Consider the following 72,089-nt stretch of genomic DNA (forward strand, 5'->3'; position numbering starts at 1 on the left):
CAACTCCCGCAGCACCAGGGCGGTGGTCTGACTAACCATGTCTCTAATGGTGATTGTTACCTGGGCGCGCCCAGACGTGAGCGTGCGGGTCCCACGAGTGGCCAGAAGGACGTCCTCCTCCCCCGGCTCCAGCTCCATCTCAGGTACCAGGTGGGCGGCGATGTAGGAGTGGCTCGCCGTGGTGTCCACCAGGGTGTTGACAGGACCGGCACACGGATCAGGCTCCCCGCATTGTCACCCGCTCGTCCCAGCCGGTTTGGTGCTGCCGTCCGCGCTACCGGGGTCGCCGTGTGCGCCGGCGGCTCGGCACGGTGCGGCGGCGACCCGGGGCAGGATGTCGACACGTGGTGCGTGGCACCACCGCCTGCTGTGACAGGTGGCGGCGGTGCGTGGTCGCACCCCGCAGGTGGTGCTGGGATCGCCGTGTGCGCCGACAGCTCTGCGCGGTGTGGCGGCGACCCGGGGCGGGACGTCGACACTTGGTGCGTGGCACCACCGCCTGACGTGATAGGTGGCGGCGGTGCGTGGTCGCGCCCCACAGGTGGTGCTGGGATCGCCATGTGCGCCGGCGGCTTGGCGTGGTGCGGCGGCGACCCGGGGCGGGACGTCGACATGTGGTGCGTGGCACCACCGCCTGACGTGACAGGTGGCTGCGGTGCGTGGTCGCGCCCCGCAGGTGGTTCCGGAGTCGCCGTGGGTGCTGAAGTGTAGCGCGATGCGTCGGCGACCCGGAGCAGGGCGGCGACACGTGGTGTGTGGCACCACCACCTGACGTGACAGGTGGTGGTGGTGCTCGGTGTCTTACTACGTACCTGTTCTGTGGCACCACACGTTCCGGCAGGCGTGCTGTATCTGTCGGGGAAGGGAGTCCCCACACTTCGCCCGCCAGTGTAGCATTCTGAGGTGCCGGAACTCTATAAGGCACCACCATCCGCCTGTCTTCTGGTGCTATGTGCTGTTGTCGCGCCGTCCCCTGTTGCCGAGCTCTTGTGGTGAGCGTATGCGGTAGCGGCTGCACGTCCCGCTCAATTCCCTTGGCCAGTTGAACGAAGTCCTCCAGGTCACATCCGGTAGCGCCCCTCAGATGTGGGCGCAGCTCCCACCTCATCAATTCGACCACCAGCCCAAGAGCCTCGCTTAGGTAGCTTCCAGTGGTAAGACGGCGGTGAAGTCGAACTTTGGCTCGTACGAACGACTCAACGTCCTCGTAGTCACCTTGCTGGGTACACCAGAGGGAGCGCTGGCACTGCGTCCGTGTCCGCACATCGTCGAACCGGCTCTCCAGCCGAGAGATGAAGCCGTCCCATGCTATTTCGCCTTCCCCGACCATGGCCCACCAGTCACGAACGGCTCCTCTGAGCTGGTCACTCACTCGCTCCGTCCACTCGTTGAGTGGAACGACGTAATGGGCCAAAAGGTCGTGGCAGTGGCGGCCGAATGTTCGTGGGTCCTCGTGTTCCTGTCCGGCGAACTCGGGGAGCCTAATTCTGGCGCCTGCGCGGACTGGACCGGCCATGACCCCTACGTGCGTCGGTGCTGTCGCCTTACTCTTACAGGCCTGGCACATAAAGAGTCCGTCACGAAAAACCAGAAATTCCCGCGCAACAGTACATGTTCGGTGGCGTACTGTGCCGCACTGATAACAGGAGGCTAACTCATCCGACTGTCCACGGCACTGCGCGGCCCCACACTCGCCTACACGTACGTGCGGCTACTGCGGCCTGGTCACTATTGTCCACAGAGCGACCTGCGGCGTCTGTTTCCTCGATATGATTTACCGCCCGTAAGCACGTCTACCATGGGTCGCCCCCGTCCATGCTTATGTGTGACCTGTCACGCGGTCGCGGCAGACTGATGCGAGCGACGGATCAGGACGTCGATGACAGGGCGCGAGCAGGTAGGGAAGACCGCCTCCCCTCACCCCCGAGTCGGTGTCACGTACTCGCACGCCTCCTGTCCCGCGGAAGCCCGGTGATGCGTGCGCGGCCATGAGCGGCTGTCTGTCTGTGCCTGCTGTGACGTCACTCTGCGCCGAGCAGCTGTCCCACGGTTGCGGCGCGCCGTCCCCGCGGTGCCGAGTCGTAACTGATCGTGGTGAGACGCCGTGTAACCGATCCCGGCCATATCTTGCGGTCGCGGCGAAATCGATCCTCATGTCTCCCGTTGCTATCTCGCCGCGTCGTCTCCCGTCGCTATCTCGCGGCGCCGTATCCTGTGTCCTGGCGCGCCGGCTTCCGCTGCCGCCTTGGCGTGAGACTGTCGCTTTGGAGTTATGAAAATAAAATTAAAATTTTGTGAAATACAAATGTTTTTTAGTGAATAGTCCTGCATTGTTATAAAAGTCACAAAAACTAAATGCCTCTTGCTGGTCTTTGAAATCACTCGGGCTAAATTAATTTTGATGTACTTTGAAATTTGAAAGACGTTCGAAAGTTCGTTTTTCAAAAGCCACATAGTTGCACGCCATATGACGCCACTCCCGCTGCCTGTCTAAGTTTTTTAAGGAATTATTAAGGTTGGAAAAGATCTCAGGGGTTTTAACGGGGGTTCGGCCTCGTGTATGCAAGCAGGAGCGCGTCGCGGTTCGAAACCTACCCGGGCTGTTCAGGCCACCCAGGATGCCTTATAAATAACTGGAAAACGAATTGACACGACACTGCACTTTATTCAGAGCCGATACACTTATTGGTCCAGGTACTGGCCGCGTCCGTTGTCTGACCGCTGCGACACGCGTATCTCTAAGCATGAAAAGTGCGCGCGACCAGGATAGGTTGCAAAGTGATATATACGGAATGATACAGTGGCCGACTGTCAACGTGAAAGATGCGGTGGATATTCGCGGAGCTACTGTGCTGCAAAAACTTATGCAGACATTTACGTTAACATGAAGAATGACACATATGTTCCTAAGTTATTTGCATTCTAACCTGTGGCGAAATATTGAGGTCCCGAAAAGTACTGACGTCGTCTGGCCGACGACCACCCCAGAGCCCGACCTGCACCCGCCAGTATACGCTCCCGCTAACGGAACACACCCCTGGCCATGGCCCACCCGAGTCAGGCGAGCCGAACAGCAATTAAAGGCAAAACCGCGGAAACCTGAGTAGACAAGAGAAGAACCGTACCCATTCCTCCTGAAACATTGAATTAGGATTTTAGCGACAATAAAATCTCTTACAGACACACCCGTTTGGAGTCTAGCGTAATGAGGTCACGCCTGGCGCGAGAGAGGCCGAGCCTCCCTCGGACGCCATGCCAGTTCGGCAGTTCAGCGCAGCTCACGGACCGGGGCGGACCTACGTCCCACGGAGAGGCAACATCCTTTGTCTACACTGAAAGTAACGTCCGGTAAATATAGTCACTAATTAACAAAACCCCTTTTATTGCTTAACCTCTCCGTGAGTACCCGGTCCCTTTTTTCGGTCCGGGACCTAATCCGGCCGCATCAATTTAAAGACACCCCGCACCACACTTGGTCAGCGGAGCTGCTCTTCAGCATACGGCACGGGCCGTCTCCCGCAACGTACAGAACTTTATTTAAGGTCACGCGCACGGCGCTGACCACAAACCCGCAAGGGAACTTGGACAAACTTAATTGCGGTGCGTGTTTCACCACAGTGGGCACAACACCCGTGCCGAGACATTTGCATACGGGATTGGCCGTCTCCAATCGCCCGCCCCTTAATTCAGTGTATTTTTGTATCCCGTATTTTGTATTGCTAACTTACGTTACCCGAGTAACGAGTGCCACGTAACTTGTGCGCGCCCCCTTAATTCAGAGTACTTTTGTATCCCGTATTTTGTATTGCTAACTTACGTTATCCGAGTAACGAGTGCCACGTAACTTGTGCGCACCCCCTTAATTCAGTGTATTTTGTGTCCCGTACTTTGTATTGCTAACTTACGTTACCCGAGTAACGAGTGCCACGTAACCTGTGCGCGCCCCCTTAATTCAGTGTATTTTGTGTCCCGCCCTTGAGTTACGAAATTACGTTACCTGCGTACCCAGTGAGACGTCTGAGACGTAACAGCGTCCGAGGCCACGTAACGTGGAACACAAACAATACGGTGCCACGGAATAACGAATAAACCCCCCCCCCGGGGACCTCTGTAGAGTGTTGCATTGTGTACGACTCGTTCCTATGAATAAAAGGTACGACACCACCACCTCAACTCCACGCCTCTTATTTAAAATCATCTCACGCAACACCGCCACCGGCCCTAGTGGGCCACGCAGGGGCACATACATCCACGACCCCAAATTCACGACTAGAAACAAGCTAGTCTGGCGCCCACCCGGACAACACAGATCAAGAACCGCCTTTTCCCACTAGGAGCCACACTGGGACTCGAGCCCGAGACCCCGGACGACGGCAGTACGTAACCCAGTACGCTGGAATCATACACGTTACAGTCACTTATTAATCAGAAATTACTTGGTTAGATTGCATGTTACAAGTTACACATTTATAGACGATGAAAATTAAGAGGCGAGAGTTAGTGAGTAAGAACTACACACACGTTGCTAAGAGTCTTCGATGATAACAATTAAGAGGCTGTGAAGCCGAAACTGCGTAACTCAATTACACTGTCCTTAATCTCTGGACACGAAATTACGTAGAAAATGCAAAGTTCCCTGTGGGGATATAAATAATTAGTTACGAGTCGCACGAAATATCGTGCGACTGGGTGGGGTCGGCGCAGAGCTGGTAAATGGATTTTAAAACTTACACTATTGCTGATATGTGGATGTAGCGCGAAAGTTGATGGCTCTGCGTTCGCGGAGCGCCCGACCCCTGCGAGCTCCCGACGGTAACTGAGTTCGAGACTGCCCTGTGGCCTCGTGCCTAAACGCGTGGAGCGTGGGAAAACAGATCCGGCCAGTTTTGGGCTTAAAAGACATGTTACACAATATTTGATTATAAAACAATTAGACATGATTTCCCTTGAATTAATTATCTTTTAAATTGTTATTAAATTGGTTGTTTTTGATTTGAACAGAATAATTACATATTTTATTCGGCGCATTGCCACACCCGGCCGGGCGCTGTCGTCGCTTTGGTGTTCGTCGCGGCGCACTTTTACACACTCGGCGGAAATCACGCTCGGGCGTGTTCGATGCACTTAAGAGGTGTTGTTGTGACATAATGGCCTGTGCGAACCAGAGGGAGCATCTGCGGTCGGCGTCAGTGTCCTGATGTTTAATTCAGTTAATTGAGGTCACGCCTGGGGTGCTCGCTTGACTCAATCTGGCTGGGCAAGGGGCGTTCTCCGAAAACGGGATACGGTACTGGCGGTGCGGAGCACGAGCTTAACGGCCATGGTCGGTACGACGTCATACATGGTTGGATATTAGTTCACAATGGTTTTGACATATCTACTTCCAAAAGTAAAACCATGTATTTCTCACACAAATGTCTCCCAGCTGACATCCCTCTCTCAGTATATCAAAAAACAACTACGTATTACAATAGTTAACTGTTACAAATAGGTACCTTGGAGTCGTCTTTTATAATAAATGTAAATGCAGAGACCATGTCGTTTATCTAAAAAAAAAAAAAAAAAAAAAAAAGTGCATATAGCACAAACAGTTATTACAAGTACATAAAACTTGGGGAGCGGACCCGGTCATTTTGCGAATGTTCTATATAACCACAATCCTCCACCCTCTTGATTATGGATGTACCTATTCTCTTATTCAACACCCCGCAATATTTATTAGAACTCCAGTCTTTGTATCAACACAAGTGCCTTTCAATCGACACCGATCCATTATTTACATACTGAATGTTATATAATGCCATTAAATCTTAGGAGGCAACTTGTATGGGACAAATATTGGATTAAAACAAGATAAACATGTCTTCACAGAGTCCCTCGAGCGATCGACAAGATATTAATTACCGATTCCGCCTTCAATTGCCCACATAATTCATAATTATACTATGCATACTCCCTCTAATAATAATCGGTTTTCCTTAACATACTGTATCTCGATTGGAGCTCAATCCCATAACCGAAATGTAGGTAACGATAATTGAACTCCTCGAAACTCTCCATTCATTGCCCGGTTTCTACCAAATTTGCACAGATGCCTCGATAGATGGAGAAAGTGGGTTCGGCCTTTTCCCCCCTCCTTTCTACAAACCAATCGGGACTCTATAAATTGCCTTTTTACAGCACCATATTCAAGGCAGAAACTTTCGCAATTTACCAAGCCATCCGATACAGTGTTCATCAGGAGCTGAGGAAAAGTTTCATTCAGTCCCTCTCATACTTTTCTCCTCCATCGGAACCTTTGATTTGCGAGATCCAAAATGTTTGTCTACAACAGTAGGGAGCATATATTTAAATTTATTTAGATCCCAGGTCTAAATTGTATTACTGGAAATGAAACTGTTGATAAACTAGCTAATATAGCATCGTGAAAAAGCTAATTAACTCACGGTATTTCTATTGTGTGTCTTTACACATGGCTCAAATGGTTCATTTTACAATATCTAATGGAACATTGTTTGGATCAGTTACCGGGTGGCACTTCCCTCTTTATATACTTCATTAGGTCGACGCACTTATTGTACCTCTTTCCGCATCCTTTCCGATTATAATTTTTCTCCTGCCCATCTTGCTAAAGTACACATTATACAAAATCCATTATGTTACTGTGGAGCGCAATCAGCAGACATTAATATATTTTTTGTTAGAATGCCCACAATTTTCAGAACAAGTTACGACTACCATTCCCAATGAAATTCCCGGAAACGTTAATAGGTGCTCCATTTACTATTTACCGCATAATTTTTAACTTTTTCCACCATCACGATGTATCCTTATAATTTCCAGTAATCATTCATCGAAGTTTTCTTAGAAAATTTTATCACTCGTCACCGATCCCGACATACTGCTTTAGATTTATGCGAATACATATCAAATAGTAATATTTCAGTGCAATTTTCAATGGGCCTCTATGCTTAAAGATTTGGGCGTTGGCTTTCCGCTACAGGTCATAATTTAAAAAAAATTCAGCAATTGGATGTTCGGAATTCACTAACAGGTTTGTTATATTTTTCTCCTAGGTATAAGTTAAAGCTTCTTTATTATTTGACGTAACTACAGGACTTCGATAATATAAATAAAATATAGTCCGAAGTGTTACTAGCTGAATTTTTCCATAGTGACTTTTCCCTAACCTTAAAAACCAATATATATATTTTTTTAAGTTTCATCCTTTTGTAAGTTATTTTATCATGGACACTGATTAACTTGTAGACTTTATGAGTGGCTTTAATGCCACAAAATAAAATATTACAAGCATTGCCTTTTTTTTGTGTAACAGTTGCCAAAGTAGCATTTTTTATGTTTAAATTAGGAAAATTAAATGAATTACAGAACTAAAACTCATAAGGTTTACCTAAAGGTACCTAATAATTTGGCAATGGGAATGCCTCATAATAGCGGCTTACCTGAGGAGAAAAAAGTCAAGAATTTATACAGGTATTTGAGCACTATAAACGTTCCTCTTTAGGCCCGACTACATTTGCAATGTCCTAAATTGTGTCCAATGGACACTGAACGCTGATTGGTCCACGTGACCCTCTGACAACATGGGTGGTGTGGGCGATGGTCTGAATCTCCCTGGTCTGAATACATCAGTCAACTTGAACTTATTGCCCCACAATGTGACATTTGGTACCTTAGAAGAAGGAGAGCACTCGTGATATTAGATTTTTCCAGTTCCTGTTTAAAAAAAAGAAACAGAAAATAACGGACGGTGTGGTAGGAAGCTAAGAACACCAAGACAATTTTTTTTTTCATTGCTGTCCATTTGCGACCGGTGCTTTTCAAAGGTCGAACACAGGAATTCATTTTTGCAGTGCTTAGAATTCAATTGTAAGCATTAACTTGTTTTCTTACTGAATTAGGTACTGAACTCCCACAACCTTCACAAAGTTAATTGAATAATCAAAACTTAGCTGCATACTAAATTACAATGCATGAAAACAATAAAAAAAAATCAAAGATAATTTATTTTGGCACTATATATTTACTGTGATCTGGTGACTATAAGGCATGCCTGCCTCATTTAGTTTCGAGTGAACAGCGCGGCATCTGCGAGAATGTGTGTTTGTTCCATCGCGCCCTGTCCCGCTAGTTTGGTGTATAAACTTATTGGATTCGTGAAAAGCACTTGATTTTCCTGAAGTAAGGAAATAGTTTTTGTAGCTACAAACTTTACCGTGAGTTTGCATGTATCTGGTGCATAAGGTGAAGTACGCCAGTGTGTTTGCGGGCGGATTAAGGAACTGCACCAAGTTAAGTTTATTTGTATCCCACCCTGTGCTTTTAGACTGTAGTATTGGTCCTTTGGTTTTGGAACTGTGATAAATACACGCAGTCTGTTCAGAAGTTTAACGTAGCAAGAGACACCTTAATCAAAGGCAATATAACTTTCACAAGACCTATAAAAGCCCGGTGAGAAGCGCGCGCGTGTACACTAGCTGCAAGTAATTTTTACAGCTGACTGGACTTACATGTGTTTGAGCAGCTGGAGTGAGGGCTGTGGTTTTTAAGCCCTGCGTTTAATTTGGCATGAAGACCATGAGAGGACTGGTGGGATCCAGTACGCACAAGACAACTTACGAGAGGTGTGGAGTGCTGCAGTCCATATTTGATCAGCATGTTGGAACCCTCCGTGAGTGCATTGGTGTCTGCTACCGTGGCGTTAAAATGGTTCTCAGCGCTGTTTGCAGGGACTAAGGAATAAGACAGGTCTGACCGGTCACGAAGGTTTTAGTGTTTCACACCTGTTGTCGGGCACTGAGACTTAAGGACTAACTGGAATAAGCCTAATAAGTTAAGATCGAGTGAACTTTTGTAGATATTTTGCATATTAATATTTTGGGACTCTTAAGTTTTGGTTTTTTAATATTTGCATGTATGAAATTAGGGTAGCTAGTTTTGTTGATGTCGAGTATATTTATTTTGCCATTATTATGCTGCTGCAGTCGTGTAGTGATACCAGGAGGGATGTAACAAACTTATTTTGGAGGCATTACAAAAGCATAGTTTGACCAGTATATCGAGGTTGATAGCAGCAGTTTTGTTGAATAAACCAAACCGAGTTTGTTAATTTTTTGTGAGTGTTTTTGACTGTAGATTGGTAAAGTTAAAGTTTAGTGTTTGCTCTGCTAAGTGTGTTTTGATGCAGACCGCGAGCTCACTACGGACAGCTAGGATTAGTGGAATTAGGCAGTGGGTGGGGCAGAAGGGCTGCCTCACTCCTAGCGGGGTGGTAGGTTTGCCGACCTCCCCTTGAGCAGGGGGGAGGAGGTTGCAACTACTTTAGAAATCAGTAGTTTCGGACACTGGACATTGCAATTATAGACAGGGCATTTTTCAGGATGACAATGTGACGTCAGTCACATTAGAATAAGGACACGGACCACCCACAAGTTCAGACTGTTGTAGACGGGCCTTATTTCCTTCTAAAATAGTACTTTAAAATTCCTACTTAATTTTGAAAAACTTAATTCTGGTAATGTGATAAACGAAGCAAGCATTAAAATAAAATTGACATAAGAAGTAATGTATGGCAATTATAATATTTTTCCATCAATATTTATTTATTGTTAACTTTTTAAGCACACAATTCACCACAACTTCAAGTCCCTTTACAAATATTGAATTTTCCAAAATAAATACAGTAGTATTAAGAAACGCCACTTCACAGGAACTTTATTGTAGTGATTCTGCATTAGTTTAAATGTTGCTGTCTTAACTTAACCAAAACATTTCACTTCCTTTAACAAAATCCTTGGCAAGTGAAATCTAATATGACATAAAAGATACACACAATAGCATATATTATATGTAAAAAAAAAAAAAATTAAAAACACACGTATGTGGGGAACACGGTGAGTGACTTTGCTGCTAGCAGGAAATAATTAAGCCTACGTATTTCATTTGCTGAAAAGTAGTTATCATTCCCTGCATTTGGTACGATTGCTTTCAATGCAAATTACAATAGCACAAACTTAACATTTTCATTTTCATTTATTAGCGTCCTATATTTGACAGTACATATGTCCAGGTTTTGTCAATAACATTATAAATAAAATACATCATAATACACTAACAAAACAATATAAAAAAATATATATAAAAAAAAATACATTATAACACAATAATATATGATAAGTACAATAAAAAATGATAATAAAAAAAACAATGCAGCAATTTATGTAGATGCACTGAGGAATTCATTAACAGAGTATGGAGCTATTCGTAGTAGGTAATCTTTGAGATGTCGTTTAAATATGGTATGTGATTGGGATGCTGTATTTAACAGGGATATCGGTAGAACATTTATTAGTTTAAGGCCCATAACATGGTGCAAATGAACGCTAAGCACAAGTACACATGTTCCTGGGAACTGATACTTATTCAGGTAATGTATTTGCTACAGTATCATGATGCTGTTTCACAGAACCAGAGAAACCTACAAATAGCCCTTTTCAAAAATGTTTTCAAAAAAGCAACTACTCTTGGGTATTTTTTCCATGCTATTTCATGATAAATTATTAATTTATTTCAGGAAATTTTATTTAATTTTCGTTACTTACCCCTCCAAAATTCTCACAGTTCTTTTTGTAAGATATCTCAGCCAGGGCATGCAAAACCTGCAATAATGTGGCATTCGGCCTTGAAGCCTGCTGGCAGACAGACACCTGTCACAATGTTTTTTGTTACTTTACTACACAATTAAAATCAATTAATTTTATTTTCATTCACTGACGCATGTGCATTGAAGGTCTGCTGAGTGTGTGTGTGATAGATGACCCTGCACTTTTTGGGAAAGAGTTCAGAAAATGTAGGGGTTGTACGTGAAATAGATTCAGACTATGGTTGCAGGAAAGTTAGTTTTAAATTTAAGGTTTTAACTCTTAGGTTGCTATTTTGAAACACACTAAGTAAGTATTTTAGATTGTTTTCATTGTCGTGACATATATTTTTACTAATAATGTAGATTAAATGTTGTTAAGGAAACATTTTTTATAGTTTTTTGTAAATGATAACGTTTATGTTACATTATAGCTGATTAGTGTAAAACTGTTTTAAAAAGTGAAAAATTATGGAAATGCAAGTTTTTCATGAACCAGAAGCGCACAATATTTACCAAGAAGAATAGGGTATCAACAATAGGCATCTGGAAAAATTGCAATTGCATAAATAATATTGCAATTTGTAAAAAAAAATATCCACAAATGCTAATTGTTTACATTTCATGATAGTAACATTCAGGGTAGCACAATAGTTTTAACACTAGAGGTTTAAGCAGCAGGGGGGAATATACCCCCTTGAAATTCTAAAAAATCTATCATTCTCACCAACAAATCGAAAGAATTTGAAAGTAAATTGTGGGCAAAATGGTTCTGTCCCCTTTTTCCGTTCCCAAAATGAAATTGTGCATATGCTTTTGTTACCCACAAGTTTATAAATACTATTGGTGTGGATCTTACTCAAATGTGCATTTGTTATTCTAAGTTAAATTTTCCACTTTTACTATTTTGCCCAGTTTACTAAACATATGCAGTTAAACCTAATGAAAATCTTTTTAAAATAAGGGGCCAAAGAACCATCTCAGCCATATTAAATTGAGAAAATCAAGGTGTTAAAAATGTATGCAAGGCACAAAATAGTACTAATAGCCTCAGACTTTTGGCAAGTGGGAAACGTGGCGATTGTTTGCCGTAAGCCAGTGGGTTTTCTCAGAGTACTTCTGTTCCCCTCTCGATAGGATTCCTTCACCTCTCACCAACCATTTCTCCCCCTATTTGTATTTAATGATCTCAATGTTTACTAATGAATACAAATTTATTCATCTTTCCATTACTTCCTTTTTTTTATTATTATGGTACAGGAGCCTAAAAGTAGTTTATAGCCCTAAGTCTGTTCAGCGTATTATGTCAGTTTTAATTTCATCCTGATTGCACACTCAGATGCATGTTCAGAGACATTTTCAGTCATTTACTTCATCAATCGAATAGAGGTGAGTAAGCGACTATCTATAGCAGTTGTAAGAACAATGTAATGATAGGGTACATTATGTTGGCGAAAGTGGTTCATATAATAGTTTTATCTTGAAATTGAGGTAAATGGCAGTTTAAAATACCTGTCAATGATGTTCACAGTTTATTTCAGTTCGCCGTGCTGACCGACCACGATGGCAGTGACTCTGTACTCCATGTCGTGGAGTCCTCCGTGCAGAGCTGTGCTTCTGTTGGCCGAAGAGCTGGGCATCAAGGTCAACATTAAACCTATTGAAACTACAAAGAAAGACCACTTGAAGCCAGAATTCATTAAGGTATTCAGTTGACTAAGCTAACCTATCACATGCTCAAACCATTCGTAGGCGAGTGCGTGTGTGTTAAATTTTGTGTCAGTTCCTCAATATGATAAACCAATTAAAAGTTTAGCCTAGAAATATAAAAAGGATGGATTAATTTTTGGTGTACCAATTTTTTATGTAGCTGCTCATAAATTTAAAAAACCTTAAAATTCTGGAGAGGGAATTTTATTATTATTTATTTATCACAAGTAATGTTAAATTTTAAATATTTATATTTAAAATGAAATGTAAAAAATAAAAATCTTTTCCTGTTAATATTGTTACGATTTAGGGTTCGTAAAGCATAGTCCAATTAATACATTTTACTACACACTACACAGTTTTATTTATTGCCAGTATTTACATTACTAGCTAATAATCAAAAAATGCCAATTAATCAATTATACTTAAAAAATGTTGCTTCCTCCAGTCTCTCATTTCTCACAATCCACACGCCTCGCTGGGCCGCAACTCTGGCGCAACTCTGGCCGCAGCACCCCTCGTTTGCAGGACTCCGCCGCCGCCGTCGCACTTCCCCTTCGCCGAGATCCCACTACACGCCTCGCTCGGGACTCCGCCGCACCCACGGCATTATCGCCCAGAAACTTCGCCACGGGAAATCTCCTGACTCCACTCACTCACTCACTCACTCACTCACTCACTCACTCACTCACTCCCTGCCCTGGAACCTTCGTCCAAGGACTTCGCCACTCTGCCGCACCCGCGGCACTATCGCCCCGGAAGCTTCGCCGCAGGAAGGCTCCCGCCTGAACTCTCTCTCTGAACTCCACTCCCTGCCCTGACGTCTTCAGGCATATACGTATATAGGCCCCTGCGCAATTCCAGAACTGACGAGAGTGGCCGGGGCCAGTCGGGTCATTCCAAGCCGTCCCGGCGGCATAAATCTCTCGAAAACACGGGTCGGCAGCTCGCGTAACTCTGCAGCTGGCAGGTTTCGGATGTCAAACTAACAGTGCCACGTGGGGAGGGGGGGGGGAGCGGAGGCCTGGAGGGAGATAAAGTGGCGACCCAGGTGTGCATGGCACATCTCATGTTACGGCAGCCGCCAGCCAGCTCTGCACCTGCACATGTCGTGGCCTTGCTCACATTCGTAACAATATTAATTTAATATTTCAGTTAATGGCCATTGATGTTATTACTTTAATAATTTAAACTATTTAATTATTTTTATTTTCTCTCATTTATGTAGAAATTAATTTTGTGGCCGAATAGACTAGCGGCAAGAAATGAAGATTTCGTGTATGCGGATGACCTCGTGTACAAGTCGAGTGCGTAGGTAGGCACATGACTTTTAAACAGTGAATCGTTAGTTTGATACTTGGAGCACCTATACTGTTGGTGCGATAGTAAACAAGTCGGTTCGCTACGAATGTGTACCCATCAGTGATCGCTGACAACAAACCCAATCCAATGTGATGTGCTACGTCACGTCACGTCACGTTCAGCAGCACACGTGGTGCTGTCTCCCGCCCACTTGAGAACACGTGCCGCCTGGGGTGTTGACCCAGGCACGTCTTGAGCGTCTGGGAAGTGGCGCTGTGGAGAACCGCCCTCAGCCGCAGACGACGACCCATGGAACTGCCTCCGCCGCTGCTGTCCTCCGGGGTGGTGCTGATGGGATGATTTTTGGGCAAAAAAGTCTATACATTGCTTTACGAAAAGAGAAAAAAAACCTAGGAAATGGCGGCTATTTACCCAATGAAAATACATAGTTTTTAAAAAATTTTATGTCTGCTCATTCTGGAATTTTCACATGATAATAAACTGTCTTACCTCGGAAGCTAAGAAGTTAAGTGCTGTTAAATGACAATATCACATTGTTGCACAATGAAAAAAAAGCATAGCCCTTTATATTTGAGTGCTTGAAGTAGTAGCATTATTTTTTAAAAACTGGTTTTCATTGAGAAGATATTAAATGTGACTTAAGTAAAAAATTTTGTTAAGCATCACATGACTAGGAAGAAAGGCTTAGGTAGTGCCCCAATTCAAGTAGGCCCTACACGGCTATGTACTTCAGTTGCGAGAGAAGTTTGTTTGTGTGGATTTTCTTCGTATCTATAAATTATACCAGCCATCTAAACAAGTTAACATGTATTATTTTTAAATAAATAAATATCATCCCAGCTAAAATTTAGCTGAAAATTGATAGTTGCATTGAATTACTAACACATGAATTAATTGAATCTACGAACGTTTGTACCTTTGTGTCGTAAGTTGCGATCTGCATTTGTTAATCCTGGTAAAATTGTTAGTGAAAATTATATTACGAGTTCTTTTTATTTTTTTAAGTTTTCAATACGATAAAATAAAAACCTAAGATTTAGAAGAGGCGGATGGAGCATCTGCTAGTGACAGTGAAGCCAAACAGACCGATCATTGCCATACATTGACCAGAAATATTCTCTTTCTAATGTGGTGCCCATACTCAATGCTTTCTTATGGGCCGAAACAACAAAAGAGTGTTTTTCCAGTGTAGCTCAACAGTTGTATTCTCCTTTCCTGGTTCCACCCCAGTTAAGAACAATCTGGTATCTTGCTGCCCCTATTAATAATAACCTATGAAACACTATTTTCAAAATAGCAGTTTAGACAATCCATGGGATGTCACTTTGAGGGACAAGTACATAAAGTACATATGTACAAGGCATAAGTGTATACTTCATGCAAGTTTGGATCCTGCCTTAGTACTAGGGTTACCAACTATTTCACCCTGACCATAAGGGACACTGAACCGCACCTAATAGAGCCGTGGAGGGGGGGGGGGGGGGTTCAGGCCCCCACCCGGAAAAATTTGCATTTATAGATGCAAATTGGTGCTATTTTATCAGTTTTTGTATCTGAAAATAAATTATGCACCTGGTTGTAACATTAAAATTTTTTGTATTGGCCGAATAATTTTTTTGAGTGATGAATTTAATACATAAAAATTCCAGAAAACTCATTTGTGATTGAACATTGATAAACTAACTTCAACTCTCTCCAATGCAAAATGTGATCAGGAAAAAGGTGGGGGAAGGGGAGGTTGCTAAAGCCACTTAGCCCTTCCCCCACCCCCTTAGATTAGAGTGATGCCACGTGTCGGCGTCAACATGAACTATTTAGTGGCCAGGAACTGCGGAGTAAACGGAACCTTGCAATGTCGCAATACATATAACAGGTGGTGCGGCGCAGGCAAGAAAATACTTTATCAATTTTATGCAGGTGTGCGAATTGAACTTTGAACAAGATACGGGAAATATCACGTCCCGTCCTGCCTACGTACAGGATAATTTTTTTAGTCACAGAATACGGGACGGTTGGCAACCCTACTTAGTACCATATTGTTGATTTTAGGGTTTTAAAAACTGCAGGGCACAAAAATTTAAACTTTAAGAATGTCCTTTATATTTTTTATGCAATAAATTTTCTTTTGAGGTATTGCTTGGGTGAGTAATACAACTAGGTAACTACTAAAAATTGCCAATATATGGTTAAATACACAGAGAAGTTCCAAGAGAATAGGTTCACAACATGCAACAACTTAAAATTCATAAATGGTTGGCAAACGAGTCACTCATTACAAGTCCTCACATTCTTCTGCAAACATAAAATCAATTTGCATTTTTTTTTCTTCTCGAAACAGCAGATTTCAAAGCACACTAGATACCTACAGCCAAGATGTGCTGGTTCCACTGCTGGGCATATGGATCATTGATCACTTACAAAGTACCTCTGGTAAGCATGTGAGCTGCGTGTGCAAATTATTACAGGAAACAGTGTCTGGCGTAGTGAGTCTCGCTGTGACACTGTTGTTGGTGTGTCTGCACTTTTGTCCAACTTTTACGTTCTGTTGTTTTTGTGGTGAAAAAAATAATTAAGACACATCAAGCTGTAAGTATTAGTTAGTGCCTTGGTATTATGAGCCAGTTGTGCACAATGGATGTTAGTTTTGAAAAATTATGCTAAATCAAACATTATACCTCAAACTGTACAAATTAATTAACTAGCCATAGATTTTTAAAAATTTTTTTTATATGAGATACTGTATCATGAAACTTGCATTTATTGTGAACTAAATTATTTTTTGTTTCTAGATAAACCCTCAACATTGTGTTCCTACGCTGGATGATGATGGCTTCATTTTGTGGGAAAGGTGAGTGCAAATTTGTGTACACATAACGTATTTCACTTGTTTGGTATTTATTGTGTTATGCTGTTATTTTGACTTTGTTCTAGCCGAGCAATCATGGCGTACCTGGTGGAGCAGTATGCCAAAGAAGACTCTCTGTATCCAAAAGACCCAAAGAAGAGAGCCATTGTCAACCAAAGGTTATATTTTGATATGAACCCCTTATTTTCGTCGTTCAAAAATTATTTTGTGAGTATCTATTCAACTTGGAACTGTGTATTTAATAATTTTAAACTCTTTTGTTAGCAAATAGACCAGAGTTGGGTGATTTAAACCACAATGGTTTAAACCACAGTTTAAACCTTAGTTTAAATCAAGTGGTTTTTAAAATGTATTTTTAAATAGATTATCTTAATAAATTTTAATGAAAGGTCTAATTCCACTCTAATAACAATAGTGTGCTCTTTTCTGTTTCTTGTGACTTACAGGAACAAATAATTATATACTAATCAATATCTTATCAATTCAATTATCTGAATAAGTTGTTAATTATACCCAGATAAATACTTCTCTAAAATTAAATTAATTAGTGAATTGTAGTTAGAGTGTAAAAAAAAGAGGAAATAAATAAATTTACTATTTTAAAAAAAATCCCTATTCTGTGGGAAATCCCAGACTGCTGTAAATCCCCTCTCTGTGGGAAACACTCATTTGATGAAAAATCCTCTTCGAGTGGGGAAATACCCTTTCTGTGGTCCCAGTCAGATGTGCAGATTTGCTGGACTTTAGTTCTTTTATGTTTTAACATTTCTGGTTCAACATGAGTGGTGTAAGCAGGATTTTGCATTGCTTTCATTTGAACATGCTGAGAACCAAAATAACTAATGAATAAAAACACCTGGTTTAAACAAAAAAAAACTCTTGTTTAAACAAAAAAAGATCCATTTTTTTTTTACTTCCAATCCTGAAAGACTGTTTTAGTTAAAAATTCTAGATAAATAAAATATTAGTAAATATGTGTGTGTATTAAATAATTTGTAAATATTTCAGTAAAACATTTTAAAAATAATTTATATCAAATGTGTGATCATCTGATTGTTATTTAAAACTGTGGTATCTCGCTTTATTTTCTTATAATTGACTGGCTGATATGATGTTACTGACTGTCACTGTTTTGGCATCTCTGGTCACAGCCGATGTCAGCAGAAGACTCAGCTAATGTCATCTGAGTTATGATTACTGATGTGGGTAACCAAGCCTGGTAGAGAGAGATTGTGTATAACTGTGGTTTGGTAAAGATTTGTAGATATTGCTTATTTTAAACCATCTCCTCTCTTCTGCCATTAGAATTTTTGAGTTCACTTAAGCATTCATAAGTTGATATGTTAAGATAGATATTTAAAAAATGTATTTATCTGTGTTTATAATTTATGTCATCTCTTATTGCAAATGCTTATCAAAAACAATTAGCATGATGATCTTTACTCCAATATTTATTTTACTAAAGAAATTACAGTATTTAATATGTATGTATGAAAACCACAAATCCACGACCATCTTTGGGTGCCAGATCTGTAGCAGTAAAACCGTCTAATACATAAATTTACCCTCAAGTTGGTTTGCAAAAACCTGTGAATTAATATAGAGGTTCTGCCGTAAGTTGGTTTGCAAAAACCTGTAGAGGTTCTGCTGTAATTCACCCATCAGCTCCCAGGTTCCTCACAAGTATAATCACCAGGACATTTGGGCTTGGAGCAAAATTATGCAATTTTTTTGTGCAAATCTAGTTTGCAATTGTATTCTAAAAAAAAATTGTTCAAAATTTTTACATCTTTCACATATAACTTTTTAAAAACAAAAACTGTTATTGCTGTTACGAACGTAAGCAGGACCGCGGCGCGCGCAGGTTCGGAGCTGTCAGCCGGCCCAGCACAGCCACTGACGTCACGTGGCCGTCGCAATATGAGACATGCCACGCGCTCCTGGTAGATTACAAGGGTCGCCGCTTCCCTTCCCTTCTTCCCACCGCTTCCCGTGCGACGCTCTGCCTCGGCGCCGATTATCTGACACCTCGCAGCCGGGGAGTTCTGCGAGCCGCCGACGCCTTTCTCGATGAATCTGGCGTCGGGTCGGCGCGGGATGACGCGACTGGCCCCAGCCGCGCTCGCGAATTCTAGAAGTGGCGCCTGGGCCTATATAAGCCCAGGACGCCGGCCTCAGAGGCAGTTGGGAGTGGAGTTTTCCGGGCGATAGTGCCGCGGGTGTGGCGGAGTTCCGGGGCGAGTGTCTGAGCGAGAGTTCCGGGGCGAGAAAGTCTGCGGGATAGCGTAGTGGGTGCGGCGGAGATTCGGGACAAAAGTCAGGAAAGAGACCATTCCCAAATATCAGGAAAATTACATTGAGAAATTAATTTTTTTTAATAGTAAAAAGAAAACTATTTTTTATATTATAAAAACATTATATGCTTTTGTTTTGGTCACAATGTAAACAGAAACGTTTCACATATATTGACCAAAGCACAAAGATATCACAAAAACACACATAAGCCATATCTGTGAAAAGTAAATTCAACACACGTTCATAAATAAAGTATTCAATGTGATCAAACAATGTTTGAATAATTTATTATTTATTTTGACAAATGTAAACATCTTTACCGTATCGTTAGGTTATGTTTGAAAATGAACTTCACGAGAGCAACAATGAACAATGTTGCTAAACACATGACATTCGAAACAACAAAAATTCCATTTTTAAACAAAGAAAACAAGATGCCAAATTGGTTTCAGATATTTGGGCCATTATTGTGTGTTAGATTTTCAGAAATATCAGAGTGATTTTCAGTTTTTGCAGTTGATCATCATGTATGATCAAAAGTAAATTAATCATCATGTATGATCAAAAGTAAATTACTGGAAAGAAGAATGTGTTTCAAAAGTGGCCGTGATAATTGTTTACGGCAAAGTTTATAAAATAAAAACGTCTGGTTTCTAAATTTGGTATACGAGGCAGTAGTGGCAAAGATGATCCAGGTGTGACTTCAGAACCTATTTGGAAATTCTTAAAGAAATTACCTACGTGATAGCAGGATGCAATGCACTTTAGCCCTTATGTCCTAAAAAACTAAGTATAGTTCAACAGGAACACAGGGGCATGTAAAACATCCTAAAGCTAAAAATGAGTAAGTCATTCTTTAAGAAAAAACTAGCAACAGAGGTTGCCACTGAACGTGTTTTCTCAGGAAATATCAATAATAAAATAACATGTTAACATTTTGAAGAATTTGTATTTCTTCATGAAAATTTGCAGTCAAATAGGGAATAAGACGTTTGTTTTTATTTCCATTATGTGTTCCGTATTATTTGACCTTATGCATAAATATTTTTGTGAACTTGAAATAATTTGCACTACAAATGGTATTTTAGCATGGATGAGATGGTTTATGAGATTTTTTTAGTAAATATTTTTTTTTGACGTGATAACGTCTTATAAATCAATGAACGCCGGCTGCACGCACGAAAAAGCATGACTCATTGTCACGTTCTGCCTGAGCCGAGCGTACAAGAACCGGCCAACCACAGTGCGAGAAAATTTTCTATAATATCAAACAGGTTAAGGTGGGCTTTTTAAAAGCAGCAATTTAAAAAATTTGATTTATCTGTCCAATTTTGTCATTTGAAATTAACAATTTATTGACATTGATTTGATTTCAGTTTATTTCTATAACTAATTGTTCGTGATTATATTTAAACAAATTATTTAAATTAAATTTGCAAAAACTGTAAATAATATTTGAAAATTAAAAAGGATGCAATTTTTCATCAATGATTTCTTATGATGTTATCACGTAAAATTATCTTCCGTAAACCGACTTTACAGACAACCCCCTTTTTTTGTATACTAAGTTAAGTAATATAATTTCAGTGCTGTTGTGCCCAGTCCCGAAAATCTCATATCTTTCCTGACAGAATCCCGTCCCAAAGTAAAAATGCCATTCCCATCCACCTCTAAAAAATATAGTTTGAATAATTTTTTTACAGAGACTTTTTAAAAATTTGTGTAACCCACAAAATAAAATAAGCATGTAATTTCTATGTGAATGCAGGTACCAGTTGCACTTCATAAGGAAGATCCACATGAGCCATTTTTCACAAAAATGCAAGAGGCCGTTGGCTTTTTTGAGAAATTCTTAGAAGGGAAAGAGTGGGCTGCAGGAGACAATATAACTATTGCAGACTACACACTTGCGGTGACCATATCTGACATGCAGGTACGTGTGACAGGCTGTGAAATGAGCAGGTGGAACAGTGGTAAGACTTTGTTCAGGAGACACGGGTTCAAATTGTGGTTTAGGTATCATGAGTTTGACTTTCCATGGTTTTTAGATATCCGTCCAGGAAAATGCTGGTTGGCAGATTCTTTTGTCAGTCCTCTCCGTAATTGTGTTTTATGTTCTATTAATCCTTGGAGTAAATGTTTAATTTGACTGGATTTGAAGTAACAATCCCAATGAAATGGGTAGTGAATTTAAGTAGCACTGTCTTTGATCCAAAGTAGCACTCTTTTTTATCTACGTAAAAATTGAATTTCTGTGGATGCCCAATGGAAATGACACTTGCGTAGACATGCATTTAGTAAACATCAGTGTTGGAATTCTGTCAAAGGTTAAATAAACTTACTGGTAATAGAAAGTGTATAGTTTATGATTTTTTAAATCTTAGTAAAACATTAATTGGAGCTTCTATATGAATTACATTATTTTGTAACTCAGAATAGTTTTTAGTACGTACCAACTTATTAAGGAAATGTTATGTACAAAATGTTAACTGTAATTTTTACGTTTTATATTTTTTAGTGGGTTTATTCTCAAAATTTATTTTTAACCATTTCAGTAAATACGTATACTTTTAGTATGTTTGTTCTTAAAATTAATTTACAGTTCATTATAACAGGAGCATTGTATTGTTTGAAATGATAGTCATCAAACACATTCAGTTGTTATGAAATGAATTATTTAGACTAACATACACCTATGGAAAAAACTAATTTAATTACCGCTGTTTTCCTGGAAAAAATTGGAGCGTTTCTCAAAGAGCAGGCTGCTGTAACTCAAAGTTGTATTAAAAAAATGTAAATAAATAATCAATAAATAAAACTAAACTTTCTCAGGCAATTACATTTTTTAAATTTTAAAACAATTTTGTGTGTTTTTTTATGGTAAATAGAAACTTTAACATTCTAAGGGCTGGTTTCACAATGTGCATTTATCATAGTAAAAAACCAAAACTTCAGACTTAAAAGGAACCTTGTAACCAGTGATAAGTATTTATTGGACTGTTTCTCATCTTATATAGAAATCAGTGTTTTGCTGGACAATGGTTAAAATAAATGTAGCAACAAGGCAATGAATCATTTCTTTGTGATTGGCCATAGAATATCATTTTCATATTAATGTTTAGCAGCAGTCAGTGAACTTAAACCAAACCTTTTATAGCAAATTACGATATATTCACATTCAGTGGAAAAGACACACTACAAATCTCTTCATGATATTTGACTGCTTAGTAGATGGAAATGGGGTAATTTTAGTTTTAAAATTGTATAAACCATGCTCCGGTGCTAATCAAGTGTAAGTTAAAATATTGTGTGTGATAAACATACAAATAAAACCAACTTCTCTCTACCATTTTACAAAATTCCACTCCTTAGAGATGAAAGGAGGCTGGGTGGGGGAGGTGATTTGTTTTTTTAAAAAAACATTGATATATCTGAACCTGCCACAGCAAGCAGTGAGAAACTTACAAAAAAGGTAAAAAATTTTAATGTGTTGGTAAAACATAGGAAGAGGATGACAATTTTTATTTTAGTTCCATTCCTAATTATGTGAAAGAGGTTTGTGTGTTTGGTTTTATACAAACCAAACACATATTTGGCATTAATAATCAATAATTATAAAATAAGTTTTTAATTATATAATTTTTATTCCTGTGAGGTGTTAAAAATAGCATCAGTATGGTCATTTAAGGGCAAAGGGCATAACGGAACAAAGCATGCTGTGATGTGTATTTTTCACATAATTTTTTACATTGAAAATCGGTAATGGGTAGGGATAAGATTATATGGTGAATTGCATTGATGAATATATCTTGAGCCTTTGCAAGTACAACATTAAATTTTCTACTTAAATTAATGTGTTTAGCTCGTAACCATTATTACCCTAGTCTGCTCTATGAAGTGTCATGTGAACAATAATTACATGAGTGTAAAGTTCAATAATTGTGACTGTATAGATAGTTAATAGTATATAAAATAATGCAAGTGAGTGAATATTAACTATGATGTGAACTACAGTGATTAATGTGAATAGGACTAGAAATAGACAAATTGATCTAATGTTCAACAAACTCTGCTCATTAATACTTATTTTAATTGTTTAACATAATATCCATTATTAGAAATTTGTAATATAACTTTAATGCTAGCTAATGTATATATTGCACATATATTAGAAATAGTGTATGTAATCATAACCTACATGTATTTCATAAATTTTGTAACCATGTTGACAAGCCCTATATTCAGAGAGCCACTGCTCATCAACTGAGTCTATTGGGTGCTAAGAAAATAAATAAATAAACTAATTTTTACATTATCACATAGGTTCATTTTCAAACATACATATGCTAGCGGATTTATTTTTATTGTTCCTAGTAGTTAGACATGCTTATTACAAATTATTATATTGTAGAAGTGCTCAAGTATCAGTCAAAATGACACTGTTTTGGTGAAAATTGTGTGTATGTTTATCAATAAACAGTCCATAAAAACAAATACAATAACACCGAAATCTCTTGCTTTAAAAGTGAAATTGGTTTTTAAATAAAACCATAAAATCTTGCCTCTAGTGATGGGTTGAATACCAATTTTCTCTAATCGAAATCTTGAATTTGAATCCAAGAGAGTATTCGAAGATACCCCTTGAATCTGAATCTAAGTCTCAAGGGTCAAAAATAAAATAATATACAAGCAATTAAAATTAACTATGTGTTCAAACATACAACCTATTAAAAGTTTTTTTCAGAAATTTAGCTTCCAGGATCAGTGCATAATGTCATTTTATTTATATATTACATGTTAAAAGAACAATATTGTTGGAAATCGTAACAGGATAGAAAGAAAAAATTTACCTAGTAAACTTCAGTGTCAATTTTTTTTTTTTAATTTCCTTTAATATTTTCCTTCTAATCTCTTTCCTCTAATATGGAATAAGGATTTGATGGTCTTTTAGGATTAAATTGGCACACCCCTTTTGAAAATGCACTGTCATAGAATATAAGAAATTGTTTACTCATCTTTATTTTTAATTTAGATTGCAAAGTATTTCACAAATAAACAAAAATTAATCCTAATAAAGTGAAACCAAGTTAGTTTTTATTAAGTTCAATATTATAGGTAAATTTAGTGTAATTGGAGATTTGGAAGTTGGCACAATCTGCATCAAAAATTAAGAAATTGGAACATAATAATCTTCTTTAAAAAAAAAACTAAAACTAATAGGTTTTAGGTTACCACTTACATTACAAAACCATTCAGGGTTACGTAGACCTGACATTTTTTACACAATTTCCCGTTCACGATTTAGAATTTGATCGCATACTTTTCTTGCAATGTAACAATATTTGGGCGAGCAAAGTCGCAAACCTTTTCTCTTCTGTGTTATGATTGAAGAAACTCACTCATGCCCATAGTACCATCTACACAGACAATGGGAATAAATTTACCTATCGGCGTGTATTCATTGAATAAAGAAAAATTTAATTTCAGGAACACATTTTATTCTACTTATGTCACAATACAAGTCTGACATTATAATGTTAAAGTAAAAATCTCTTACATTTAGTGAAATGTTTTTAGTAGGCCTGTGAATATCACTTTTTTGGTTCAAATCGAATACGAATATTGAATTCAAATACGTACATGTAGTAAGAATGAGAATCATAATTCCATTAAAGACATTTTCACATCATGTAACAACTTCGACAAATTAGACAAATATTACTCAAGTGAAAGGTTGGCTATATATACACTAATTATATGCAAAATGTTTGTTAAAATATTTAAATTATGATTTTTTTTTATTTTTTTTTAATTATCAGCTAACCTATCCTAAACAACCAACCTTTCATTTCAGTTCCTATTCACCTTAATTTCCACAACCTGCTACTCTACCTGCATTTTGATACAGAAAATTTTCACGAATCAAAAAATACCTTGAATTCCATTGCACTCTATTTTATAAAAAAATGTGAATTTTTTTTTTAAACATTGCATTTCTAAATTAGTGATTGAATAAGCTCATATTTACATATTTAAACCCTAGTTTTTCATGAGTTTTCATTGTTATCGGTAGCCAAGTAAATTGTATTTTAGTTCAACAATATTATAAACACAATTTTTGCCAGTTTCATCTTGCATCTTAAACTATTATTTACAGTTTTTTATGTACTTTTGAGTCACAACATCAGTTTCCTTATAGATATGTACAGCAAATAAGCTGCTTCTGTATCACATGGTGTTAGATTGATTGTAACTATCAATTTATACACTGTTGAAACTGTGATGATTACTTCTTTTAATGCCCATCTCAATGGAGTGTCCATGATTTGTGAATTGTACTCCATGGATGTTGACTTATTTTTAATTTTTTCCCACTTCTGATGCATGTGATGAAAAGAATACAAATAATAATTTGTTTTCAAATTTGAAATGACAAAAATGCAGTGGTTGGACTTGTTTACTTGATTTATTCCGTTACTGTTTAGCGAGACAGTAGCAAAAAAAAACTTAATACTTTTTGCATGGTTAAAACATTGCTTATTGTTCATTTTTTTTATTATAAAGTCCCATTAAACATCAAAAAAGAGTATTTATATTGCACAAATGACTTCATCTCACCAGTGAATGTTAGTACATCTCATGAGTTTCTCATATACCATGTCAAGTATTTGTAAGCAAATGAATATTCGTTATTTCGAAGTGTTAGTATTTGAGGTTGAATCAAATACAAATAGTTTATTATTCGTATATGTATCTGAAAGTTTGAATATACACACAGGCCTAGTTTTTGGAGCTGTGATGAATTTTTTAAGTAAATGTATTTTAATATTTTTTTTTTGATTTAGTGTTTTCACAAATATTTTCAAGTACACTTTTGAGTATTGTGTTTTTTGTTGATGTTTCTTCATACATTTTTGTATGTTATTACATTCACAGGACTCATGTGTGTTACAAAATTATAATGGAAGTAATTTTGTATGCAAAATATAAAGGCTGTGTTTCTAATCATCTTTTTTTTTCCCCAGGCAGTAGGATTGGTGCTAAGTCATGACTATCCTAATGTCACAAAGTGGCTTGACAAGGTGAAAGCATCAGTGAAGGGCTCCGAGGAACAGCTCGTAAAACAATCCAAGGTGATGGGACACATGTTTATGAAAAATCTGAAGACTTTCTAGTTGTGTCTAGGACACAACTCTATTGTTAATGGAACAATTTCATCAATATTATAAAGCAATATTAATGCCAAAAAATACATAAAAAAATTTAAAATAAAAATATAAATGATTACAGCAAACACTGTTTCCATGATTGCAGCAGGTGTCAGAAAAATGTACGTTTTTTTTTTTTTTTTTTTTTTTTAACCAGTATGTTCATAATGAGATGTATTGTATTATTTTGAATGAGATATGAACCTGTTGGGACAGTTTTGTGTTTTAGATATAGATTTATTTTTATGTTTATATTGATGAATTGTAACACAGATGTATCAGCATTTACACACTGCACAAAACAAATGTATCACATTTTACACGCTTTGCATTAAAAAATATTTTTGCAAAGAATGTTTTCTTATTTTACCAGTATTAATTCTTTAATGTTGACAAACTGCTAAAAAAAGCTGCTAGGCTACAGATTGTTTGAGTCTCATTCTAACTGAAGCAGTAGGCTCTGTTTATTTATTATTTATTATTTATTTATTAAAATTTGTGACATGCACACCAACAGCCGAAGCTTTAGAGGTGTGCACAGAACAAGTAATACAAACACGACACATACAAACGAATAAATACAACATAAACAGGATAATAAAAGATGACACATACAAGCGAATAAATACAACCTACACAGGAAAATAAAGGACGACACAATAACAAACAAAACAAAACAAAACAGCAACTGAGATAATTTTAACTAATTGATCTAAAATTGGAAGAATAAACAGGATTATAAAATTACTCAGAATATTAGGGTAATCATAAAAATTAAAATTTGAAGTTTTTAATAAAATTTTCATATTTATTGAAATTTGAGATAAGTCTGTAAATTAAATCATTATTATTGTGTAAGGAACATAATAGGGATCGAAGGCGGCTTTTGAACTGCGGGACTCGAATACCAGAGTTATCAAGTAAGTATAAGCAATTAATTTTTGAACTATAGCACTTAAACACAAACAGGGCATCCAGATGGATGCGACGATTTGAAAGAGATTCTAATTTGGGTAATTGATGGTGTCTAGAACTAATTATTTTGAAAAATTTATTTTGTATGGATTCAATTTTGTCACTGTCGGTGGTGTTAATACTGTTCCAGATAACTGAGCAATATTCGAGTTTACTTCCAACTAAGGACAAATAAAGAGTAAGAATGGATTCAATATTAGATGCATAGTAAGTTATATAATTTATTAAATATAAGGTTCTACGGGAAAAGGATACTAAAGAATTAACATGTTGATGAAAGAATAGTTTGGAATCAAGAATAACACCAAGATCTTTTATACTAAGAGATTTGGAAATTTTTGAGTTGTCAAGAAAATAATCATATTTAACTGGATGAATTTTCCTTGTGAAAGAAATAATTTTTGTTTTATCTTTGTTAAGTGAAACTAAATTCATTTTGCACCAATTATCAATTTCAGTAATATCAGATTGAAGAAGCAGACAGTCATTTAAGGAGGAAATTTCTCTGGATATTTTAAGATCATCAGCAAACAGAAAACCAGTAGTATGATGAAGAACTTTAAAAATATCATTGATATAAATATTGAATAATAAGGGAGATAAAGTACCCCCTTGAGGCACACCAGAAGTAGCATGATATAAAGTAGAAGTTTTTTTATTAAGTGAAACAAAGAAACATCTATCTTTAAGGTAACTAGTAAACCAGGTTATATAATTATTACAGAGACCGAAGTTAGAAAGTTTAGCTAGTAAAATGGAGTGATTGACAGTATCAAAGGCTTTAGCCAGATCAAAATAACATGCATCAACCTGCCCCCTTGTTGTAACTTTATTGTATATAGGATTAATAAATGAGAGAAGATTAGTAGAAGTTGTCATACTATTTCTAAAGCCATGCTGATTAGGAGCTAATCTGTTGTTTATTGGAAAGTTAATATGTTTAAATATTATTTTTTCAAAGATTTTAGTAAAGCCATTTAATAATGATATAGGCCTATAATTAAATACACTGAGTTTACTACCCTTTTTATGTATGGGAATAACCTTAGCTATTTTCCATTTAGTGGGAAATACTTGTGATTTTAGACTTGTATTAAATAGATGCAACAATAGAGGCATTAGAATAAAAGAGCAGCCTTTAATAATGAAATTTGGTATACCGTCAGGACCAGTAGACATAGTTGGTTTTAATGATTTAATTCCCCATAAGACCTGGCTTTCTGATAAGAATGATACAGGAATTGAATCGTGAATAATATCGGGATCAATGATACGAGGGTGGTTGGTGGATGGTACATATACACTAGCAAAGTACTTAGCAAAGACATTAGAAAGAATACCAGGATCATTACAGATATCACCATTGACATTAAGAGAATGGGATTCACTATAACCATTTTTCATAACATTGACATATCTCCAGAATTTTTTAGGGTTATTCTTAACCTTATTATTGATACTACGATTCCAATTAGTTTTATCACGCTTAATAAGATTTTTAACTAGTGCTCTATATTTAGAGAAAAGAAGGTAATACTGAGTATTATTGTTTCTTTTATAGAGTTTATGAAAGTGTTTTTTTGATTTTAAGGCATGAATTAATTCACCAGAGAACCAATAAGGATGTTTAGAGGCCTTACGTGTGGATAATGGAATGTGAGTATTGATTTTATCACAGATACAAGATGTAAGTTGATCTACAAGAGCATCTACATCAGTGGTGTTATAATATTCATCCCAATTGTGGGTTTTTAGAGAGTTATAAAGGCTTAAGTAATCACCAGCTTTGTAGTTTCTGAAAATAGAATCTGGAGTAAAATTGTGTGAGGTCGCCTCAATAAGTAGTTTAATAAGTAGGGTAGGATGATAGATATCCTCTTTGACCAGAGATTCAACAGCTTTTTCAACCACACAATGGGATAGATTAGAAATACAAAGATCTAGAAGATTATTGGAAGATTGTATTAGGTTGTGCTGAAAAAAATCCAAATTAGATATGAAATCAAGCAGGCACTGAGCCTTGGATCTGACATGTGCACGGGCAATATTGAGATAGTGATTTCCTTTCCAATCTATCCCAGGTACATTGAAGTCACCTAAGATAATCACATTATCATGAGAATTAACGAGTTTTTGTTCAAGAGCTTCAAAATACAATGTGAATAGATTAGGTGATGTAGTTGGAGGAAGATAAATATTACCCAATGTTAAGTACTTATTAAAGGCAATTTTAATATTAATCCATACGGCTTCTACTCCACGATAGTCATATAATTGAATTTGCTGAACAGAAGGGAATTTATGTTTGTTCACTGCGATCAACACTCCGCCACCACGTTCCATTGATGAGAGTAGCGGATCCCTATCAGTTCTAAAAATAGAATAATTATCGGTGAAATAATGAGCATTGATACATCTTTCGTTGAACCAAGTTTCTGTTAGACAGATTATGTCATACTGAGTATTAATAAGATTATCAAAGAATTCAACTGATTTTGTTCTAAGTCCTCTAACATTCTGATATGCAATTTCCCATTCATTAAGATTGGGCATTCACTGGAAAGTGAGTAGGAAGCACTCCTCCAGGCCCTGGCATAGAAGTTGCTGGCATAAAAGGTGACGATGTACTGCAGGAACTTGGAGGTAATTGGGTAGAATTACCGAGAGCTTCAGGAGATGAATTAGTACTAACAATTTGGTCTTGATGCAGTTTTCCAAAGAAAGGACTGATTAAACAGCCACTGGGCCAAAAAACAATATTATTAATTCTACTAAAATCTTCTTCCAGAACAGATACATGGAAGGAGGCGTAAGAATTATGCTTTGTCCGGAGCTTGGCCACTTTGACTTGCTTGAGATTTAGTTCGTTGGAAATATAATCTACGACTTCTTGTTCCGTGACAGACGGCTCAAAACGCGTGACAAAGAGAGCTTTTGTTTTTTTGTAAATAGGTTTAGCAATTGTTTTTAATGTGGAAACATTCCTGATGCCAATTTGCAAGGGATTTTTCTTACGATCCGTGTTAGATAATTTTCTATCGGAGTTTTCATTATTCGTGGACTTGCGTGAATGTTGTACTACGGTGAAGCCGTCTTCGTCGACGAGCTGTTTACCGTTTTTCCTGATGACGTCGTTGGAGACACGCTGAGTTGTAAGTGGGTCACTGGTGCGCGCACTGTTGCCAGATACACCGGATGACTCGACACAAGCAGGTTTCTTGTTTGAGGAGACTTTTTTAACTACTTACAGTTGGTATCATAGCCTGGTATATCTTTAGGGCCTTTGTTGACCGTCTCGTTAGTTTCTTTTCCAACAGCAAAGCAGTTTTGATCTTTCTTTTATATAATCCCGTACTTCAATGTAAAATGGTCACTTTTAAGTTGAAGATATTTACCATGTGTGTGCACAGTGTTATTAGGTTATATTTTTAAAACAGTTCATTTGTAATATCTCGCAAGCTCTCGAAAATAAAACTTTAAAATGTGTCGTTGTCTTGTGTTTGTTATTGTGAAAAGCAAACATTTTCAAAGAAGTTGAAGAGATATGTGATGATTTTAACTTAAGAGGCCACTCCAGTGTTTCAGGGGCACTACGCAACCCGCGTTAACCTCATAAGATGCAATGCTATTTTCATTTTGCTTATAACTAATTAACTAATATAGATTTCGAAATGATGCTTGCTTGATATGTAAGACAACGATGCTCTTATCAAAACCTCTTTCTTCAAAAACGTGCATAAATTATGGTTTTATACTAATCTTTACTAATTTGCATAAGTGTATTGTCTAGGTTTGAACAATAATTCATGCAAGATTTTGGAGAAAGGGGCTTTGATAAGAACATCGTTGTCTTGCACATCAAACAAGCATGATTTCGAAATCTATATTAGTTAATTAATTATAAGCAAAATGAAAATAGCATTGAATCTTATGAGGTTAACGCGGGTTGCGTAGTGCCCCTGAAACACTGGAGTGGCCTCTTAAGTGAAGTTAGTTAACTTCACCTCAGTATGATTTTAGTGTATACATTTTCAATATTTTGTGCAATAGAATATTGCATTAAAATAGTCTTGTGTTATTTGAAAAGGTAAATAAATTTTCAATATACGAGCAGTGTTTGTCGCAAAATTTATTCAGTCGCCAAACTAAGCTCATTCTTTGGGATGGTTGTAAATTATTAGATTGCAGATTAAAAATGTACATACTGATAATTCATCTTCTTAAATAAGTTGACAAACATTTTAAAATCCACAATTGAAGACCTGAAGTAAATAATGTGCTACGTGCCATTTTCAAAGTTTTGAGATAATGAGGTTTTTATTCTGAATGCGATCTTTTTTAGTCATAAAAACTTTAAATTGAAAACAATTATATAAAACCAGCCTAATAGTCATTGTAAAAGTGATATCTTTATTAAACGTAATCCAATTATTAGTTTACTATTTTTACAATACTTTAAATAGACATGAGGCTACCTCATTGCCTCCTTTGCAAGATTGGCCTTCATGCCACAATGTCATCATAGATAGCCCACTATGAAATTTGAGCACCTAAATTGTAGGTAGACAACTGACGCAGATAGTACATATTGCATGTGTTAACGCGGGTAATGAAAATACTTGCTGGAGATCAAGGGAGAAAACATTAGTATGACTGTTGATTCTTTGAGCATTTTTAAAATCCTCTTTTAACTGTAACCTAGCCTTTTCTGCTTTCAAATGATGAATCTTGAGTTTGTTTTAGTTCTTCCTGTCCTAAAAAAGATGCAATTTTTGCATTTAAGATGTCGCAGGTAGCACATGTATCAGTCTGAAGCCTAGAAAATGACAGTTTGGGAATTTTTTTTTTTTTAAAGTGTCAAAGAATTGTTCTGAGATTTGAGCATTTGGATATTTTTGTTTGAATGATTTGAATAGCCTACAGATATTCAGATACTGGGGACAAGTACTCTTTTTCAGACTTATTGCGCCCATAATGGCTTACTTCCCGTGGAATTGAATTTACGTGTTCACATACCAAGTTTTCTTCCTCAACAGTGTATTTACGATGTTCCTTTTTACTACTCCTTTTCTCTATGTACATGGGATTGCCCGTCTGCTTTAACTCGACCAAAGTCTGCACTCGTTTTGGAATTAAATCAAAAATTTCTTGAAAAGTGGCCCGACAGACTTGTACAATGTCGCCTTCCCCATTAGGTTGTACAATGTCGCCTTCCCCATTAGGAACTGTATAAACAGTAGTGGACTGCCGCCTACTATCTTAATTTTGCTGCTTGCTAAAATCAACTTTGTAAAAGTCTGTAAACAAAATCATCTTTTGAGCAAATTAAATCATTTTGCAGCTATATTTACATTTACATCTTACATTTTCGGCTGGAGGTGTCTTCGCTGGAACTACGATGTTTTTCTTTGTTGTATATTCTAGCCCACTATTTCTTCTCTTCTTTCTTTCATCTGATTCTCTACCTTCTCCCTTCTTTCTTTGTTTCTTCACACTGTCACACATTTCACTAACTTCCTTTAAAAACGAAACTATAAACACCAACTCTTACTTCAGAAAACAATCGGAACAAACATAACCTCACAAACAACGTAAATAGGATGATGCAATCATCACAACAGCTGAGTTTTGGCGCGATGTACATAGATCACAATTTACTTTGAGCTGCATGGCACCTACAGCTGGCGCATTCTGTTAGCAGCTGTCTGAAGTAGCAGAGTAGAGTTGGCACTTAGAGCAATACCCACTACATCTGGGCTGGCACATACATCATAAATCCGGTGTTAACTCAAAAATTACAAAAATGGCACTTAGTGCATTATTTACTTCAGGTCTTCAATTATTTTGTAGTTTATGAAGTAGAATAAAACAAATCTTGAAGCCATCGTGTTATAAGTAAAGAAATTAAAGTATAGCTTAGTCTACAATTGAAATTGATAAGTTGAATCAATTGTGAGGGATTTGTTTAGAGAGTTTTTTAAATTTTTTTTACAAAATAAAATAAAGCCCAATGTGCCGAAACATCAGCACACACAAACTTTGCTTTATTTGTTAAACCATGTGTGTTGATGTTGATTTATTATATTTTATGCTTCCTGCAGTATTGTGCTATGAAACTATGAACAGTGTTGTAAACTAGAGAACATTTCAAACTCAATTGTTTATAAAAATAAATTATAGAAATGCTCGTGATTTAAAAAACAATGAATTTTACCAACTTCTCCATTTTTGTTGATGTTTATGTATGTGTGTGTGTGTGTGTTGCATCTGGCAACATGAAATAAGTGCAGCAGCGCACTAATATACAGTCATATTTTGAATATAAATCACTTTTAAACTGTTTTAAGTCTAAAATGGGCTTCTGTAATAAGTAAACATGTTTGAAAGACATATCTAAGAAGCGCTTCAAAAAATCTGTGTGAAATAACTAAACTAGTTAGCATTCATCAGTATATGATGCGTAGTGAGTGTTTTATTATAGATAGGTAAATAGCGCAACACACAAATATGTTGTATACAGGTGAGATATGACATTAAAGGAAGTCTCTGTAAGTCCCTATCCCGGCCTGTGTACTAGAGCTGTACTGATTCACAAAATTTTACAGATATGCCAATACGCCGATTCACTGATTCCGAGGAGAATACATTTTTATAAATATACTAAATTACCCAAAATGTCTCTTAGAAAAGAATGAAATTCAAATGTACACCTATCTCTCACTTAGCACGACTAATTCGTTCCTAAAAATGCTTGTATTATTCAAAATCATTTATTCTGAAGCATTAGTTTCCATAAATAACAAGGCTAATTTATTTAATGTGTTCCAAAATTGTGTAGGAAAATATACTTTACATAATATAAATGTGTTGAATAACACTCAATTATAATGCTTTATACTTTATATGCCTCCCATCACAAATACGACATCGTGTAACGGGAGATACACAGTTATGTACTTTATCGTCAGTCGGCTGGCTGACTTTCCCGCCCGGGCATGACCTTCAACTCACGTCGCGTACCTTTCCAAACCATCCTTTACTGACAGTTAACCGATATTACTGTCCGGATAATTACATTTTAATTTTTCAAAAATTAAAGTGCTTATTCGCATATCACCACCTAATTCACACCAATCCTGTCAGGCCAATGATTATTTTTTTCATTGCAATATTCATTGAACAACCTTTTCCACGTGAATCATCTGTTCATTTCTGTTTCGGTATCTAATGTCAAATATATATTTCCGCTAGTACAACCAACAGCATCAGACTTGTATAAACTTTTGGTAAGAGTCCTTATTTTGTATGATTGTGCGCACAGTTGACTTGCTTAAAACTAAAGTGCGACCAACATAAGCGTGGCCTTCATGACAATCTGCGCACCGTAATACTTTTAGTTTGGTCTCAAATACTTGAACACGATACATTATGAGTGATCAAGCACGTACAGTTACCGGCAGCTGAATTGGCAGACATTGCTTTTGTTTGAGTGAATTCCCTGCCACTGGATAGACTGAGTTCACGGCCCGGTCTGTGGCCAGGCAACACGGTACAGCATGGCGGCATACGCACGGACGTAAAAACATTTGGTCCTTTACACTGCATAGCCGAAATTTAACTTGCCATAGCTGATGTTTGTACAACAGCCGATAGCGTAGACAGACCTGCGCGTGCATCTCTTCCCCCCCCCCTTGTTTGGCTAACTGTATCCCACAGCACATCTGTTGTTTACAGAAGTTGAAACAGACTTTGAGGGGTTGTGTTCAACTTTTTTTTTTGCTTGCCGAGATTTCGAGCTAACTGAAATTTACAGACATGCTATTCAAGACTCGGGCAGTAAAATTCACTTCGCGCTAAATGAATCCACACAATCTGAAGGGGTGCAAAGTGAGGGATAGGTGTATTTTAGTTTGAGTAAACAAAAGTTAATTAAAAGAACGATAACTAAGTTGTACTTAATGGGATTGTAAGAATAATAAACATTCCAGATGTCAAAAATAGATGTATTCTAATTTATAATGAAAAAATTTTCTTTTTATTAACACCTTAGAATCTTGGTTCTAATTATTGGATATGGCTAATGAGCACCATATTATAGTGGCTGCTCTGTAAGTTTATAGGTATAGTTGCCATGTGGACTGCAGAAAAATAAATGTGTGACAGCAGTCCATTTATGGGTCTTAAGGTGTAGAATAATAATTGCAAATGTGTACCTAGTCATAGTGATGATTTTATACTCATAATACGTACATATAACATATAAAATTACAATAGCAAACCAAATAGTATTAGCAAAAAACAAGCATTGAATCAAAAAGCTAAAACCCTAACAATAACAATAAATTTTTTTAATAAATAATAAATAAGACAAACTCAATTTTTGCCACTCAAAATGTTATATAACTTTTTGAAGAACTATATTACAGCACTTAACATACAACACAAATAGGTAATAACAAGTTGTGATTTCATTTACATAGCTGTAAAATTTCTACATATCTGCCAAAGCACAAAGTTACTTAAGGATAAATTCCTTAAGATTAAGTAACAATAGATATTGAACAATACTGAATATTGCAATATTCAAAATATGTATATATCAACTTTGAGTTTTTACCTCTGACTTAAACTATCACACACAAGGTTTTGTGATTTTTATTTAATGAGTATATGAGAGTTACTTATTTACAAAATGTGGGGGTTAGAACATTTGAATTAATTTTACAATATTGCAACAAAAATATAACTTTAAGAATTTTTGAAGAAACACTCTATTGTTTCCTAATGAACTTTGAAATTAGCATTAACATACATGGGCAGTAGAAACTAACAAACTGATTACCACCTTGTGTCACAGAATTTGTACTTGTTATCCAACAATGAAAATGCAATTGTTTATTTTCAGTAATTGTATTTAAGTTACAATAAAAACCAAACAATTCTTAATTGCATAGCTTCAAAACTTAATCACAATCAAAATTGAGGTCTGGGGAAGATATTATACCATTAAGATACAATAATACACATTGTGATATAAAAATGCAAGTCCTCCTCTCTTGTGCAAAATATTGAAATAATTTTTTTTGTACAGATAGAATATCCTTTATTGATTCAGTCAAATCATTCTTAGAACAAAAGTCCCATAGGCCCATCTTCCCAGGACTCTTAAATTACTTAATACAGTATAAGTGCTGAAAATATTTCTAGGATAGAACAAATAAATCCTATTACATAAGGATGAATTTCAGTAAAGAGCTTATACAAAATATTAAATACCTTAACTAATTGGTACATTACACAATGTGTACTTAATCAGAACCCTGTTTTCTTCAGAAAACATGTCATGTTAATTTAATTATTTACTTAGGTATTTATTTTGTTCTGAGGATTTCACATGGAGTCAAGTCAATACAGAACACAAGGAGTTTCCACTGCACTGTCCAATATTGAAATGTCGCAGATTGTTTCAACAGTTCGCCGTTGATATGTATGTCAAAATTGAAACAGAAAGACTGACATACAAATGTTTAAATCAGGAAAAATTGCGTTCGGAAGAATACATTCATCTGCTTGATGCCATGAATATAGATGGAAATGCAAACAATGTCAGCAGACTTACCATTTCATCAGTGATTTAAGTTGGAAGCCTGTGGCACATGCACAAATACGTGCAAGATGCAATGATCTATGTACGTGCCAATATGGTCGAACAGACATAACTTTCACTTGCAACCCAAAATGGATTGAAATCACGCAGCTGTTACTACCCAGTCAATCATCAAGCAATCGTCATGCCATTAAAGCACGAGTATTCAAACAAACTCAAGTCGCTCATAGACTTAAATGTGAAGTATCATGTCTTCGGAGACGTGCAATGTTGGATGTATTCTGTGGAGTGGCAGAAAAGAGGATTGCCTCATGAGCTTATTTATTCTCCTGTGGATGGTAGAGAAAATAAGACCAGAGGAAATTGATGCCATAATTTGTGCAGAAATTCCTGATCCTGATACAGATCCAGAATTGTATGAAATAGTAATGATGAATATGATTTACGGACCGTGTGGCGATCACAACCAGGAATCACCATGCATGATCAGAAAAAAATGCTCCAAACATTATCAGCGTGCTTTGTTGGCTGACACAATCACAGGCAATGATGGTTACCCCCTGTATCGTCGTCGCTCTGCAGAGGATAATGGCAGAACGACAGAACGATAAAGTTGAAAGTCAAACATAAGGTCATTGAAGTCGACAACAGCAGAATTCTTCCTTATTTGCCAATGCTTTCCAAAACATTTAAGCTCAATGCAATGTTGAGTACTGGAATTCTGTAAAGTCCATCAAATACGTCACGAAAGGAAGCGACATGGCTGTATTTGGTATTGTAACTCCTGATGCCAACAATGAAGTTTCACTATATCAGATGGGAAGGTATGTTAACAGCACTGAGGCGATTTGGAGAATATTTTCATTTTCGATACACTAATGTCATCCCATTGTGGTCCATTTAGCTGTGCACTTGGACAATAAACGCAGCAGAAAACGCAGCACAGAGAGTTGAACAAACACCAGCGACAACGCTAACAAGCTTCTTTGCAACATGCGCAAGTGATCCATTTGCAAGAACACTGCTTTACTCGGAGATGCTGAGATATTTCACATTGAATGCATCATCAAAAAAATTCCAATGTCGGAAACACAAAAAAACCTGTTTCTGGATACATGAATGTATATTCAAATAGCATTGGGGTGCATTCACACAGTTCATTCAAGCAAAGGTGAATGTTTTTACCTGTGTTTATTATATAGTCATGGACCGACTTCATTTGAATTTTTAAGAACTGTTAATGATGAGTCGTGTGCAACATATCGAGAAGCCTGTTAGTGTTTACATTTACTTGAGGATGACATTCATTGGGATCACGCACTCAATGATGCAGTTATTTCGTCTACTGCGCATCAAATTCAATTACTTTTTGCCATCTTCATTTCTACGTGTTTTCCATCAAACCCACTTCATTTGTGGAACAAATACAAAGATAATATGGCAGAAAACATTTTGCATCGAGTGCAAACAACAATAGCAAATCCCGACCTTGAATTTAACCCTGAAATACACAACAAGGTGTTGATTTATATTGAGGATTTGTGCCTGATGATGGGCAAAATGTTGAACAAATTAGAAATACCAAAACTGAATCGCCCCATGCATGATGCATTCATTGAGAATTTGAACGAGAAAAGCAATATGATAGAGATGCTTTGAATCAATCAGTGCGAACAAAGCTCCCACTTTTGAATTAGCAATAGAAAACCGCGTACAACACAATGATGATAGCAGTCAACGACGGCTACAGAGGAATCTTCTTCCTTGATGCACCTGCGGAACTGGCAAAACATTCCTAATTTCATTGATTTTAGCTTCAATTTGTGCACAAAGTCAAAAAGCGCCGGCCGTATCATCACCTGGGATCACTGCCACATTGTTAGAAGGAGGACGAACAGCTCATTCTATGCTCAAACTGCAACTGACGTGCAACATTGCAAAAAATTCAGCAATGGTGAAAGTACTACATAATTGTAAAATAATCATTTGGGATGAATGTACTAAGGTGCACAAATGAACATTGGAGGCACTCGAAAGATTTGCGTAGTAATAAGGACCTATTTGGAGGTATGGTGATTCTTCTGGCCGGTGATTTTTGCCAAACACTGCCAGCCATTCCAAGATCAACTGCTGCTGATGAAATAAACGCTTGCTTGAAGTAATCAAATTTGTGGATACACGTGAAAACTCTCAAGTTAACAAAGAATCTGAAAGTCGCTTTAAAAAATGAAGAATCTGCAGGAGTTTTTACCAAAAGTTATTAGACATTGGCAATTGAAAAATTCTGATTGACGCTTCCACTGGCTTCATTTTATTTCCAAATAATTTTTGTCAATACACAATGTCAAAAGAAGAATCGATTATGAAAGTTTTTCCAAATATTGATACAAATTACAAAAACCATATTTGGTTAAGTGAACGAACGAGCCATTTTGGGACCAAAAAATGACGTAGATGATTTGAACTTAAAAATTTAAAGTCAAACCGCTGGCCAGTTGCATTCATTTAAGTCAATCAATTCCATTACCGACCCAGATGAAGTCATCAATTATCCAACTGAATTCATTCCATTTGGCAGGAATGCCCCTGCACAATTTGCAGCTCAAGGTCGGTTTGGTTATAATCATGTTACGCAAACTGAACCAACCGAAACTATGCAATGGTTATAATCATGTTACGCAAACTGAACCAACCGAAACTATGCAATGCTATCAGTTTTTAAGCTGATGAAGCAATGATCCTTATAGGAAATTTCAAAGGTGAGGAATTTCTAATTCTAAGAATACCACTGATTCCAACCGACTTGCTGTTTCAATTTAAGCATGACCAGTTTCCAGTTCACCTTGCATTCGCAATGACAATTAATAGATCACAAGGCAAATCGTTGGAAGTGTGTGGAATAAACCTGGAAATGCAGTGTTTTTCTTATGGGAAGTTGTACGTAGTATGCTCAAGAGTCTGTAAACCATTGGCACTATTCGTTTTCTCTCCAGACAAAAAAAATATTGTTTATCACAAACAATTGATTATCAAAACAATGAATTCCCAATTATTTTATCATTTCATTAAATTCATTATTTTACTAAAATTTTGTTTTTTTATTTCAAAACAATTTAAGAAAAGATTGGGTTAGTTTAATTCCTTCTGTACGAACTGACTGAATATATAGAATGAAAGAGGCATTGCAACATATGCCGGGCATTAGCTAATACCATATAAATTATTTGGTTAAGTCTTTTAAAATATTAATATTTCTGTTCATATTACGTACTTGTTACTGTGTTGGATTAGACAGTGTTCAAATTTTAGTGGCAAAGAAATGTGCTACTAGATTATTGAAATAAGATTGTGGTTAAAGGTTTTATTTTGAAATAAATAATACATTGATGTTGGTTAACTAATCTTTGCATTGCTACAACCTATTCCTCAATATTTCCATAAAAGACTTGGTTATTATAGCGAGAGATTATACCATTACTATACCCAAGACATGAAAACTATAAAACCAGGTAATCATGTTTCCATATGCGTGCACATTATTCTTTGAAGAATGCTACAGTGAAGCCCTCACATAAAAGTAATGACACTAATTCCACGTAGTGTTACAAGACTTTGGCAAGAGGCTCGACAGCCGGCACGTGTGCTGGCCTGCAGGTGGGGCGTGGTCCATTACTGCTACACACCTCATCAGATTAGCAATGGCACTTCACTACCCTCCTTCCCTCATCAATCCTCAGTCCTTTCTCTGAGGCTCTGGAGGGTTCGGCACGTTCCCAGAGACCCACCTGTGTGAAGTGGCATAACTAGGATGCCACTTTTCTGGGAGCTTCAGGTGATGCGACACTTCAAAGAGGTGCGAGATCATTCCAGAAGGGGCTGAAGGGTATAAAAATGGTGATGCCAGCCTCTGAGGCAGTGAAGTGAAGTGAAATGAAGAGGGCGAGTGACCCCTTGGTGAAGTGAAGGTGGAAAACGAGCAACGGGCTTTGTGTGCAAAGACTGGTGCATCGAAGACCAAAGCATCTGGGACTGTGTTGTGTGCAAGGCAGTGTGTTGAGACAAAGGTGAGTGGTAAGAGACAATCAGTCGTGAGTGCCACTTTTGAGACAAGCTCCAGTGGGAAGAGTAAATTGTGGACCTTATGAAAGAGTGATAAATTTTTGAATTGACAATTTAATCATTAAAACATAACAGTGTTAATAATAGATGATAAGTAAAACTGTATTTAATTAACTGTGCTATCCTTTTCAAACTTGTTTTCCTACATGTAACAATAGCATGAGATACCAAGCCTCAAGTATATCACAGTGGGAAAAGAAGCAAATAATTTTTTGAACTGAATCAACAATGATTCTTTCATTAAGGACCCATGGAACTGAAAAATCAAAATACAAACTGATCCACTGTAAGTCATCACATACAAGCCACATAATCCGCATTTAAAAAAATAGAAAATATAACTTCTTTTATAAATAAAATCTTGGTAGGGCAACATTTTCTGCAGTTTTCCATTAGTTTAGGAAATATGCAGCCAAGAAACACACAAGAATGACGAAGAAGAAGGGCAGCCATGTTCTCAGCCAAGCTGCAACACTTTAACACACAGCCCACAGCCAAAATTAAAAGTCTTCATAGTCTGATGGTTACCTTACAAAAAAAACTACTTCTTACAAGCAAAATCAGACCCTATTTCAATAAAATTTCAACCAAATCAAGATATCCTAAAGTTAACAATGTAATAAAAAGTTAATGCTTACAATAGAATGATATTCTGTACAGAAATCACACGAATAAACACTTGAAACTAAATATTAATTTGAAACTCAACAACAATATGAATAACAGAAATTTAAAAATATATTTTTACCTCATACGTACCTGACATACCTCCCATGAACCAACATCAGGAATGCCAATTTAACCATGTTCCAATTCGCCTTGCCATTGTATTTCATCAAATTTAATGCCAGTGCTACGTGTGAATGGCAGTTGTCACAACACAGATTATGCTAAAAGAGACGAAGCAAAAATTAAATATACTTAAAAATATATTTCTATTTAATTCTAACTGTAATGATGCTATATAAATTATTTTAAGCCAATACATAATACGTATATTATTTAGACAAGAAATAAAATAAATAACTTGTGCATCCATTGCTAGAGAACAATAACAAGAAGTAGCTTGCATTCACAGAAGCTGGGAAATGAGTAACACTTGGGTTATATCTCTGCACATGAAATGCTTGACATGCTTAGAGTTCAGCTTAGATAACCAAGTGCTTGAGTGATAGGGCAGAAGTTGGCTCTGAAAGTGTATTTGTATGTCCCAAACCGATCTAAGTAAAGTTTTGTCCACTTGTCATAATTATAGATAGAGCTAAGATTTTATGATGTTATAAAAAAAGCAAATTCCATCATTAAAACTAGCAGATTTTGTTTTTATATTCATTAAAAATTAAAAACTTGTAATAATAAATTTTGTGCACATAAAATAATACTACATAAATATTCATGAGAGAAAATCAAACAAAAAAACTACAATTAAAACATTCAATGTACTTCTGTAAAATTCATTAGGTCACTATAATTTTTTAAAAATGAAAATAAAAAGTACAGCTAAACAGTTTGCGGTAGATTTCAAAGAAATACTACCGATTGTAGCCGTTATCATTGTGTGATATTTGGAAAATTTTTATATAGTTTTTTGTTTCATGGTCCATAATCCCCAAAACTAGCATCACCTCAAAATTTTGTTGACACAATAACAGTCGTCATTTTTTACAAATCACTTCCAAACTGATACAAAAAATCTGGTAGTGGAAAATCTTGGTCGAGTTTGTTAATGGGCAATATCCAACCAAAGGGGTAGAAATGAGGAAGGTTTTTTGAAAAACAGGAAATATCACAGTAACTCCCATAATACGGAAAATATCACATACATTCTAAAGTATAACTCATAGGAGTAATACCAAAACTTTTGTCTGAAAAAGGTTTTTGATACTACCAACCATTACTGCAAGGGGTATAAAAAAACCTGGGGTTGAAATAACAAAAGAAATAAAACTCCCCTACCATGTACTCTATTGAATTAATATTAATTTTTGTATAAATTTTTAAATATTGTTGAAAACTTTTGTCCATAGTAAATTTTATATAACAAGGGTAGAAATAACAACGTAGAAAGACCAACATTCATTACTTTTTTTTAAAAGATATACGTACTATCAAATCCATAATACGTAGTTTATTGTAAACCTCGTACACTTTATCTAAGACCTTTGGCTCAAACAATTTTTGATAAAACAAACTATTGCTGTAAAAACAGGATTTAAAATAAAAAAAGTAATAATAATAAAACTGTGTTAGGTTCAAATTCATTGGAATTTATTAATAACCTTCTTACTATTTCCTTAAACATTTGCCCAAAATATTTTTTTAATATGACCATGTATCAGTGCATGGGATGAAAAATATTTGAAGGAAAATTTTTTACATAATTAATTGATGACATTTGAGAAGATTATTTTTTAATTATTCTTGATTAGCGTACTTATTAAAGGTTGCTGACGACTGTTAAGTGAGGGTACTCTAATACCAGTGGTATAAAGAACATAACTACAGTTTAATGTATTTTTACAGAAGTTATATACAAATATTTCATATATTATTTCTCTTCTTGATGATAAAGCCTAAAGAAGGGAGTGTAAATTAACATATGTATTTATTAAAATTCGTAATTAGGCTTGATGACCAGGGCTACCCCCTCCCTCAAGCCCCTGCTCCTCACACCAACACCCTCTATCGCCCCGACGTCATTCAAACCTCCTGCCAGCGACGTGCGTGTGACATGTTTCAACAGTGTGCCACTAATACCACAATACTACCGCAAGAGGTGCCTCGCTTCCTTAATAAATAATAAGTCACATTGTAACCCTTTTTCTATTATTCCCTAAGTGTACATGTATTTTAGGAAACCGCAAACATTGTATGTGTTTTGGTTATTTAAATTACCACTTTGCATAAACAGACCCGAACTTGCTGAAGGCCATTTATATATTTAATAATTTTGAGCCGTAACTCACTACATATTTTGGATGCTGAAATAACTATTTTAGGAGTAATATTCTGTTTTAACAGAAATGTGTTAACGGCACGAACTCGAATGACCTAATGGTCTCTTTGACTTGGCATCGGATGCGCTGTCCAGCGGTCTCGGTAGCCATCTCTCGCCCCAGTTGCTTCTCATCACCACCCGAGGTAAGACTTGTCCAGCACTCAGAGAACTTTAACTCAACTATTCAACCCGTCACTTAATAATTTCTATTCGCTTTCGCCTATCTCAGAGCTTACCTCGGGGGTTCGACTGTTTAATTAAATATCTAGTAATCCACTAGTCAGAGTTCAGGGATCAATGTGCATTTAACTTCCACCACAAGGTGGCTTTGGACTTCACATAAACTAGTCATGTCGTTAGGCATTTTTGCAGTTGAACATTTTAATTGTAATTGTGTACGAGAAGCATGTGACATCAAGGCACGTATTAAATCACAGTACCATACTTATTTTGTTTTTGTGTGTGTCTACCCAAGTATGCACCAGTTACAACAGACCGGCATGTGGGATGCCATAAGAGCCCACTATAGTAACAACTATAGAGTGGCCAATGCTGAGAGCGGGCCAGATTCAGGTGTTAGTGATGATTGCGCTAAGGGGGATGCGAGTCACGCTTCCACATGGGTGACGACATGCCCAGGGGTTGGAGTCTCCACTGGGTCCATGCCTCCCTAGACACGGTGGCGCCCATTATTACTCTTAAACATCCAATGGCGAATCCCCGAAAATATCAAGCTTATGATTTTTATTAATTTATTTTGTACTTTGTATAGTTTCTTACTATCCTTTTTGCTAATGTTGTTCCAAATACGGAACAGTGCCATAATCAAATTTATATACCTATAACCTAACCCATTTAAAGACTGAGTATTAAGTTGAGGCCACTTGTGGCGGCCTCAGTCGTCTTGGTTATTACTATCACCTTTATTTTGCGTAAAGTTTATTTTAAGATGAGTTAATTTTTTAATATCATTATTTATGTGTTTATATTATTATTGTAACTTTTTAATCGTATACCTTTTTTATTTTACGTTAAGTACCCTTATTCTGGAGTGGGACTTGCAAGAAATAACCAAAACGATCTAGCGGAGTGAGGGGAGGTAGTAGAGGAGGGGGGTGACGTCAGCTGACGTGACAAGGAGAGGTGACGGCCAGCTGTTTGCAGCGGGGGAGTGTGTTTTTGACCGCCGGCCGCGGAACTACTCGGTGATAGGAGAATTTGCATCCCAGCGATGAGCAACTGGTGTTACGTTACGTGAATAAGATTTAATATGAGGGTAACGCCACGACACCTTGGGCGAAGCAACATAAGCGGTGGTATACGAGAACGTGATATTGTGGGCCTAGTGCACGGGCCACCGATACAGCGCGATGCAAGAGGCGCTAAAAAGTGAGTGGGGTTTACACCCGACCCTGGCAGTCACCAACTACAGAGGTATACTTCAGTAACAAGTAAGTGCGAGAACTGGATTTTGTACTTTTTGCCCGGCTGGTATGACTTATGGAAGACGTGTTTGAAAGACAGAGTGCGGCGACGGGAATTGCTGGTTGAATTATCTAGACTGAAGGACGTCACTATTTCGTTCCCCCCCCCCCCCCCCCCCTCCTCCGTAATAGACTTTGTGGGACTTTGGAATATAATTAAGTTTAGTGTAAGAGTGTCTGTATACAAATGTCGCTACATGCGTTGAATTCAATTATAGCAATTTAAATGATATCTCGAATTTACCTTTTAGATCCCTTTACCCTTTTACAGTACTTAATTTTGAGCATCTTATTTTTGGTAATTTATTATTATAATTATCACAATAGGTTATGCAGGACTGTCGGTAAATTTAGCATGCTAATGATTTATTTTGCGCACTGGCCAAATGTTACACCAGTCCATGCGCGTCTGTTGAATTTAATTTTACTACACTTTCAATTTCAGTATGGCAGTGGTGACGCGTATACGGGACTGGCGTGGCGAGTGCGGACGTGTGCAACTACCCCGGTATAAGGGGGGTTGGCCACAAAGTCTAAATTAGATACATTATATGTAATAGATTTAATAAAAGCTATTGTTTTATTAGCATTAGATATAAGTGATTCTATACGATTATGAAATAGTAATTTAAAATCTAGTTTGACACCTAAATCTCTAACTTACTGTGATTTTGTGATAGTATGAGTTCATGGTTTGTACTCAAAATCAACATGATGTCTTCTAGAAAAAGTTATGGTAGTGGTTTTATATAGTGCAGGTCAAAAAGGTTGAGATTACACCACACTACTGCAAGAATGTCACTCTGAAGTAAGTGACAATCGTATGATGAAATAATTTTCTATGTATATGAAGTAGTTTTGGATTTTTTCATGCCTGTGATCCAGGCCATGCTGATGGACATTTTTCGGACTTTGTTTTAAATGAGATTTTCCAACCACAGGTGGCAGCCTAGGCATAAGTGGAGTCTTTTTTATGATAAGTGGTCACACCGGGAGAACAATAGCTCTCTAGGCCTTTGTACCCTGCGTTGCCAGTGACAGTAGGACTTCAATATTGCATCAGAAGTAACATCAGACAGTCAGTAAATATTGTTTCCAAGCGATAAACTAATTCGGCTGATCAAATGAAGTTGTTTGGGGTGCAGGTTTTAGTTTCGTCATGTTTTTCTAGCCACAAAATGGCTGCCATGTTCAGTGTTTGACAAAGGGAAAAAATTAATCAACACTATTATTTTAATTTTTTTTTTTTAATTTGTGCAAGAAAATAGTCAACTATCAAAATTGAGAGAAATACTATATTTAACTGAACTCAGCAAAATATTTAGTGTTTGTCTGAATGAAACAGTATTGGATTGTTGTCATTAGACGGGCACGGTCTGGAATATTACAATATCTAGTTCTACTTTTAAAAAGTAATGATTATCCATTTATAATTACAAACAATAACTAACAGCTTATAAAAATGGTAAAGTGCCATTTCAGTTAGGTACCCCAGAGCCCCAAAAGTTAGTTGCACTGTTTCATGTTTAAAGTTGTTTAAAAGTGCTGCCGTTGTGTATTGGTTAAGCATGTGTAGGGTTAGCCCTGTTTCATTGCTATGTCCATTTAATACGGTAATTCTTACTTGACCAATTAATTAATTTGATAATACTTGTAAGCAATAATACTTCTGATGTTGGAATGTGCATTTAATATCTTTAGAGCTGACAATAATTCTTGTACTAATGTTTAATGTTCAGTCAAAATGGGCCATAGCTCATGTTTGTTAACTGGTGTTGGCCCTCAAGCACACAACAATGCTGTAGGAATGATAAGATGTTGACTGTGTCGCATTGTCATAAGTTTAATAGGGATGTGCGAATCCTTGATTTTCAGTTCGGTTTGAATCCGATTCAAATCCCTGGCAATATTTGAGATATGAATCCGATTCCGAATATTAAGCACAGAATAATTAAAAATAACTGATTAATTTAAAAATAATGTGTGTTCTTTTTTTCCAAACTGTAACTACTGGCAATTATTTATTGCACTGAGATTGAAATGTTCATAATTATGTAAACTTAATTAATAATAAACACTTTAAAATATGAAAACCAAAACATATTCTATTCTCCAACTCAATTGTAATAAACTGCACGCCACAGAAAAATCACAGTTTTATAAACGTTTCAGAAAACGAAACCATTTTTTCTCCAATAAATAGCCGAGATGTTTTCTTCTTGTAGGTATGTAATTGTTTTTAGTTTATAGTTTGCTATATGACGAAATTCGTAATTATAGTTTAAGCTCTCGAAATCACGAAATTCTTTTAATGTCACTGTGTTAATTATTTAATTTACATATCTTTCTTTGATTCATCATATTATAATTACTTACGTAATAGTAGCCTAATTTTATTTTTCACTGCTAGTATTTTTGAGCTGTATTAAATTAATTTATAACTTTTGTGAATATTCGTAATACTGTTCGAATCCAAGTACGTCCAACGATTCCGGGTTCGGGTAATTTTGGATTCGAACCGTACCCGAAAATATTGGGTACTCGCACATCCCTAAAGTTTTTATCTGCTTACCACAATTTCCAGTTTAACGTAAACAAAAACTTCCCTGTTGACTTACTCAGGTAGTTCCCAGAATTTAGGTTTCCTGTTATTTTTAATTTTCCAGACTTTTCCTGGTTTTTTTCTGACTTAATGATGCTAACCGTTTACAATAACTAAATGTAGTATGCTCTCTGCGTGACGTACAAGTAAACCAGAAGGAAATTGTCGAGCTTGAGCCCACAACACCTCACCACAAGAGCAGGATGCTTCAGTACTCATGGCCTCAGAAGAACTATGATACTGAGGGAATAGGAGCACAAGTTATTACTTTCTAATCCACTGGCATGTGTTTGTCTCACCATTCTAGTTTTGTAAACTTCAGAAGCTTCGAAAACGGCGTTGTCCCAGCCAGTGGAGCCGCCCCTCGCCAGCTGGGGCTTCAGGCGCCAGTACTTTGTCGGTCTACCGAACGCCATGTTGTCTTCCGTGACGACGTACGGACCGGCAAAGTCTCTTATGATGCCCGTGGACATGGCAATCCCCATGTGGCCCACAAACGGCAGCAACCACCTGCAAGCAAGGTTAACTGAGCTAGAAGTATAACCTAAAATGAGGCTGCAGTAAGCATTACTGACCCTGTCCAGATCACCAAAAGTTCTGATTTAACTGAATTTGCCTTAAAATGCACTAAATAAAGTTTTATATGGGTCAAACTATAAAAATAGATGCATTAATTAGAATAAAAAGCAAGTTTTCTTACTGCCTGGTTGCAGTTTTAATATGTTCTGCTCTTTATTTTTAAGAATTATGCCTGTATTACCCGATATCCAGGCATCTACAATCAACAGCCTCAAATTAAATGCTTTAAATATATACCAGATGCCTGGCCGTTGGCAAGTGGGAGAGACAGAGAACATAAGAATAAGGGGCTGCTTCTCCTTCCCTCAGCAAAGCACTGCAATCATTTATATTTGTGGAATATCACGAAACTGATAGGTGCCCAAATCCTTCAAGAAGGTTAATTATTGAATTTTTTCAACACCTAAATAAACTTGCGATCTCAGCAAGGAAGTGGTCCGCTGTAACAGGGGGAAAGAAACTCAATCGAATAGCGAAAGGCTGTGATTTGCCAGCAGACAGGGAGAGAGCAGGATTCCCAGCCCGGTTGCGGGCTGTAAGAGACACTTGTTAAACGGCCATCAATGAGATGGCAGGTCTGGGGTGTTAGCTAGGGCATTGATTTCCTTCGCATCGACAAGCTTTGCTGGGCACCCAAGTCGAAGTTACGGCAGGCCAAGATGTAAACTATCCCACAAAACCCCCAACTGATCAAATAGGCATACAGGCCCTATAGCATAAGGAAACTTATTCATTTATGATTTTTGTGATAAAAGACTTCTAATTTAGTCAAACGTTTTGTCTGGAGACTGTTTAAATTCTGAACCTCAAAAAGCAGCAGCTTGATCAGTGTTGCTGTAGCTCACAAACAATAACTACAAAATATTTTATTTATCTCCCATACCCAGTGAGCAGGGAAACTTACAACTTTATACAATCAAATTTTATATGTCTAATATTATTATGTTTAGAAACAGATGTCAGCTTCATTACTGATATGTCTTATAGAAGTCCCATTCCCCCAACTTATTTATAGTATACATAATTGAAATGCATTACAGTGGGACAACTATCCTGGTGTTTCACATAACAGACTGAAACAGTGCACACGTCTTGTGTTTTTCAGACTGAAGGAAGAATGGTGAAAAAAAAAACACTCCTCTAATGGAAATGTTTCACCCGACATGTTAGACCTACAGGAAAATCAGACTTTTACAATTCTTAAGAGATAAAGGGTCATAGCAGCAAAGCTGTTGTATTACTAAATAGTTTCAGCTCTTGACTTACTAATGATAATGAAAGTAACCAGTGTTGCAACTCAAGATTCTATGATTTTATCATGTCTTGTATAGATATCAGTCCAACTATATTCACTGCTACAGCAGAACGACCAAATATCTTAAAAAGTTGATGTCAGCTGTGGGTTATTTGCAGAAAACCATCAGTGCTATGGGAAACAATGAGAGCTTAGCTGAAATACCCAAATGAAAAAAAAATAAATTAATATGCATGCTAACATTGTGAACACCAACCGTCTAATCTGTTCTATAATGATTCCTGAAAGACTGAACAAATACTGCCACAGTATTTAGATTTCATGGATTTTTGTCGAGTGTTACTTTTATTTGGCAAGATGTTCAGGCCAATTAAAATTAAAAAAAAAAAAAAGAATTCAAAACAACAGAACAAAATTCAACCAATGTTTTAACATTCTAAGAACAATTTCTGAAGTTAAAAGTACGTAAGTGTAATTTTTTAAATTGTACAATATACACATTTTTTTAAAACAATGATTATGAAACATGCATGAGACAATTTTCACTTGACAGATATAGGCTGAAATGTTGCATATTTACATGCTAATCAACAAAATAAATAAATGAAAATATATATATATACACACATATATATATATATATACACATATATATATATATACACACATACATATGATCTTCAAAAGTCTAAAACTTGAAAAAAAAAAAAAAAAAAAAGACCAAAAACACTAAATTTAAACATTATTCTCAAAGTATACAGGTAAGTTTTTTTGGCATATTTAATTGTGTCTAAGAACTTAATTTTAGTTGCCTGATGACAGAAAAATTATATTTACTAACAATGCATTTTTAATTTGCGCATTGGTAGGTATTTTGTGAAAATTTGATGTTTTACCATTTTAATAATAGATGCTCTGTTGCATTTAAATTTATAACAGGTCATTTATCTTAATCCATTAATGTAAATGATTTTATACAGTTTATTATTGATCAGAGAACATAATTTTGCAGCTCTTTTCCTATTTCACAAATTGACATGAAATGTCCCAGAACTCACCACAAGGAGGTAGCTGCAATTCGAGTTCAACTGAAAACTATGCCAATCAATCTTACCAATTAGGGAATGTAGCTGTTGGCTTACTTTTTCTTCAGACTTTGTGACAAGTTCAATGCATATTTCAACAGTTTGGGTACGGGATGGAAAATTTAAAAACTAAAACTAAGGCAGAACTGTTGAAACAGTCAAGTGCAAACTTAAGTATGTACCTGGAAGATAAGGACACTGACATTACTGAACTGCAAGCGATTGGTTGTGATGTCAAATCAACAAACACATGGTGTAGAAATGGTGCTATCTACAACACAGAGGTTACTATTCAGCACCCATTGCTGTGGTTAATTAACTTATTTCACTTCAACGAGCTAACATTCACACATTTATTTGAATACTTTGATGGAGAGACAACGAAACCAGCCATTCTCTGGGAAAACTGGCCAACAACTGTCTTGATTGTGAGAAATAACCCATTATAAATTTCTAATTACAGAAGAACCTTGATTAACCAGGTGTATTGGGGGGAAGATCAGCTCGGATAAGCAAAAATCACGGATAATCAAATTAAAATGTATTTAGGTTATACAATACAGCAAAATTTCATAAGTAAGTTATACAAAACAAATGTACAAGTATTACTGACACTAATTATTAATTTTTGAAAATATGTATGAATGAAATTATTTGTAATTTGTCAGTTAATTTCTACTTTTAATGTGTAGTTTTTAGTTTTACTCCTTTCTTGTCCCTTACCTAATGAATTACACTTCGTGGGTTTGGTTCAAATATGTTTACTTTTTAATTGAGAACCCTTTTAACTGAAAGCCCGGTTAATTGGGTCACGGAAAATCAAGGTTCTACTGTAATTGAAATGGATGAAATCATGTAGATAACACTGATCTTAGTAAAGACCAACATTATCTTGTGGATATTATCAGAGCAATGCAGACAGAAACAATGTGCTCCAGATCTGAATGGAATCTACCCTGGAACTCTCAGTCACTTCCGATGGCTGACATGTTGCTCACTTCCCAAAAAAAAAAAAAAAGTGCTGAAAATATACTCAAGATGCTTGTGAACTACATTCTGAAAACATATTCTCCTGTCTGGTTCAACATTAAGAGATAATATCAGTCTGCGAAATATGGTCCTAAACATATACTTAATGAGACATTTGCCAGACACCATTCAAACAATCATTGCTCTTACACTAAAACAGTATTTATACATTTCATACCTGTATGCACACAGTGAAGAAATTTAATTTGGTGATAGTTTTACAGCAGATGAGTATGGCAGTTGGGGCATGTTTCACTCCACAATTTTAAAATGTACCTTTGTAAAACCATCCAGGCTGAAACTGCACATTATCTGAAATCTTCAACTGTTGAGAATATGCCACTTTGAGTTAACTGCCGGGGTGAATATGTATGCATTAGTAGAAAAATAAACTAGCAGTGATAAAAACATAGAATGTTTCATTGCATCATTGGTTGATTTCTAATAAAGCTAGAAAATTGCTTATCAGGATGACTAATAATCAAATTGGTACTCTCACAAATTTTTGTTTTATGCATTGAACATTCTGCTCAAAAAAAAAAAAAAAAAACAATATATTATGGAAGAATCGTTCCTAGTGAAATTTTTGTTGTAATACCTGGCTTATACGCTGCCCACCATATACGCTATCTCAATTAATAAGAAGGTATTTTGCACAAGTAACTTGTCTAAAATAACTTAAACCAACATTCTAAGTTAAATTTGTTGACTAGCAGAGTAGTAAGTTATATTACTGAATGGGAGGCAAACATTAATAAAACATAAACTGCTACTTTAGATTTGCAAGCTAGCTTTAATTGTTCCTATTAGTGCTGTAAGTGTGCATGATTATAAAACATTAATAGTGGTTAATGATACATGATAGTGGGTTGGGTTCTAAAATATAATACCATAATTTTTTCATACACAATTGAGTCATGGTCTCTTAATTGAATTATGGTCTCTTTATAATGAAGATCCACCTTCCCCTAAATTTTGAATTATCTACTATAATTTTCTTTCCTAAGTGGTCTAAAGAACATTTAGTGCTAATGCAAATTTTAAGCAGAAAACGACAAACAAATACCACCTCGTGCTCCAGTGTAAAGTAGATTTTAGTTTATGCATCTGCAAGATACCTATATCAGCGCAATTTACACCATAATTATTTAAAGTCTAAATGCCATTTAAAAACTATACTTAGAAATAAAATACCATACAGAATCAGATGAAATTAATTTTTGACATCAAAATTTTTAAAAAATATGTTCTTAAATGATAAAGACAAAAAATTCTTACAAATCCTTTATCTAGTTATTTTTTTTAATGGTAACAATATCATCCTGATTATGTCTTGATTCAACGATCTCCCTCTAATAATATAGCTGTTCTACAATGCTAATACATACGTAGTTTTATTTGCAAGAGAGAATACTCTCAAGCAGCTGCTACTGTGCTTGGAAGGTGCATGGTGGAAAATGCACAAAACCTCTCCCCGCTGCTTAATAATGTAAAGCTTTTTGAAATATGTGATTTCACGTACTGTGCAATGGTTAAATTTGAACCACATCCTGTGATACCACACTCAATTAGAAGAAATTCCTTCATAATTTCTCCTCTAATCTGAAAAATACATCAAGTGTGCTAAAACTTATCTATATTATTGTTTGTGCATATGAATGTGCATAAGAACATGCATACATATGTGTGTATGTAAGCCTTGGATATGTAAGTACATGCATAAGTACGTGAATGTGTACGTATATACATGTGTTTGTACATGTGCATGCATATATACATGAGGGTCAGTGAATGGCATGAATAAGGTGGAGGAAACTGAAGAACCTCTAAAAAAAATGTTTGCCTCCCATTCAGTAATATAACTTACTACTCTGCTAGTCAACAAATTTAACTTAGAATGTTGGTTTAAGTTATTTTAGACAAGTTACTTGTGCAAAATACCTTCTTATTAATTGAGATAGTGTATATGGTGGGCAGCGCATAAGCCAGGTATTACAACAAAAATTTCACTAGGAACGATTCTTCCATAATATATTGTTTTTTTTTTTTTTTTTGAGCAGAATGACCATGGCAACGTTCACCACATTTCCCACTTGTGAAACACCAGAGTTTGACCCAACTGGGAATAAAACCTGGGTTGCCTGGGTGGGTCCACGTAAGGTCATCATCAAAAAGGTGTTAATGGTGTGAGGGCAGTAGGTATGACGTAGAAACGATGTATACTTCTCTGCTATTGTATTTATTTAAATAATATTAAATTGTAACATGATGGAGGAGATGACAATCACATGACTACACATGTTGAAGAAAATGTCCAAAAGTTTCAGGTGCTAACAGAGGCCCAAAATTTGAATTTCGTAGCATCAATGTGCTATTACAGGGCCTCAGAGGCCCTCTTAGGATGACTAGTTGCTGAAATAATGCAAAATGGTTTAATTTTTTAATGTAAACCACATTAAGGCAAGTTTAAGCTGCTATTGCAAGAAAATTGATATAATTTTTTTTATAGTTAGGTGAAAGGTTAAGATTTTTTTAGATTTTGGTAATTTTATGCCTGACTGCACTGGACTTTATTTGTTATCCGCTCAGTTTAAATTGTGAAGCAATGGCAAGAATTCTGTTTCCCACAGAACACTCCAAGTGAAAAGTGGGTATGTTATTCCGTTCTCAAAGTTTTGTACAAAGTGTTCAGATGAGTGTCTGCCCTGTAAGTTAGCCAATGTTATGTTCCACTACAGTGTTTCAAACATATTCTGTTGTAGTACTATGTATTTTCGTGAGTATTAAATAACTCATCACAAAACAAGAATTTAGCACACAATCAATAGTTAACATATTATATTTTAAATTTTGAGTACCCACGGGATAACTTTTATCATTCCCATTTCACGGTTACGATTTTGCAAATGCTACTGGGCCCCTCAGAAAGAACAGGCTTTTTGATTCCAGGGGGCCCCCTGCCCCCCAGGATCACGTTATAACTTGCTTACAAACAAATAATTTAGTTCATAAATTTAAATCAGCCCAGAGGATGACTAAGAAGGCAAATAGAAGTAAAAGTAAGAAGCCATACCGGTGCGTTATAACAAAGTTTACATACGTCAGCAGTGGAATGGGAGTCCACACAATACAAAATGGATACCGGGACCTCTTGTGGTCCACAGGCACATCCATCAGCTGGTCTCGGCTGCTTGACGAATTCATTTCGTCTGAAGATGGCGTCATCTGGTAAACTGTAAAGATGAACAACAAAATACTAAATTTTTTTTTGTGATTTTAAATTTTTGCTAAGAGCAGAAAACTAATTCTATTTTAATTTTCATATTTTTACCTTAAATAAAGTTTTTTTTTTTAAATTGTAAGTTTTGTCATTTTTTATGTATCTTGCTGCTGTGATAATGAATTATATACCATTTTCAAATCACAGTTTTCTTTCAGAACAAATGAGTTCAAGGTAGAGCATCATCTAAGGGATTCAAAATGGCTGCGACATTCGAACGGGGTGATGCCCCTTTAGTATGAAGTTCAGTTGTCAGATGTTGCAAGAACTGCAGCAATGCGTGGTGAGACAGCACTAAGTAAAAATTTTTAACCTGAAAACTTTTCAAATGCGTTGAAAAATTGAACACAGGGAATAATATTATGATTCCCACTCATAAACACTGTACTCAGCAATTTAAATGGTAAAAATTAGTTGGTGGGATTATGATAGGCCTAATCATTATTTTTCAGGCTTGAGTGCAATGTGAAGGGCTGGTGGAAATGTTGATGGCTGGTGGGCTGTGATTGGATAGCGTCCAGCTAGTGACGTTGCCATCAGCTAGTACCTGCCAAAACAATCCATGCTACAAACTTTGAAAATGTTATTAACACTAGGTATGTTATTATTATATATATATATATTTTTTTTAAAATAAAGGTGATATTACAAGGTTTTTTTAATACACCTTTTAGCAGGATGAATTTTGTCATATTGAAATCTGTGTAATGTGATGGATGAGATTCACATCTGTGGAAATGCGAAAATCATTCTGGAAGTACGGTGTTCAACTTCCGATACAAATTAGACATTCACATTAACAACCACTTCAGAGCAGGTGATCATTTGGCATGTGCATGAGAGATAGCGTGAACTGTTAAATATTTGAGTGAAAATTTCAAAAGATTAAGACACTTGGCTTAATGAGGTGATGCACCTGCTAACCACTGCACCCATCTGCACTGTTCCTAATCACAATGTAAGTTAACTGCTGATGACCTGCCATTGAACTTAGTCCAACGAACATCGCAAAGTATGATTAGCACTTCATCATGAATGGTTATTAGTTATTGCCATACATATTTTACGACAATTATATCATTCTAGTTTATTCACGTACAAATTTATATGATTTAATGTAATAACATTATTATAAAATGTAATTTTAAAATCAATGTAGACTTTCCGTTTAGGCACATTGTTCTATAATGACACTTAAATGGAGAAGGATAACATAAACGGAGGTGGATCTCATGGAACAGTTTTTCTACAATCGCAAGCAGACAGAGACGGACCCGTACGAATTAGCTTGGCAATGCTGAGCTATTCATGTTGCTCCATGCGACCAAGCGAAACAGAGTTTTTGGCTGCTGTGATAGCCATGTTTGTTTATGTTCTCAATATGTTAAAAATTGTTTGAAGTACAATATATACTGTTCTTGTATTTCTTTGTGGCTTTCTCTAACATATGTGTAGGCCTATATTCTACCTGTGCTATGATCTCCAGGTTTATTTTTTAAAATTAAATATATATTTTGTCACCTTGAAATGCAATCTCATTGGTTGCTGTTTGTTACGTTTCTGTTTATTGTGGAAGCAACAGACACGATAGATAGTGAAATGCTCCAAGTGATCTGTCTCCGTTTCCGGGCCAAGTAAAAGTTCTGTATCACAACCCAAGTTAATCCCTTGATACTGATAGCATGATCCTGTGGTACATGATGTTCGTTGTTTTAATTAAGTACGTTGACACATTTTGTGATATAACAATTAATTATGATCACAAGTTGGATACAAGAATTAACTTCCTCTCAAGACCTGACATAATTTGTTTTTATTGCGATATTGTTATGTTCACGATCTATCCACGTACTTAATTAAAACAGTATGCATCATGTATCACAGGATCAATTGTACAGGATCATGCCATCAGGATGAAAGGATTCACTTGGAAACGATAAAACGGAACAATTTCCTCAGGTCATTGTAGACCAGGCTTTATGACTACACCTGTTCACATGCCAAGGCTTTAATTGGTTTGCATCAACCGTCAGATGGACCATCTAGGCCATGCCATCTAGTGGCACAACCCCGCTGGCACAAACATGTCAATGCTTGTGTCACAAAGGTTCAGGCACCTGTTCACATGCCAAGGCTTTAATTGGTTTGCATCAACAGTCAGATGGACCACCTAGGCCATGCCATCTAGTGGCACAACCCCGCTGGCACAAACATGTCAATGCTTGTGTCACAAAGGTTCAGGCACCTGTTCACATGTCAAGGCTTTAATTGGTTTGCATCAACCGTCAGATGGACCATCTAGGCCATGCCATCTAGTGGCACAACCCCGCTGGCACAAACATGTCAATGCTTATGTCACAAAGGTTCATGGTGTCACCTCTAAGTGCAAGGCTTTGAATTAGCGTGCAGTCTTCACGTCGAACGTGGGACAAATATGAAATCTGAGCAGTGATAAACGTTATATGGTGGAGAAATGAAGATAAAGGTATAATGTAAGTCCCTTAAGTGCGTTCAATAAACCTGTTCCGGTTGTTTTATGCCTAAAAATTTATCTGGAAACCAGCCTTTTACCCATTTGAACTCTTCTAAACTACAGTTTGAAAACTTAATCCGGAAACCAAACTACTTATCGGCCCTCAGCGAATTCTTAAACGCTCTCAGTACCGCCCACATAGTCATATGCGACGGTCGAGCATCGCGACTCAGTGCACCACCTGCAGGTATCACGACCCGTCAACCTGTTGTTAACCATTCTGTCCGGGCAAATTCACAGGCTTTACCTCTCAGAAGCCATTACTGTCAGGAATTAAGTGAAAGGCTGGTTTGGCAATGTAATTACGTTTTACACACTATGTTTTACGTATTAAACACGTATTATTTATGAAGCTAACCTAAAATGTAACTTAACCAAAACCTATGGTTTTAGCAGTTACAAACATTGCATATTTTACATAAGAATATATAACACCACGTTCGATTAATAATCAAAAGTTCGCCGAATCTCAGCAAAAAAAAAAATTGCTTTCATATGCCAAAAACTATTTGAAAATTTCTGATCAGTTACCCCAACATTACACACAGTTGCCTAATCAGTCTAAGAAACTTTTCACAAAACATTCTTGAAAAAAAAAAAAAGTACATTTATACGTAAGTTAGAAATTAAACTTATTTTTTATTTAAAATACTAAAACATTTAAAAATTAATTGTTACTAGAATAACACAGGTGCATGCAGCCACGCGTGTTACGGTGGGTTTATAACTGAAGAACCAAATAATTATAAACTTAATCTGAACACAGCACACAGGTAATACCGCAAATTTCCAGTTTATGTTTAAAGAAGTGGTCGTCAAGGGGCCTGCCTCGTCAGGGTTGTATCTGTGTTAGTGAGGCGGGATGATAAGCGAGATGCTCGCCGGTGCTTCTAGCACAGGTCACCTCTAAGCACAAAACTCTGAATTGGTGTATAGTCTTCTCGTCGAGCGTGAGACTACTATGAAATTATATGGTGGAATAATGAATATAAAGGTATAATGCAAGGCCCTTAAGTGCTTTCAAAAATCTGTACTGGTTGTTTATGCCTAAAAATTTCTCTGAAAACAAGCCTTTTACCCAATTTAACTTCTAAAAATACATTTTAAAAACTTAATCTGGAAACCAAAATACTTATATCCCCCAGAGAATTCTCAATTGGTTTTCGTAAACAGACCCAACTCGGATATCTCTAGCAATTTTCAAATAGCGTGGTTTTTCCTGAAGCTCTGCAAACAATCTGTGTGCCCCGATAGGCCAATGAAAACGAGTGAGAACACAGGCATGCATTATAAGCTGAATTTTTTAAGTTTATAGTTATTATCAGCATTTTTAAATTCATTTTTGTTAGGAATCATTGCCAATTGATAATTTATTCAACTTAAATGTTTTATGGTTAGATACCTACCTACTTGAAATAATATACACATTGCTACAAAATAACTTAAAAATTGCAAAACATTTCAGCTCGTAACCTAGAATACATATACAAACCATTAATGTCCCTCGGCCTATGGTCCCTAATTTCCTGTTTGCGAAAATGACCTGTTTTGCCCATGTAGCTCTCGTCGGTGAGGAAACGAGTTCAGGCCAACGTGGCCAGGACCGGAAAATACGGGACCTGGAGGGAATTTTACGTGGGTAGGAGGAACAGTAGGTAGTTCAAAGGATAATGCGATGATGTCCGTTTTCACGAGCCCCATTTTATTTCCGTATAGCAATCCTGCCGCAGCCTGGCCGGCACGTCGCGGAACGCTGTGTCCTCCCCGCCGCGACCCGGACTCCCGGAAATAAGTCTCGTCCTTAGGATGAGACCCGAAACTAACAGAGAAGGTAGCCCCGTAAACGTACTGGTTACGAAAGTTCCGTATATATACACAGCGCGTACGCAGCCCGTCACGTGAGCGGACAGGGTCCAGTAAATACTCGTACTGACTGAGAGGTTCGGCGGTTCGAAGAGGCACTTACACTGCCTCTGACGTAAGCAGTTAAAGTCCCGATAGACACGTAAAGCTGAGAACGTCCAGCGGAATAACGAATGCTAAAGAAGAGCAGCTCGGCTGCAGACAGTCCCGTGACGTTTCACTGACTACGAACTCAGAGCTAAGAAAACGCGTCTCTCGAGCGGAGCGGAGCACACGTCTACTCGCTCTCGCGTCTGGTTCACCACTGCACTCCTCCGCCCGCTGGCAGGCCGAGGCCCGCGGGCCGTGAAGTAGGGGAGGGGAAATCGGCCGGCGTGGGAGAGGCCTGCCTCGCGATGCGCCAGGCTGCAGTTACATGGCTGACATAACACTGCAACAAATTATAGAATTACTATAACAATATAAAAAATAGTCAGTTAATAAAATACAAACACAAATGGCTCAGTTAATAAATTACAGAATAAAGACAAAGTATTTACATGACATTCATATACACTAATCCAGACGTAAGTTATATATTTGCGGAAGGTCGTGGTTATTTAAATGTATTAATAGAACATAATTATTTACAACACTCCTGACGTATCAGGGCGCACGCGGGTGCGTCCCTGCTCGCCGCACTTCACAGTCGGTGCACTGGGGGGAAACATATCTCCCTTAGGTCCACGTCGGTAGACAGGTACGGCCTCTGCATCTAGGAGGGTACGACGACTGTCGTCATATGCCCCCCCTCTCCCGAGGCCGTCCTGGCCCCCGACGTCGGCCTAGACCGGCAGCTGCGGTCGCGTCCGGCCACGTGTCTGGTCGTCGCAGTCTCTTACGTCATTTTACATGGGTCGGGCGAACCGGGGCAGGAGCTGCATCACACTGCAGCGCAGCCCCCCAGCGGCCGTCTGTCGTACGTCTCGGGGCTTGTACTGACCCCCCCACTTGTTGTCCCGAAGGTAGTGAGGGGCAGTCGTCTCACGCGTGGACCGGTGCAATGCCGGCCCTTTCCCCGCGTGAGTGGTCGTCATCAGCTCCCCGGAAGGCAAGTCCAGGACCACCTGCTGGGCCCTGTCGACATCACCCTCCCCACTGAGGAGCCGGACCGTCACCCCGTCTGTCACATCCTTGTTCACGTCCGTCCTCATCACCCGCCGTTCCTAGGGGTGCACGCGTCTCCGTCCACGTTCCAGGTCAGGCTCCGGCAACGTCACCACAGGGTCGCTCAGGTCGACCAGATCGCCCTGGACAGTGTCGTCATTCGTCATGTCCTCAATGAGTGGTCTGTCGTTAACGTTGGCATTGTCGTCGTCGGGCGGAAGTACCTGGTCCACAAAGTGCTCCAGCTCTACCATGATCGCGCCACGCGGACCCCTTCCGCCCATCCTGTCGGGCGTCCTTGCCCTGCCCCCTCTCGCCAGTCGGGAGCCGTCGTCCCCTCTCTGATGTCCCCTCGCTGGAGGCGGAGTCGGTATTGTCGTGCTGTTACGTTCGTGCGTCGCGCCCCGTGTGTCATCGTCTCCGTCAACATTCCCGCGTACCACCCGCCGTGGCCAGGGGTGGGCGTGCCCCCGTCGACGTCCTTGTTCAAGCTCCAGTGGCATCACCACGGGGTCACTGCGGTCGACCAGTATTCCTACGGCGACGTCGTCATTGGCCCCGTCCTCAACTAGTGGCCCTCTGTCATCGTGGTCGTAATCGTCGTGCGTCCCGTTTGCCAAGCGGATGTCGTCTCTATGTAACTGCGTCGGTATGATGGACGAGGTACGTGGTGGTCCCCAGTCTGTCAATAACCTCCTGCGGGCCTGATCACTTAGGGGCCAGGCTGGCGCAGAAGACTCTCTCGCCCGACGACAGGTGGTGACACCTGATAAAAACCTGCTGGCCAGGCTCCAATTGTCCTGGAGGCTGGTGTGTCTGCGGCATGCGTCGGGCCAGGTAGTCAGCCTGGCGTCGTCGTGCGAATCGGGGAATGTGCGTGCTTCCCCGGGCAGGGCGAGGTTTCGGCCCTGCACCAGTTCAGCGGGGGAATGGCCTGTGACAGCGTTCGTCCGACGGCACAGGCAAAACAGCAGCGTCGGCAGGTGCAGGTCCCACTTGCTGTGGTCCTCGTCCAACTGGATGCGCAGCTGAGTCTTAATGTCCTGATTCCGCCTTTCGGTCAGATTCGCGCGCGGATGGTAGGTGGGCATTGTGTGATGCTCCACCCCCCAACCCGCACAGGACATTCGCCAGTTTCTCCCCATGAACTGCACCCCGTTGTCCGTCAGCAGGACTGCAGGGTACCCGTATCGCGGGAAGAACTCATGTTCGAGCAAGGCATACACGGTGCCGGCCTTCACGTTTGCCACTGCGAACGCCTCCACCCAGAGGGTGAAGACGTCCGTGACCACAACAATGAAACGCCGGCCACAGGACGTGCGAGGATACGGCCCCATGATATCCACCGCCACAGTGTGGAAGGGATCTCGGGGCTGTCGCGGGACCTGTTGCTCCTTGCCATCGGGTCACCTGGACTTCCGCTCCTGGCAACGCAGGCAGGCCCGCACGTAGCGTCTCACTTCTGCCGCGTTGCCAGGCCAGTGGAACGTCCGTCTGACCTCACGCAGCATCTGCTCCGCACCTGGGTGTCCCGCCAGGGGGTGGTCATGCATGTAGCCTATGACCCAGCACCTAGCCTCGGGCGGCATGTGGGTCTGCCACCTGCCTGTCCTGTGAGCCCCCCTGGTCTGGAGCACCCCATTCAGACTCCAGCAGCCCGGTACCACTCCTTCCCCGCACTCCGTCAGTCGAGTCTGGGTGTCGGGGTCCCGGAGCTGCGCAGCGTGGACCCTTGTGAGCAGTCCAGTCATAGTCTCTGGTCGCGCGTCAAGCGCAGGGGCAGTGGAGCTGGACAGCGCGTACAATGCACATGGTCGCGGCACCGAGTCCTTGACCCCGCGTTCGCGCTCAGGGAGGAGCACTTCCTCCCATCCCTGATCATCGCGGACCTCATTCTTAGGATCCGGATTCCGGGACAACTCGTCGGCCGGCTGATTTTCACGTCCAGGAACATGTTTGCCCGTGAACGAGAATTCCTGGATCAGCATGGCCCACCGAGTGAACTTAGACTTCCGGCCCTGTGCGGAGTTTAGCAAGCGGAGGCATTGGCTGTCGGTTCTCAGCATGAATGAGCGCCCCTCGACGTGGTGACAGTAGCGCTGCAGGGCCCAGACCACTGCAAGACACTCCTGCTCATACACGTGATACCTCCGTTCAGCCTGCCCAAACTTGGCGCTGGCATACTCGATCACGCGCCTCACTCCTTGGTCATCCATCTGGTACAGCACCGCACCCATCCCCTCCTGACTCGCATCCATCTGGATGAAGATGGGGCGGCTAGGCACCAGGCGCGAGAGTGTGTGACAGTTCCTGAACCGGTGCTTCACCTGCCGCAAGGCCTCGTCCGCGGCGGGGGTCCACTGGAGCTTAGTCTATGGCGACAGTAGGTCCGTCATTGGGGCCGTGATCGTGGCGAAGTCGGGGACAAAGGACCGCAGCCATTTGAGCAACCCCAGCAGCTTCTGGAGCTGCTTCCTGGTCTTCGGTGCCCCCTTCCCCTCAATCAGCTCCAAATGCTCGGGTCGGGGACGGCACCCCTTCGCTGTCCCTATGTGTCCCAGGAACTCGATCTCAGTGGCCCCAATGTGACATTTCTTTGGGGCACACGTCAGTCCGTGTCTGGCCATACGTTCTAGCACCAGTGCCAGATAGTGCGCGTATTCCTCCCACGTCCTGGACCAGATGATAACATCGTCCAGATAGGCACTTGCGAATTTACCAATGTACCTGTCCAGAACATGTACCATCAGGGCCTGGAACGTGGCAGGGACATCCATGAGCCAAAAGGCATGGCGCAGAACTGATATCGCCGGCCTTCTGGTGCTGTGAATGCCATCTTTGGGCGTTCTCCGGGCATACTGGCACCTGCCAGTAGTCCGATTTCAAGTCAAGAGTCGTGAAGATGGTCGCGTCCCCTAGTCCGGCTAGAGCATCGGTGATGTTGATGTGCGGGGGCGGGGCGGGAATAGTCAGTTTGTTTACTGCCTTGAAGTTTACGCAAAAGCGTGAACACCTGTCCTTTTTGGTGGCCAGCAACACCCACGAGTTGTACGGGGAGGTGCTGGGCTCAACCACTCTGTCACGTAACATCTCGTCAATTTGAGTCTGTTTGGCCACCCGCTCTCGGATACCAAATCCGTACACCTTCTGTAAAGGAGGGCGGTGCGGTACCATTGGTATCCGGTGCTCAGTCACATTCGTCCGTCGTAGCCGGTCCGCGGCTGCAAATAAATGTGCTTGGGAGGCGAGGACACTGTTGATGGCGTCGACGTGCTCCTCGGGGACACTGTGCTGAATATCCTCCAGGCGGATGACTGACTGAGGGGGACTGGGGGGGACCTGGTATACGCCGTACACTGTCCAGCGCCCCCGGGTGCCGAAGTGCATCCGCCCAGCTCGTACTTCCTTGGTTGCGTCGACCTCGTACAGCCATGGGACTCCCAGGTTCAGCACCTCGCGGAGCTCGGGGACCACCCAGGCCTCAATGTGGCTAACGTGACCAACGATGTTCAATGCTACCTGAGTGATGCCCCCTGCTGCGACGACGGTGTCCCTGGTGGCCAGCTGCACCAGCTCCCTCCGTGGGGTCACCGCCTCCGCCCTCGATGTAGGATCGGCTGGCGGCGGTGTCCACCAGGGCCAGCATCTCCCGTTCGTTAGCATGGATGGGGACTCGCAGCAGCTCCTGATCCTCGGGGCCGACCTGCCCCAGCTGTGCAGTCGTCTGTCCCCTACCGCCCCCGGCCTCCTGGCCATCTGGGCTTGGGGAACTCACGGTGAGGTCCTCAGCTTGTCCCGGAGTTGACGCGTTGATGTTCCGGTGGTCCACCTCGTCGATGGCAGGTCGACGAGGCGGCTGAACCAGCCCCGGAAAAACCTCCGTCGGGGCCGCTGTGTTCGTGGTGACACTCCGTTGTCCCCTTGGCTGCCCCGGCATGAAGACCACTGGCGGGATGCCTGTGTCGATGCTCAGGTTGCCCACCTCGCTGACGACATGTCGACGAGGCGGCTGGTCCGGCCCCGGTAAAACCGGCGTCAGGGCCGCGGTGGTCGTGGTGTTACTCAGTTGTCCCTGAGGTTGTCTCGGCACAGGAACAGCTGACGGGGAGCATTTCTGTTGCCCCTCGCTTCCCGACGATGGACATGATGTCGGTGTTGTAGGTTCGGGCGGTGGTCGACGAGTCCTGCTGGTTACTGGGTCTGCCGGTGGTTGGTGGGTCGGGGAGCGGCACCCAGTTGTCCCTCCGCCCCCGTCCCCGCGTTTCCCGCCTGCGATGTGTTGCCCTCGCGCGCCTCCTCCCACGCGGCTCTGGTGGAGCACAGGCGATGCCAATGGTATGCCTCTGGGCAAAACCGGCATCGCGGCGGGCGCTCGTCCCTTTCCAGCGTTCCTGTCCGCTCGTGACGTCCCCCTCCTGCTGCAAATGTCTCTGGGCGCCCCCTGGTGCCACTTCGGTCTGCTGTATTCTGAGGTCCCGCGCCGTCGGCGCAGCTCACCATGGCCATGTCATTGTCCGTGACTTCTGTGACGGTCACCCCCCGCGGTCCTGCGCGGGCCCGGGAAACTGTCGCGCCCCTAAGTGCCGTCCTCCACTGCGACATGTCGCGCTCAATCACGCGAGCAAGGGCCACGAACTCCTCTGTGTCACGTCCGGCGGCTGTCCTCATGAAGGGGCGGAACTCTGGTAACAATTGTTCGACGATGGTTGGTAACGCCGCAATCACGTCCCCACTTTTCCCCAATCTGCGGAACATGCACAAATTTTCGTAGATGAACTGTTCCGCGCTCTCGTTTTCGTCCTGGTTCCGGCACTAGAAAGTCCGCAGACACATCGCACGCACCTGATCGTTATCGAACTTAGTCTCGACTTGACGTACAAAATGTCCCCACTTGGTATCAAAACTCCCAGCCATTGACCACCAGTTTCTCGCCTCGCCGCAGAGCTGTCCCGCCACTCACGACGCCCACTCTGCCCGTCGCACTTCGTACAGCCTCAGGAGGTGCTCGCACTCGTGCAGAAACTCCCGCGGGTCCTCATTGTCTCTCCCTGCGAACAATGGCAACTCGAACTGCGCATTCACGTATCGCACTACCGGCCCCTCAATGTCCGCGGGTCTGTCGCTTTGTTCCCGCTTGCAGCTGTTGTCTGTGCTGTCCATGCCGTCTGCGCTCTCGGCTGCGCCACCGGACTCGCACACTACCCTTTTCACGTCCACTTTCACAGAGTCCCCTTCCTCGTACATGCCTGTCTCGAAACTGATCAGGACGTTTCTCTCCTGCTCTGTCTGTTTCCACGCCATCCTACACGCCGGCGCTACTTATCCGGGACGTAATTGTAATCTCCCCCAGTAATACAGTCCGATCCTTCTCGTCGCGTTATCTTCAGCCGGTGATCCCGCTGCGTCGCCGTCTTGAATTCCCGTCGCTCCCACGTCACGCTATCTCTTGCCGAAACGTCTCGGGTTGGCGCCATTCCCGCGCCATTATATCTCTCGCCGAAGCGTCTCGAGTTCGCGCCTTCCCGCGCCACATTATCTCCTGCCAGCACGCCGGCGCGATGTCTCGGGTTCGCGTCGCTCTCACGCCGCGTGGCTGCACTAGACTCCGTCCTGTCTGCGTGCGCTTACGTGCATTCGTGTGTGTTTACGGCCACACTAGTAGGGCGCCGAATGATGTCTTTCGGCCTATGGTCCCTAATTTCCTGTTTGCGAAAATGTCCTGTTTTGCCCATGTAGCTCTCGTCGGTGAGGAAGTGAGTTCAGGCCAACGTGGCCGGGACTGGAAAATACGGGACCTGGAGGGAATTTTACGTGGGTAGGAGGAACAGCAGGTAGTTCAAAGGATAATGCGATGATGTCCGTTTTCACGAGCCCCGTTTTATTTCCGTATAGCAATCCTGCCGCAGCCTGGCGGGCACGTCGCGGAACGAGCGTTCTCCCCACCGTGACCCAGACTCCCGGAAATAAGTCTCGTCCTTAGGATGAGACCCGAAACGAACAGAGAAGGTAGCCCCGTAGCTAAACGTACTGGTTACGAAAGTTCCGTATATAAACACAGCGTGTACGCAGCCTGTCACGTGAGCGGACAGGGTCCAGTAAATACTCGTACTGACTGAGAGGTTCGGCGGTTCGAAGAGGCACTTACACGGCCTGTGACGTAAGCAGTTAAAGTCCCGATAGACACGTAAAGCTGAGAAAGTCCAGAGGAATAACGAATGCTAAAGAAGAGCAGCTCGGCTGCAGACAGTCCTGTGACGTTTCACTGACTACGAACTCAAAGCTAAGAAAACGCGTCTCTATAGCGGAGCGGAGCGGAGCGCACGTCTACTCGCTCTCGCGTTTGGTTCACCACTGCACTCCTCCGCCCGCTGGCAGGCCGAGGCCCGCGGGCCGCGGAGTTGGGGAGGGGAAATCGGCCGGCGTGGGAGAGGCCCGCCTCGCGATGCGCCAGGCTGCAGTTACATGGCTGACATAACACTGCAACGAATTACAGAATTACTATAACGATATAAAAAATAGTCAGTTAATAAAATGCAAACACAAATGGCTCAGTTAATAAATTACAGAATAAAGACAAAGTACTTACATGACATTCATATACACTAATCCAGACGTAAGTTATATATTTGCGGAGGCTCGTGGTTATTTAAATGTATTAATAGAACATAATTATTTACAACACTCCTGACGTATCAGGGCGCACGCGGGTGCGTCCCTGCTCGCCGCACTTCACAGTCGGTGCACTGGGGGGAAACATATCTCCCTTAGGTCCACGTCGGTAGACAGGTATGGCCTCTGCATCTGGGAGGGTACGACGACTGTCGTCATATGCCCCCCTTCTCCCGAGGCCGTCCTGGCCCCCAACATCGGCCTAGACCGGCAGCTGCATTAATTTTTAATTTTATGTAAAAATAATATCAATAAAATATGATGGAAAGATCTAAAAGCGGCTTAAATCCATATACTACCAGCCTCCTATAAGCTGATATGCACACCATCTTGAAATTTCGTAAAAATAACCCAGAAATTCGGGAAATATTCAAAAATTCATCAAAAAATTCACTTATTAAAATAATGATTAGCGAGATAGATTTCCGTCCTTGGTTTGGTTCTCGGTCAGTGATAAGGATAACTAAAGTTTAAAATAAATTTTATATTCTGTTTCCCATTATCTGTCGTGGCGTTTATTAATCATTCACTCTACGAAAATCATTACTTCACAAAATACCTGTCCAACGAATTAAATACGTTGTCACTATGCCTAACATGGAAGTAGTCTAATTAATACATTCCAGCCAGTTCATGTAAAATACTATACTATAGGCCAAGTGTCTACGGACCACGAGACCAGGTCATGAACAATGTTAGTAGTATAGACCAGACATTTCCAAACCTCATGACCATCTTCGTCTTTAGCTACTAGAACATATTTCAGCCAGTAAAGGCAAAGTATTCAAACTGTCAGACCTAAAGTATCGATAAAATCAATTACAAGAATTTTGACCAGGAGGACCAAGAATCCCTGAAAAAATGTTTTATCAAGACAATATAGAACACAAAGTTATATAAAAAAAAGTCCGAATCATAAAGCCCAATAGAACAGGAAAATTGCTTCTGAAAAACCTCTGGAAGAAATAGGAAAATGAATTTAATAAACCGTATATGTGGCGAAGCCTAGTGGTTTCTGTAGCATATAGAATTCAAGACTCATTAGAATTTTAGTCAGTTGTAATGTAGACGTTTTGTACGTAAATAATCCGTATTGATGCAGCTAGTTCTTTAAATAAATGTCCTTTTAGCAAAGTAGGCATGCATTTTTAAATGTTATCAAACTTAATGAATTTCCACACATACTGTGGACTTCTCTGCACAGCGAGTACTATCTGAACCAGGTAAACAACATAATTTTTTGCTGCAAGATTCACTACATATTCTGGCTTACATGTTATATTTTACTGAAGTAATACTTAATTTTTGAAATAATGTCTATTCAAAAAAAGTGCAACAAACAGAAACAAAAAAAAATCTTAGATTGTTACTAGTAATTGCTTTCTCGCAGCATATTAGTGAGAATACAGAAGAAAACAACCTAGATTCGTCTTTCTACCAGATAGTATAATAGGCAGAACATTACATGAAATAAAATATAAATAATTATGTTATAATCAGTGGAGACTGGTTCCTGTGGTGGTTTTGTAACAGACTGCCGCTTCTGTAAAAGAGGACAAATCAATACACTGTCTCGTGAACGTAAATTGTCTTGCTTTTATTTTGAACTCTATTGAAACCGTTGAATTATATACAAGTTGCTAGGCAACGATAAAAATAATCGCTGCGAACGCACGCCGCCACTTTTAACACGACACAGTATAAGGGACTTGAAGTAAGTTTTTGGACTTACGCCATTGCTAAGCACATTTTCTGTAGAAGAAAACTAAAAACTAAAAAATAAATAAATAAATAAAAATACCCAAAAGATAAAAACTCAAATTAAGCAAAAATTGCTGTTGTCAACAGGATATAAACACCACAAAATATTCCATAATAGGAATATGGTCAACAAACAAAGAAAAACAAAGAAAAATGTACTAAGAGAACGAAAAAAAACCCCACAAATGATGACGACACAAAAATATTGAACCCAAAAAAATTCAGCACAACGGTTGAAACGAGACAAAAACACGACAAAACGAAAAGACGAAACAAACACAATAGTTTTCCAAAACAGAATAGAACGATAAAATCCCACACAATGATGACAGCACAAAAATATTGAACCCAAAAAAATTCAGCACAACAGTTGAAACGGGACAAAAACACGACAAAACTTAAAGACGAAACAAACACAATAGTTTTTCCAAAACAGAAACAAGCGACGTTTCGGGAACTGCTATCTGCTCCCGTCCTCAGGCAGAGACGCACATGGTACGAAAACACATGGAAAAACCGCAACGATGATTTGCATATCTGTGTAGTTTGTTGGTCTCCCTGATACTGTGTCGTGTTAAAAGTGGCGGCGCGCGTTCGCTGCGATTATTTTTATCGTTGCCTAGCAATTAGTATATAATACAACGATTTTGACTGTTAACAATAGAGTTCAAAAGAAAAGTAAATCAATTTATGTTCACGAGACAGTGTATTGATTTGTCCTCTTTGCAGCGGCAGTCTGTTACTAAACCACCACAGGAACCAGTCTCCACTGATAATAACATAATTATTTATATTTTATTTCATGTCATGTTCTGTCTTTCATACTGTCTGGTAGAAAGACGAATCTAGGTTGTTTGCTTCTGTATTCTCACTAATATGCTGCGAGAAAGCAATTGCTAGTAACAATCTAAGGTTTTTTTTTGTTTGTTTCTGTTTTTTGCACTTTCTTTGAATAAATATTATTTAAAAAATAAATTTTTACAATTATTATTGGCAGACATGAAGAGTGCTGTATTCGCATCCAGAAACAGAGTAACACCCAACTACCAAAGAAGCATAGAGGCACAAGTATGAAAAAAATTAAAGATGGTAAAAAAAAATACTGTGCTGTAATAGGAATAGAAAGCAGGTAAAGTGCTTGGTTAAAATAGCTATGCCTGTACTAAAGGCTTTAACAGCTCACAGGTAAACGTTTGGGTAAGTGAAAAAATATATAAAGTTTCATATTCACAACGGCAATCACTGGTAGTTTATTCATAACAATATTCTTACTTTTTTTTTTCAAAATCATCACATAAATATCAGAAATATTAAAATATACATTAATGGATATCGAGGCCTTTGAGTACATCGATGAACCGAGTATGTGATCACATACAACGCTAATTACATCCTCAAGGGAACAATCTCAAATGTATTTACTGTAAATGCCAACTACAATTGAACTCTCTCTCTCTCTCTCTCTCTCTATATATATATATATATATATATATATATATACATATATATACATATATATATGTATATATATATATACATATATATACATATATATATGTGTGTGTAGGTGTGTGTGTGTGTATGTATATACTCAACATGTGCGTAAGCTCTGCACATGACATTAAACAAGCCAATAAATACGCGATAAAAAGAAATTACATACTCTAAAGACGTAATGTGAACGTGTCACTGTTAAGGTGACTTATTATACTATTCACACACATGCTACCATTAGCAATAACATTGAACTTTATGCACATAATAAATAACGCAACTTAAGCCACAGGGATAAGCCTTGCGTAAATAGGAAGGTTGACCAACATATACGCAAATAGGAACAGGTACAAGAAAACTTAAGACGTGAACACGCATGTTCTCATGTTAAATGCAAGTGAGATCGTAATAAGAGCCATAACTAGGGAATATTGGCTTCTAGGCTGAAGCCACTTCAGGAATCATAAGGAAGCAGCCCCAGCTTGCAAGCCAAGACCGATAGAAACCGGTGATGCAAAAGCTGCAATATACTATCACCATTCGTAAACAGAGGCGACAAAGCAACACTGCATATTTTACAGTCTGAGATTTATGGCAAACGCCTGAGTAAACGGTTCTAGAGGAATGGAAGATAGAAGAGGTTTTATGGTAAACACTTTTAGGCAAATGCCAGGGTTAAGTTTTGACATAGAAAATTACAATTTTAGGGGAAATTCCTTTAGACCAAACTATGTTTATGGCAAACGAAGTTTAATGAAAACACTTGTAGTGCAAACGAAGTTTCTGGAAAATGCCTTTTGGGAAAACTAAGTTTAGAGCCGAGAATTTTCTGAGTCTGTTAACCATAGAAAATACAATTAGGGCAAACGCGGTGCTCACATTTTTAGAAATATTCTGTTTAGCTATGTAACTTCAGGTAAAACCTGCATAGACAAAAAAAAAAGCACTGGATATACACATGTGGGTTGAATTGGCATGCACTAGGAAAACATTTTAAATACATGTTTAATACGAGGAAAGTCCTTAAAAAATTAGCTGGTAGAAAAAATTCAAATCATGGGAACAGGAACTTTAAGACCTGAGGTCCGCATTATTGTTTTAGTAAAGGTCTGGATTTTTATCAAACAGGTGCGCATGTAGTGATAATGCTTGCAGTGATAATGCGGTGATAATGGCCATAGTCCACTCGGCGTGTGATATTCTATATTCCCTCTACGGAGAACCATGTCGTCCTTTTCCTTGTCGCTCTCCAGGCTCCAGCTACTTTCCACGTGTGTCAAGTTGGCGACCACATATTGGAATTTCAAGGTCAAAATTTTGTCAAAAATTAGTGCTCAATTTGTGCTAATTTGTGCCGCAGAAAACAGAATTTGTGCTGCATTACGTAAAAAGTTATAGCATATAGTAAGTTAAGTATAAGTTAAGTAAGTTAAGGATAATATCAATTTTTTGAACTGAATTTCATGTCACGAATTAGTGCTCAATATGTGCTGCCAGAAGCCAAAATTTCGAGATTATCGCAACGTAAACAAAAAAAGTTATAGCCCT

General features: G+C 39.1%; 2 protein-coding genes across 6 annotated transcripts; one reads left to right on the forward strand and one right to left on the reverse strand.

Moving 5' to 3' along the window:
* The first annotated feature begins 6,168 nt into the window (after window positions 1–6,168).
* On the forward strand, window positions 6,169–26,413 carry LOC134542543 (glutathione S-transferase 1-1-like). Of its 2 annotated transcripts, none has more exons than XM_063386900.1 (6): window positions 6,169–7,054; window positions 12,202–12,364; window positions 16,483–16,541; window positions 16,625–16,766; window positions 20,623–20,787; window positions 25,880–26,413. In XM_063386900.1, exons 2-6 carry the CDS (start codon window positions 12,224–12,226, stop codon window positions 26,027–26,029), a joined length of 657 nt encoding a protein of 218 aa, XP_063242970.1. In that variant the 5' UTR covers window positions 6,169–7,054; window positions 12,202–12,223; the 3' UTR covers window positions 26,030–26,413. The 2 variants fall into 2 exon arrangements, with proteins under 2 accessions (XP_063242970.1, XP_063242969.1); XM_063386899.1 differs by having other exon boundaries at window positions 6,198–7,054; window positions 12,192–12,364.
* Window positions 26,414–32,351: 5,938 nt separating this feature from the next.
* On the reverse strand, window positions 32,352–58,462 carry LOC134542544 (transmembrane protein 222). Of its 4 annotated transcripts, none has more exons than XM_063386903.1 (5): window positions 58,389–58,462; window positions 54,896–55,028; window positions 48,147–48,357; window positions 41,523–41,653; window positions 32,352–41,237 (listed from the first exon to the last, which is right to left on the reverse strand). In XM_063386903.1, the coding sequence occupies exons 2-5, from the start codon at window positions 55,018–55,020 to the stop codon at window positions 41,156–41,158; spliced, it is 549 nt and encodes a 182-aa protein (XP_063242973.1). In that variant the 5' UTR covers window positions 55,021–55,028; window positions 58,389–58,462; the 3' UTR covers window positions 32,352–41,155. The 4 variants fall into 4 exon arrangements, with proteins under 4 accessions (XP_063242973.1, XP_063242971.1, XP_063242972.1 ...); XM_063386901.1 differs by lacking the exon at window positions 58,389–58,462 and adding an exon at window positions 58,287–58,375; XM_063386902.1 differs by lacking the exon at window positions 58,389–58,462 and adding an exon at window positions 58,140–58,243.
* Between the last annotated feature and the right edge of the window lie 13,627 nt (window positions 58,463–72,089).

Source organism: Bacillus rossius, assembly GCF_032445375.1.
Source record: "Bacillus rossius redtenbacheri isolate Brsri chromosome 9 unlocalized genomic scaffold, Brsri_v3 Brsri_v3_scf9_1, whole genome shotgun sequence".
Classification (NCBI taxonomy): Eukaryota; Metazoa; Arthropoda; class Insecta; order Phasmatodea; family Bacillidae; genus Bacillus; species Bacillus rossius.

Excerpts from the sequence above, each read along its gene's own strand:
- LOC134542544 (XM_063386901.1), bottom strand. Across the intron at positions 48,358-54,895 it reads ACTCCCATTCCACTGCTGAC|GTGGTTGCTGCCGTTTGTGG; the intron begins GTATGTAAACTT and ends CCTTGCTTGCAG. Across the intron at positions 41,654-48,146 it reads AAGTTTACAAAACTAGAATG|CATAATCTGTGTTGTGACAA; the intron begins GTGAGACAAACA and ends CGTCTCTTTTAG.
- LOC134542543 (XM_063386900.1), top strand. The coding sequence starts at position 12,224 with ATGGCAGTGACTCTGTACTCCATGTCGTGGAGTCCTCCGTGCAGAGCT. Across the intron at positions 16,542-16,624 it reads GGCTTCATTTTGTGGGAAAG|CCGAGCAATCATGGCGTACC; the intron begins GTGAGTGCAAAT and ends ACTTTGTTCTAG. Across the intron at positions 16,767-20,622 it reads CGTCGTTCAAAAATTATTTT|GTACCAGTTGCACTTCATAA; the intron begins GTGAGTATCTAT and ends ATGTGAATGCAG.